At 54.2% G+C, this 71488-nt stretch overlaps 4 protein-coding genes across 4 annotated transcripts in view; all 4 read right to left on the minus strand.

The window, feature by feature from the left end:
* The window catches only part of LOC119094526 (uncharacterized), a 5946-nt gene extending 1740 nt beyond the window's left edge, over positions 1-4206 (minus strand). The window contains exons 1-2 of the mRNA XM_037217584.1: positions 4157-4206; positions 3411-3602 (exon numbers count right to left, since the gene is read on the minus strand). Of these exons, the coding sequence (XP_037073479.1) occupies positions 3411-3602; positions 4157-4206 (242 nt within the window). The remainder of the gene's footprint in view (positions 1-3410; positions 3603-4156) is intronic.
* Positions 4207-29664: 25458 nt separating this feature from the next.
* On the minus strand, positions 29665-31259 carry LOC119093908 (uncharacterized). Its single transcript, XM_037216923.1, has 2 exons — positions 31104-31259; positions 29665-30829 (listed from the first exon to the last, which is right to left on the minus strand). Coding segments are annotated over exons 1-2 (309 nt in total). The 5' UTR covers positions 31106-31259; the 3' UTR covers positions 29665-30522.
* A 139-nt stretch (positions 31260-31398) lies between these two features.
* On the minus strand, positions 31399-33715 carry LOC119094527 (proline-rich protein 36-like; the record flags this gene model as incomplete). The annotated part of the gene is made up of 3 exons (XM_037217585.1): positions 31399-31411; positions 31515-32304; positions 32368-33715. Coding segments are annotated over 3 exons (2151 nt in total), but the record flags the coding sequence as incomplete, so codon positions are not given.
* Positions 33716-40940: 7225 nt separating this feature from the next.
* On the minus strand, positions 40941-52551 carry LOC119094528 (uncharacterized). The gene is made up of 4 exons (XM_037217586.1): positions 52546-52551; positions 51393-51640; positions 49632-51275; positions 40941-42892 (listed from the first exon to the last, which is right to left on the minus strand). The coding sequence occupies exons 1-4, from the start codon at positions 52549-52551 to the stop codon at positions 42697-42699; spliced, it is 2094 nt and encodes a 697-aa protein (XP_037073481.1). The 3' UTR covers positions 40941-42696.
* Positions 52552-71488: the final 18937 nt, after the last annotated feature.

Here is a 71488-nt window from a genome sequence, read left to right on the forward strand (position 1 = left end):
TGGGACATGTGTAATCATTTCTTTTCAAAGCTGTCAATGCACATGCTAATGTGGACCAGAGTTGTTTGATGCACGCAGCAGGAACATAAGTACGTGGCCGTGTAATGCATTAAACCCCTGGCAAACGTCCTGATTGAAAGACCTTTGTAACTGTCGATAACTGAGGAAGTCGGAGATATGCTTCCGATATCCCCAAGGGATATTGTGGTGCCATCTGTTGCTGAACTCAAGCAACATGTGATGTTATGGCAAAATGGCAGAAAGTAAATAGCTAGAGAGAATTTACATCACAGGACGACACAAAACACGGCGAATCGTTGTTGCAGAGCACATGACAGACAATAGGTGTAATAGTACGACCCGTAGATGCATGACTATCACGTCCATACGAAACACTAAAAGCAACAACAGTGATCTATCGTGCGTGAAAGATTGTCCGACCACGAGTTGCCATCCGACGGGGTAGAAGATAATATACTGATCATAGTTAATTGCATTGCTGCACTCCAAGTTTCTGAACAAACGGCTTTTGCAACATTGCAAGGTTTTGTAACGCCACAAAGGTGCTTGCTAAACATCGCAACATGCAGCCACCATGATTCTGGTAAAGGTAGCCCTTCAGAAATGCCGAAAGCAAGCATGACGTTATACAAGTACAGATAAAACTTGTATCATTCACATCATTTGGTCTGTCGATGTAATGGGACAGCTGAAGCGTCTGTGGAAGCCCTGTCTTCCTGAGTCCTTACTTTAAGCTGTTTTGGTGCGGAGGCCTAGTTCTGCGCAGTGAGTTGGGGCTGCGCTGTGCAAAATGACGAAAGCTATCATCCCCCAGTGCACCAACACACGGGTTCGTCCATAAATTTAGCCCACTTTTTCAAAACCGGAAGCATGCAGGCCCATAAGCTGAATGGGAAATTACACTCCTGCTCTGACATCTTTAACAGAGGTCGAACACCGGACGACCAGGAGACAACAGCAATTCGATAATTTGTTTAAATTTCTCGGACACCAGTATCACGTTCCACTCATTGTCTTTTTAGCCTGCTTAGAGATCAATTCTGGCAAAAGACAGGTTGCCAAGAACTTGCAGCTTGTATGGCAAAAACACCATATATCGGGAAGATTATGTTTTGCACCTGGAGAACATGATCTCCCTTCGGTTCAACCTCAGTTAGCCTCTTTGGCTATATTTTGAGCCTCATCGCAAAATTTCGCGACGGCCCCGCCTGAAACCGCGCCCAAGCTATGCAAAAACAGCGTAGGACTTAATGGGGGCTGTGGCTTTAGAAAAACACTGTCCTTTACTCAAAACGTAAATAGTCGCGTTATACTGCTTGCATGTATTCCGTATTTTTATAATCACGAAGAATCTCTTCTTTACCTGTTAGATTATACAAAGTTTTTTTATTTGGCACGCATGGTATGGGAAGCAAATGCGCGGTAGCGGTGCCATTATTCTGACAGCGCTGCCTTCCGCAGCTTCATGCCAGAAGAGAGAACGCAGTGTCAGCGCTCCCATTGTTCGGCATTTGTTAGATTTAAAAAGCAGCATTTGTATCCATTTTCTGTTCGCACTAGGATGGGTGAACCGTAAAAAGGACGCCTTTTTGCCCTGCTCCATTAATACGCTCATGTTCTTGCCAGTTTACAGTCGTCTACTATTATCCTGACTGCCTTACGCCAATCGCTGTCCAACAATTCACCCCGTCCAGTCGCCACCCCTCCCACATCGGCGACCCGAGAGCGCCCTCTCCTGGCAGTCCACGGTCCGGAGATTCGCCCTTCCCCTGCCCCTCCCACCTGGCCAGTTCCTGTTCCGACCGGCCTTCCGCCGTCACGGCCGCCGCCCACGGCCACAAGAAGCGCCGCCGCCGCCAGTGAAAGTGGCCCCGCGGCGCCTCCACTGACCTATCGCGCCATCTGCCGCCCGCGGCTGTTAGAGCGTGCATCCAGCCATCGCCCGCCGGGCACAATGGCGCGTCGCCGGCGGCACTTTTACTTTCGGCGCTGTCGGTGTCGACGCCGGTCACGGGTCGTGACCCCGACGGCACGCCCACCGCCCCGGGGCACGCGGCGGAACGCGCCCGAGCAATGCCCGCGGCTAGAAGAGGGTAGCGGAGAGGGGCGGGGGTGCAGTTGGAGTCGCTTGTGATGCGATGGCGACAGTGGCGCAGTCTCGTGGGGCAATGTTGTGCCGCCGACGGGCTCGAAATAGTGCACGCGTGAGGCGGGTGCGGTTTGGTGAGCGCGCGCTATGGTTTCGCCATAATTGGAAAAGCGTGTAGCCAGCACACCTGAGGACACCATGCTCTGCTTTGCCACATAGCTGATGTCGAAAGAGCTCTATTTGTACATGCAGAAGAGGTATGACCCATATATGCCAGGGCTATTTTCCGGTGAGTGGACTCAATGAGACACTTATCGTGATTTAAAGCCACCGGAAATCCATCGACTTATACGGACTAGCGGGCTGCGTGTTGTATTCTTGACCCCTGCACAAAAACGAAAGGACTTCAGCGCTTTTAGTCCAGACTGCAAAGCCTGTAACTAGCCGAAATTTATCAGAAAGCGACGATTTTTGCGGTTCATGGTTCATAAATGACATCAAGGCTGTCACGCCATTCATTTGCTTCCCTAGTGTCTGTACCGATTCTAGGGGCTGCCATGATACACGCAATTCACGGGTGGCATTATGATTGCCCTCACTCGTGAAATACCGACTCTTCTGATACAGGCCAGGGCTAATTTGCCTCAGGTTTTACTTAGCAGTTGTCCCGGTCTGGACGCAGTAAGCATGCGTTAGCATGCGGAAAGGACATCGACTGAAAACAAAAACATCACGAGAATACCGTAAAGCATTCTGCAAGGCCAACTGACACGCTGTGACCTAGGCTTGAACTTCATCTCACTTTCCACTTTACGGTGTCGGCAGTTTTTACAGTGGGTTCAAAGGAGGCAGTGCGGCTACATAACGCAATTACCGTCGAGCGTGCGTTTCTTATGCAAAGACTTAACCTATGACGCTAATACGTGCCGACAAACCTTGCAGAGATCATCACGAAGGCGCGGGATGCCATTGCCATCACATAGTCTCAAAATCCATGCCATATTGTTGCATAATATTAAGCAATAAATATCATGTGACTGATGGCGTACCCGTCATGTGTGTTCCCCAGGAAGCCGGCCATGTTTCGGTGGCACGGGATCCTCCACCACGCTTGGCGTTGAGAACAGTCCACCATCAGCAGCGCCGTTTGGATGGACGGAGACGCGCACTGCTGCATAGGGACACGTATTCCTCGGTCCGACCCTAAAGCCAGCTGAGGACGCCACTCTCCTTCACAGCAGGAAGGTGGCCCCGGCAATCAGCGGGGTTGAGCGGTCCCAGTCCCCATCCCGGGCCTCACCCGTCCACCATTTTCGCGCCGCTGAAGAGCATCTTGCCGGCGGTGATGTACTGCTTGGCGCGATCGGGCTGCTCGCAGGCCACCCGGTCCAGACAGCCGTAGCCGGCGCCGTCCGAGCTCAGCAGGTACGTCAGCATCAGCAGCATGTCCTGCCGGTCCAGCCAGGGCTGCGACTCCGCCGAGTCAGCAGACCTGCGGGCAAGGTAGCGTACGACGCGTCCGGCACTGCTGGAGCAGCTCGCTCCATTTCAGGGCAGCGCAGAACAGGGGATCACGTGCGAAATAAGCACGAGAGCACCACTAGCATGGCTTCGTTTATATGTTCTCGTGAGACCTCCTTCCACTATCTCCGAATATCGGGCAAACATTGCTTCACCAAGATCGATGACAGCGTCAAATGTCATCGTCATTTTTAGACATTGTAAAATGCGTTTTGAAGTGTTATGCTGCAGTGTTTGCTTCAAATGCGCCGCATATCTTATCAGAAACGGTTAAAGGCGATGATAATAGTAACTTTACATTTGAAAGAACACAATCATGCTGCCCAGTCCAGCCGCCAAATCTCTTCATGGCACCTGAATCAAATGCACACACAAGATAGTCCATCTCACGTAGACAGGTTACCCCTTTACAACGTCGAACACAGTCACTGATGCTGGGATGAGGCTGGATGTGGACACGATAAACTGGAAAGGCACTTCCTCCCATTCTATCCAAACGTTCGCCACCAGTTGCGACGCTCTCACCTGCCAAATGTGGTTCCCGAACAGGTTGAGCCGCCCCCGAAGGCGAACATGCCGAAGACGATGACGATGGGCCTTGATGACCACCAGATGATGAGGTTGGTGAGGTTGAGAGTGAGCACCTCGGAGGCGGTGGTGGCGCGCGCCACCACATCCGTCACCAAGTTGACGACGCTGGCGGACTCGGAGAGTGAGGCGGGCCCCGGCTGACGTGCCGGATAGCAACGGCAGCAGCAGCAGCAGCATCAGCAGCGGCAGGGGAACGGCGACTCCTGGAAGCGAGATTGCCCGTTCAGCGCTCTCCGAAGTCGGGCAAAGACTCAACACGGACGGACTCCAAGCAAAGCATAGGCAGTGATTTGTAGAATTAATTGTTGGGATTTCTCTGGCTCCGGGATGGATGACCAAAACCAATATCAAAACGGATAATGATGTACCAGTGCTGTTTTATGGCTTGAGTACCTACAAAGGCTTAATGGTAGCCTGAAATAAGTTTTTTACTTTGATTTTAAAGCATTGGGATAACCACAGCAGACGCATATTTAAGGAAGTGCAGCATTGCAATAAACGAAACACAACTAAATAGGAAACCAGGTGCATGGGAAACTATGTATTTACTTAATTGTCACCTAGTGTAGTTGAGGCTATTAACACAGTCGGTGGCGACACAGTATTAAGGCACTCAGTTTACTGCCCGCCAGCTGCCTTGGTGCTGCCACCACAGCACCATGAAAGCTTGACCGTAGCAAGCGGTTTACTGCCCGCCAGCTGCCTTGGTGCTGCCACCACAGCACCATGAAAGCTTGACCATAACGAGCGGTTTACTGCGCGGCAGCTGGCAATTGCCGTTTGGTGCTGCCACCACTGCACCATGAAAGCTTGACCATAACGAGCGGTTTACTGCGCGGCAGCTGCAATTGCCGTTTGGCGCTGCCACCACAGCACCATGAAAGCTTGACCGTAACAAGCGGTTTACTGCCCGCCAGCTGCCTTGGTGCTGCCACCCACAGCACCATGAAAGTTTGACCGTAACGAGCGGTTTACTGCGCGCCAGCTTGCTGGTGCTGCCACCACAGCACCATGAAAGCTTGACCGTAACGGCGGTTTACTGCCCGCCAGCTGCCTCGGTGCTGCCACCACAGCACCATGAAAGCTTGACCGTAACAAACAATTTACTACGCGGCAGCTGCAATTGCCGTTTGGTGCTGCCACCACGGCACCATGAAAGCTTGCTCGTAACAAGCAATTTACTGCGCGGCAGCTGCCGTGGTGCTGCCACCACGGCACCATCAAAGCTTGACCGTAACAAACAATGCGCTTTTCCAAAAAAGAAGAACCTTATGGCCTGTGGGTGGCTGGTGTGCTATGCGGCAGTTAAAAAGGCCTCGATCAGCGCGTGAAGCAAAATGCTCCGGACATTTTGGAAGCACTGAAACTTACTTGATGCATACATAAACAATATTTGCGTAATTTAAACTTCATTTCAGCCACTCCAATATAACGTTCGTTGTTAATGCAAAATTCATATGCGAATCAGACATCTAGGGAAATGGCACTTAACTGCAAGCCTTACATAAAGCTTACGTCAAAGTTTTTAGACTAACACACGCTCGGGCAGGGGTCAAATTGACCTCACGAATGTTTTTCCAATATGGTTCCCGAACGGCGCGGCGTAGGAGCGCCAAATTTTGCTTAGCTGTAGACAGTTGAATAGCAGATCGTCTGGCATCAAAACTTAGACCTAACTTGTAAGGTCGCTGATCTATGGCAGGTAAAGGCCAGGCCATGGTTTCAGCGAAGGCAATTTCTAGGGAATCGTTTAATCTGATCCAACAACGAAGTGTTAGATGAAGCCATACATCTCTGAGATACTTTCCTAGGCAACACAACAATTGAGTAAACAAATTCAATTGACTTCCGTCTTTCGGCTTCAATCTGACTTCTTTTGAAAACGTCAAAAGCCCTGACGTTTCCAGTAGCGCTCTTGATCACGGATGAGCTCAGTGAATGCTCAGTATCTTTATTTAACAAATACTGTCTGATTTTGGAAGGTCGGTTATTCGCATTGCAAGAACTTATTGCGCAAGGAATATGTAACTCCCACAGCAATGTTTTTAGAAACACTGGCAGAATTTCAGGTATTGGGGTTAACAAATGAATTGGCATTATTAAACATAGCTGCTGCAGATGTGTTTCGGATGACTTCAAACGCTTTGGTGGAGTGCCCGTGTAAGACAGGTAACGGGTTAGAATTGGCACAAGTTTTGAGAGAGTAGCAGGGTTTGCCACGGGTCTGGATAAGATATGTACGAAACGTGGGGCAGATTCTTCTAGAAACACTACACAATGCTCCTACTTTCCACATGCTTTGGCCATTATTTGCCCCAGTCACATACAGTCAAACCACAGAAAGTTTAGATGTGAGCTTTTCCTGAACCCCTCCATGATTTGGAACTAAATAGCAAATAATGGAAATTGCTTAATAGCTAATATGTACAGTTGTTTTGGAATTTGTAACAGTTGGGTTTGGCTACAATGCCATGAGTAGCCGGTGGCTTCGGTAAGTTAGATATTATCCGCGAATGCCTCCAGGTTGGCTTCTCCGTGCGGTAACACGCGGTAGATATAGCATCGCATTTAAGCATATCATCTAGTGAAATGATCACGCTTGGAAGAGGAGTCCACTTAAATGATATCGTAGCACATAGATAGAGATCTTCAAATGCAAATACGATCAGTGTCTGGGGTTCCAAGACGTGCTGATTCGTTCCTCTGTGTGCACCGCCGGGAGCAACAATGCACCCAAAACATATCTCATGCTGAATTGTTAAGTTGTTTTTAAAGCAGAGGCCCGGCTCCAAAACTATGTTTTGAGCTATGCAAAGCCTCCACATTGCTACATGCCCGTCAACCGTGTCATAAAGGCACCAGCTCTGCGCACAGTGTGGCCACGTTCACAAAGTTACTGGTGGCTGGATGTGTCGTTTTCTCGCCAGGTTCAGCCTCAAGCGGAGGCCTTGCTCAATCGTGAAACCTGGCACGAACTGTCTGCTGACGAGATGCATATGCTTGCGTGCTCTTCCAAGCTCGAGTTCCGTGCCGTACAAATGACACATAGCACAGCGCCAACGAGAACGCACGACTTCCCACGAGGGCGTTCTCACGTGACATTCCAAACGCAATTTCCGTGACCTTTCCGCCAGCGACGACTGGTCGTAACCGCAACAGGCTGCGGTGAGCGCCGAGCCGGATTTATGACGGGGCTAGCCGGGCTGGCGTGAAGCAATCCGTCCGAACCGCACAAACCGCCGCCGGAGGAGATTATCAGCGAACTCTGCCAGCATCGAAGGATCGGTTTGCGTCCCAATCGGGCGGTTCGAACTGCTCGAGGAGGCTTGTGATGCGGGTACCGAGTCGCATGGTTTGGGTTCGCAATTCGTGCACGCACGCCTCGACCCGTTCATTATTTCACGGCACGGGCAGGTGAGATGACGAGCGAGGGCCCCGCAGGTGGTGCTGGCGGTCGGGTTGACAGTCCCGAAACAGGACGGACCATATTTTTGCTCCTGAGATTCGGCGCATACCAAATGGGGGAGTGGAGGGGTAGGGCACTCCCCCACCTTCACTACGGGGTGGGTGATAACTGATGATAAACTCAGTAATCGTTCTTCTCTTTTTTCGCCACGATGTATATTCAAACAAATGGAGCATATTTCTCCATATATACCACAGAATACAGATGATAAGAAGTACAACGATTGCACAGTCTGCATACTCGGTTTGATGAATGGAGAGGGAGTTAGCAACTTGCGTCGCGTCGGGATGTCGATGCTCGGGGCTAAAGGCATCTGATAAATACAGCATTAGCCCAATGGCACTGCACGAGCATTGGGCATTACGCAGCCTTTTTTGCCCCATCAATATGACAGATCGCTTGACTCAGACCATGGAGGAAAACGAAACCGTACTCGAGAACGGATGCCAATCTTGGTGTACCGCTTACACTTGTCGCCCCCGTGGTCTAGGAGGAGATGCTGGACTCGTAATCCAGCGGCACTGGGTGCGAGTCCCAGAGTGGGCGCATTGTTTGACCTGCCTGGCGTGAAAAGGTCAGCTGGCAACTGGCCAACAAGTGTCAACCCAGGCCCGGGACGCAGCGTTACGTGCCGCAGCATTGTGCGGCACGGAAAAAACCTCCGCAGTCCTGTCTGGCAAAAGGGCGGAGGCAAAACTATCCCTTGAACTGGACCGCACGACTTGGGTGGTGGGTTCGGGGTACACGCAGCAAGCTATGCTTGGCGTGTACTCTGAACCCGAAGTCACCCATGCAAACCATTCGGAATAAAGTTATAAAAAAGGGTTGTACATATACGTACTAATCAGGCTGCCTCTCAATATGACGCATGTGTCCGTGATATTTTTCTTCGCACATGGGGAGCGAGCAGTTCGTTATCGGCAGGATTCTGAGCTGCGCCGATGTAATGGAAAGCTGGATATCTAAGATACACCTGTCTCCGATCACCGCACAGCATCGAAAAATGCATCCGCGCCAACCTCAGTCGCTATCCCTTTCGACATGTCCGTAAGCATGAAGCAGTCCACAACAGGGAACAAAGTCGTGAGCAGAAATCCTCCCATCTTCTGCTAGGCATTTCCCTAAACTCCGTGCGACCAGCACATCTCAAGGAAACTTTTCTCGGCGTCCGAATGGATAGAATGGAATGAATACAACGCATGAAAGGGATTCGGTTGGTTGTTTGGATTAGAGCCCTTTTGACCAGAAATGATCATTTCAGGGCTGAGGGATGACAAAACAGGTTAACGGTGGGGCAGACTCGCACGCACCTGGGGGCCAACCGCCGAACTTAACCCGCGCACGTGCGCTGGGCACCCGGTCAGGATCCCCCTTCCCACGGGACTCACAGCCCACTCGTGGCTGACGCATGCAGCCCGCCCCGGACAAGCGGGGTGTCGCGAGGATGCAGGATGAAGCAACTTAAGGATGAGAGGGTCGGATCAAATGGATTCGAATGAAAACCCGACTTGACTGGACATCTGAACAGCCCAGTCCCCGGTGTACAACATCAGCATGGCAAACTTACGAGCCATTGGAGCTTCCTGCGGGACTTGACCGGTCACGTTATCACCAGACCCCGTCACGCAGCTGTCACGAGCTCACTCGCTCCGAATACTCCTGTTTGACGAATGTGACCTGGGTCCAGCCGGCGGGCGCTTTATCCCACGCCGGTGCTGCCGCCCTGGTGGCAAGAGAGTGGACTGCACGCCTTCCCGACGCGCGACGCTCCAGCACTTCAGACTAGCGACAACAGACTGCGTCAAAGCCTATCAGGAAGAGTAGTCCAGAGGGTTCTACTAGATTTACACAGCTCAACTTGAACGTGCTGTTTTTGGAAACGGCGCGCTGGCATCACGGTTCCGGCCTTGTCCACAGGCCCTTTCATTTCCGGGCATTTCGGTCGAATCCAAAGTTTGCGTTATAATGATACGAAATACAGCAAAGATTGTAACTAGAAGTGAATGGCTTCACATGTTGACTGTGCATGAATATGAGGGCCTAATGCTAAAAAACAAACAGAAAGCGAAAAAATGTCATTCGTAAGTTGATTCAAAGTGAAAACGTGCCATCTGTAGTCATCCTGATAAATTCATGGTTGTTTCTGCCCATTCAGGGCCTCGGATAACAGGTTGAATGAGAGAGGGGATACATCTCTCCTACAGTCGCAGAATTCCTTCTCAGTTAACGCAGTTCATCTCAGTGAAGACTAAAAACAGCGAGCGAAAACGAAAATATGCCGCACGCGTGGAGAAACAGCGAGGGTCGGATGTTCCCATAGCCCAACCACATGCGCTTGACGAGACGAGATCGTTCCTGCCCCCCCCCCCTTCGTCAGTTTTGTCGTCACAAATGTGGCAGTGGTCACAAACAGCGTTATTTCGATGGGGTTTTTAATAACACATAATCCACCTGCGCGAGTTCACCGTCTGAGCCAGGGTGGCAGTCCGCTGGTGGCCGGTGACCGAGGGCCGCTGGCCAGGTGAAGGGAATGCGAATGCAACGCTGAACCAGTCGTGTGAGTGGCATTGTCAGCTGATGCTCAACTGTGGATATGTGCCATCTCTTTGCGAGCGACGTCGAGCCAGTCGTGTGAGTGGTATTGTCAGCTGATGCTCAACTCTGGATATGCGCCATCTCTTTGCGAGCGACGTCGAGCCAGCCGTGCGAGTGGTATTGTCAACTAATGGTCAACTGCGGATATGCGTCACCTCTTTGCAAACAAGATAGCTACCCAGCTCCTTTCGACCCTTGTTTGGCGCGCCATGTGCAGTTGCCTTTTTTTAGTAACCAGGCGCCCAAGACAGGGATTGAAAACGTCCACCACGCACTTTGTTGACTTGGCTGGCCATGTAGCTGGATTCTGTTCATTTTAGTGAACCATCAGAAGCCAATCGTATACAAAAGAAATCACATATTACGGGGAAAGTACGCATTCGACTGGTTCAGAAACGTACAAGCGTGGCAGCATCGCGTAGGGAAGGGGGAGAACCACGCCTTTGTAGACAAATCATTTTGATGGCTTAATGCTAAGCACCAAAGGCGCACCTAATGTGGGTTTGTAGAGCCGTTTGACGGGAAAGGAAAGGGAGGGAAGTGCAGCCCCTCCTCCCATCTTTAAACGGCCCTAACATTTGTGGCCGTTTGTGGCATTCATGACCTTGTCATTTCCATGAAGCAATCTTACATCAAGAAGATTTTTGCTTCAGCTTTGAGAAGCTTTGAACTTTTAACAGCGTTGAACTAATGCCAGTCTCGAAGCTCTCTGCCTCTGTTGGCTTTGTCTGTTAAATTTTCTTCCCGAACATTGAACAAACTGCGAGAAAAATTGTGAGACAGCTTGGGATATTGAAACCCGTGACATAGCAACTGCCTGTATGACTGCAGCTTTCCAATACCAATAAGGTGGTATTATGGGCGTCTAATGCCATACAATTTGCAGTCAGGAAAGTGGTGCTAAGTTAATATATCTTACCACGTAATCAAAGCAGATTTGCAACCCCTCCAAAGATTGCACCCGGGGTTTATCAATCGACAGAGGTGTCGTTTACGGCCAGTTTTGCACTGTACAGCTACACAGAACACGGCGAACACATCTCGGGCTGTGAGGCTGAACAGCTGTGGATAAAATTGAAAAGCAGAATACATCGCATTGAATTTGACACATAATCTTGGGCTGATTTTCTGATCGGTTGTGGGGTCAAAGCTGAGCAAAATCAGCCGAGTTATTCGTTTACGCGGGGTTTTGTTTTTCAGCCTGCCTCCCCATTCACAATTAATTTCTTGGTACGGAGCCCATCATACTGCAAGCAAAGACAATGTCAAGACGACAAAACAAGGCACCCAACATGTAAATACAGTTACACAGGGATGCACGTAACCACGAGCTTACGCTTCAGCTGCACTTCGGTAATCACCGTGGGCTCCGTACCGCCACATGCGCCTCATGGATAGGACTGACAGCACAGATTCGGCAGAGCAACGCCCTTTTCACGCGTATGCAGGCATTGCCGCAAGTATTCGAGTTTCTCTGAAAGTCACCACAGATATGCCAAGTGGTCAAATTCACAGGATAACTACCAATGAAGAGCACTAATTTGCCTCTTTTAAATGTCACACACATTTGTTCAATGAAGTACCCGCGCAAGAACCGTAATTTTGAACAGCTTCACTTATGCTTCCGCCATTCCACATATGCTCGCACCTAGCGTTTCACGGAGATAGACATTACAAATCCAAAAAAGCTCCAAACAAGCATAGCTCATATAAAATGGCAACGAAGAAAACAATTGACATCGAGATATTATCTGCCACTGCATGAGAGGTCATCTGTTCAAATCGTCATTGCTGTCGAAGATGCTATTAAGTAGCATTTGTTCATAAAATGTGGAGTAAAGGTAAGCCAAAAGTATGCAAACAGTAGATTTGATAACTGGTTTGGATAAACAGCGTTTAACCACCGTTTTGAATCTTTTCGTTCTTCACCTCGCAAATGATGTGCAAAGGCTACTTAATATTATCTCCAATTGTATTTCTTATTGCGCTCATTACATCAATTCATCAAACACACCACTGCTGTCAACTTCGGGCAACATGTATTTATGTTTTTCGACGCGAAAAAGTGACATGCGAAACAAGACTAAAATTTTATTGGTATACGCTCCCGCATGCACCAATCTCATCGGCATCACTTTCCTCGAGCACGGCATCCGGAGTAGTGTGAGTTGGTTATTTATTATTCGTTCATATTCGTATTATATATATATATATATATATATATATATATATATATATATATATATATATATTATTCGCTCGTTATTAACCAGCTGCGTTCATTCGACGCTGGTGGTGACAAGACAGAGAGGCTGCGATGAACTTAACTGACCGGAATGGGGTCATTGATATTCACATGCGAGCTATTGTGGTGAGTCCCCGGACCCCATGAAACTGAAAAGTACTACTTGGAGTTTAGCAAATGCTATATCACAAAATTGTAAACTCATGGATGACGTCTTGTTTATCACTCAAGAACATTTTTCGACATTGATACCCTTCTTTGTGAATATCCTCAGCACATACGATCGCACGGTGGATGTCGATAGAAACAAATATCTATGAAGTACCCACCTGCAGAATATATTCAAGTCCGCAATGCTTGAGCTTGAAGAAGATTTAGAATGCTAAAAACTTGTGTGAGAGACAAGTTGTACCATACGAACAACCGGGTTGCTCATACATGCATGCAGCCGCCCGAAAATTTGTGTCGGAAGTCGCCACTCACGTGACTGATGGTGTCACAGGTAAAGTAAAGTCATTTCGATGTCATCAAAAATTGGGGCCACTTCTAAAATGAAATGGAATGGAGAGCATCCCAACGACGTGGTCAATCCGAAATTTGTGTTTACCTAACCTATCCCTAAATTCCGATTTCTACTCAACTTAAGGCCATTAAGTCTTCATTAGGATAAAAAAACGACAGCAACAGATGTAGCAAATTGCCCTCACCGTGTGATTGGGCTTTAACGATGTTATAACGGGGTTAGATCAGCGGCAAGTGGGGAATCTTAGTTAGTCGTCGAGTGTGTGAGAAGATCTGCTCAAATATCTGACCAATTGCGTGGGGATTTTAAGCATCACTCAACTTGTTAAAAAGGCCCTGGCAAAAGCAGCCTTGGACTTTAGGCATTAAAATGACATTCAGGGGCTTGCAATAATGTTCAGGGCCTAATAATAATACATTCACGCGATAATGATGGCATGGGCTCGAACCAAACAAAAGAATATACCATTTCAAGTTAAAAAATCAAGATAATTTCAAGTCAAGTGAAAGGTCAGATTAGTTCAGCACGCACGTCGAGGTCAGGTCACCCCATTCAGCCTACTTTGCATGCTTATCCAGCTCACATGAGCTGACTGACCACATGCAGCTGACCCGGCTGGAAAACATTCACATCAGTCCATGAATTACATCAACGCTGACACAAACGAGAACAGAAACTGCGGTTCACTGCACGTGGGACGAAAACATCGTGCAAGACTTTATCAATGACGTCAGAACGCAGTGGTCCGTCGCCGGAATGTGTCCGATGGATCATGTCGATTACAGGACATTCAGTGGACGCACTGCTGTGGATAGCATGGTATTGAGGAAACTCCGAACGCGTTTCATTTAACGCCACCAGGTGCTCGAAGTCTAAAGGTATTAAAACCACCCTGAAAAGTGATGTTTAGTTTAACTATGCCAGCATAAACAAATCGGATGCCACTAGTTATTGTTAATCATTAGTTCTTATACACACACACACACACACACACACACACACACACACACACACACACACACACACACACACACACACACACACACACACACACACACACACACACACACACACACACACACACACACACACACACACACACACACACACACACACACACACACACACACACACACATATATATATATATATATATATATATATATATATATATATATATATATGCATGTATTTATATAATATATAAAATAGACGAATGTTGGTCAAAATAAATGCAACTGCACGCCTACGTACCCTTCAGAGCTCAACCCCCCAGGGCTCAGGCCACAGCGCCATGTATCAGAGAAGATTTTGAGAACAGGTGGTACTGGCCGCTTTCCGGCCTATCATTGCCACTTATGGGTCTGGCCGCTTTCAGGCCTGTTAGTGACCCGTAGCCGGTGCAATCGCTTACAACGTGCGATTGGTTTCACGTCTTCATGCGTCTGGCTGCGCAGATCTGGCAGCAATCCTGAAAAATGGATCCATTGTTGGCGCATGAGAGAGCGTGGCTGCCTGTGCACTCCGACACGCCCTGTTCCAATCCTATTGTGTTTTTCTCTTCCGTCAGAATTTGTTAGTCATGCTCGCTGCACTGACAGGACGCCGAGGTGTGCGCACGGTTGCGATGCGTGTCCATCAACCTTTTCAGAATTTGAAATTTCACGTTTTTCATTTCAATCAAATTGCGTTGAGTTGTCATCATGCCACATGTTGCAGCGAGAACCCACCTATTTGAAAAAAAAAATAATAGCTCGTGTGCGTAGCTCATACAGCGTAACTTCTAAAGAATCACGATGCTTGCTGCTGGAGCTATGTGGACGTGCAGCCAGTGGTAACGAGGACGTAGGCATCTTAAAAGTGCGATGGCCGAGTCGAGCCGTTTGTCCTGAATTAATTCCGACTTTAATTAAAACCACTAGGCCCATAGTTTGGCCTGTGACAATACCCTTGAATATGCATCCTAGACGCGAAGCACCAATGTAAGGCTCTGAAACAAGCGTTAAATCAGCTTCGGTCTCAGAGGGAACATAAAGCACGTTTTACTCAACAGTCGGTGCATTTTGCGCTGTCCACATTGGGTTGTCATTTCATCAGAGTCAAATCGGCATGATCTAGGATGAGGCCCAAATACCCTCACATGATGACCTCACTGAATTTCTTAAGACACACGCTGTGACTCATCTACAGCCCCAGCGTGTCAGGCATTGCAATGAAACAGGCTCTGCAACAGAAAACCACTTCCGCAGTCGCATGAGTGTCAGTCTGTACTCTTCTGCGAATATCTTAGGCCCCAATGTTGATTTGGGCTCTAGTAACGCAGGCATGCAGGGGGGGGGGGGGGCACAGGAAGCACGTACCCACTCCCTCAGGTTCCGAGGGGCCCCAAGGGCCCCTCAGAACCTACGATTAAGGACCAGACTTGAAAGTCCAAAGAGCTCAAAAGGTCAGCAAGAGGTCTAAATCAGGGGCCCCGTCCCGCAGGGGCAGGCACTCCAATGCCAGCCAGAGGGCCCTGCGCGCAGATCAGGGGCCTGCTGAGGTCAGTAAGGGCCTATATTTTGGCCAGACACCACCTATAAATCAGAGTTGGCTTCGTGGCGGCATGGTTCTAATGACTCATTTTCCAAGCAAGGACAAAGCCGGGGCCGGCGATTTACATTGCTCGGGGCCCCACAGCGCCTAACAGGGGCCCTCTGCTATCAGGGGATCCCGATTCGGCCAGAGGCAGTGCTCGAGGAGGCCCGAGGAGCCTGGAGGGCCCACCGGGTTCCACGATCAGGTACCCGATTGGAGGATCTAAAGGTATAAAGAGCCGGTCGCAGTTTTATTCAGGGGCTCGGACCCGCGAAGACGGACCCTCAAATAACGGTCGAAGGGCCCTTTGCTCCGACTGGGGACCCTCTGAGCCGACATGGGTCTATATGTCGGTCAGGTACCACTGCGCCACGTAGTCAGCTCCGTGTCGATATGGACCTGAGGGCATACTTCCCGATCAGCTATAAAGTCGGGCCAATGATTTACACTGGCCGGAGCCTTATATCTGTCAGGGGCCCACAGCGCCTAATGGAGGGCCCTGTGCTCGCAAGGACCTCGAGCAGACCAAGCGAAGCGTTCAATGAGGCCCGAAGATGGGCCCCGTGGCCCACAGGAACCGACGATCAAAGGCCCGGCTTGGAGGCATAAGGACCAAAAGGGCTGACTGTAGGTCACAAAAGGAATCGCGGACAGTGGAGTCGTGACCTGAAATATCAGTCAGAGGTCCTCTTGCACCGTGTGAGGAACCCCTGAGACAATACGTGTGTCTAAGTCGGTCAGAGACTACAACACCGAACAGTCGGCTCCACGTCCGTCCAAGCCCTTGAGATCCATTTCCCAAGTAGAAACGAGGCCAGGGTCCGCGATTTGCAATGTTTGGGGTCCCTGACACAATGAGGGGCTCCTGTGTCCTCCGTTGCAAAACATGGTCTTTTTGCATTCTTTTGCAAGAAACGAAAACAAAGCAAAACGTGCTGGTTATAGATAACGGGGTTACATCAGCTTTGGAAAACAATAACTTTGGGGTTTGGACCAAACCATTTGGCTGCTTCCCTCAGTTATTTGCCCCTCTACACGGCACGGACGACGTTTTTCAGTGCCTATGGTTATTATTTGCAGAGGCTCGTTTTTTTGCCGTAGTTTCGTGGCATGCTTTTGATGAAGAGAGTATTTGCGCTCAGTGGCATAGCCAGGAATTCGCACAGGAGGAATCAAATCCGTGTACAGGGGACCCTTTCAGCCAAGGGCCATTTCTTTGGCGGACCACTTTAGGCTCGGTATCCTATTATGATTCCTCAGGGTCATGTTTTCACGCTTTAGAAACCTTTCAAATGTCTTAAACTGCCTAAAAGCATTGGAGCCTTCCGCCTCAGGGGGGGGGGGGGGGGGGGGAGGGGGAGGGCCGCCGCTTCCATTGGGGAGGGGTATAAACCCCTAAAATCCCCTTGGCTACGCCAATGCTCACAATGCCTACCACAATGTCTATCATTCTACAATATCATGGCACCAAAAGCTTACTGCAAATCTAGATATCATAACCGTCAAAACATGACGCTGGGTTACACAATAATGCGAACTTGAATTGACGCTGAAATATTTGCTTTCTTGATTTCAGACAACGTGATAAACACATTAGACATAGTTTTTGGGTTTCCCCGAGAAGCGCAGACATCGAAAACATTGCGTTTGGATATAACAACGCACCCGCAAATGGATAATGCAAGATCATGCATAGAATATCGGTTCAATCTAAGACCGGTTCAAACTAGGATATCTCCATATCTCCTACTCTCTACGTCTTCCGCGCGACACTCAGCGGAAAGAAAGTCAGCTGAACTTGCTTTATTTACACTTTATTCATGAAGGAAGTGGCCGGTTTTATCCGTAACCGGTGCTACCCAGGCTTCCCACTCATGAAACATCACTGGTACATCATGTGCAACGACTTTTCCGCCTAAGTAAACCACCTTGATTCACGTGACTTGCTTTGACCTATGCACGAGGTCAGCGTCGTAGAAGTACTATTGAACACGCACACAATCGGGAGAAAATGATTACCATTCGTACACTAATTCTGTGGCGTCATTTTAATCTGAGTGGTACCCCAGCCTTAATTCCTTCTCACAGAATGATGAGGAATTTGTTGAAGTGCCCTGAAAATTGCAATCACTGTAGCCATGAGCTTCTGAGTCATGACAAATAAACGTCCGAGCGTTAAACGCCTACAAGCGCAAATGGTAGGATGCGTTTCTTCAATATCCGTATTTGCTTGCAAAACCTGATTTACTCACAACTTATATTTTGCGAACATATGCCATTCGTCTTAGACTGTACATCTGCCTTGTGCTGTGCATCCGCCTTCTGCATCTGCCTTGTGCTAGTCCGCCATCTGCCTGCCATGTACTTTGTTTCATCGCACAGCCAACACGCACGCCTAAAATAACACACCAACGAGGCACTGTTAATAGGAGCGTTCGGGGCAAGCACCGGCACATGGAAGAGTGAGGAGCTTTTTGTTTAAATGAGAACGACCTTTTCGCGCGAGTGACTCTGGAGCGGCAGCGTGACGGGCCGGCCGACAAATACGTCCCCGCTGCCACGTGCACGGTGGCACGTTCTTTATGCGTACTTAATAAGCACGTAATGCGTGACGTTCCGTAGGTGCGTTAGAGAGCGCTAAATCCGATTATCTCCCTCAACGAATAGATAAAAACCGCAACGAACTAGATGTGACTTACCCTATATGTACTTTGTAACAAACTGTGCAGTTTGCGCCATGCAACTTTACAAAATATACAAACTTTTTATGTACATGCATATAAATGTGAGGAATTGTAGAGAAAGCATTGGTAAAGCACTGCAACCCCATCACTTCAATGCATTTGTGGATATTTTGAAATACATTCCACGCTACTGGACGGCGTTGAATGAAGATACAAATGCGTACATCGAAGCATCGCACACATATGTTTTGCTCTCAACTTCGCATTCCAAGTCTCAGTAGTGTTGAAACAATAGCCACAGAACGTTCCAACGCAAGCAAGCATGCGCAAACAGCTATCTAGCAAACGCGGAATTACTTTCTGTGCGAGTGTCGAAATCAGCGCTGTCGAAAGACGCTTACAGCTTGCGAGTGTGTCCGGGAAACAGTCACTCCAGCCACGTCCAACCATGACACGCAGGCTTGTGCAGGGTCGGCGAGAGACAGGAACACAGAAACAGGATTTGTCGGAGCGATTACTTCCCAGAAAGCACACACAGCCAGATGACTACGGTCTGGTTGAGGCCAGTGACTGACGTAAGCGCACAGTGTTTAGCTTCAAGAGAAGGGGGCGGTTGATCCCCGCATAGTCCCCGCCGGGTACGGACTGTCAGGCTGTATCAACAACCACGGGCAGCGCCACGGGGGGGGGGGAGGGACATGTCCCCCTCTGTTAACGGATTGAGGGGGGGGGGGACAGTTCCCTCGTCAATGGGGGAGCCTATGAACATCACGTGGTGTCACCTCTTACATACTCATGCTATTCCATAACCTTTGGAACGCGAACAAATGCGCCCTGAAATTTTGTGTATGTTTTCTGTTGATTGCCTGCCTTGAATCCTTTTGAATGTAACAAAAAAAGCAAACAAAAAACAAAACAAAAAAGCAACAAAACAAAGAAGCAAAGAGAACAAAATGAACAAAAACGGCGGAGTGGAGCGATATGAAATTTTAAGTAACTTTTTAATGCCACCCGAGGGGAAGTATCAAATTCAAAGAGAGCCATAACACTGACCGATATAAATTTAAGGTCAAAGTCCAAAAGCTAGAACCCTCATAAGTTGTTTGAGTATGGACAGATTTGGTCAATATTGCAGTTTTCTCCCGTCACGTGTTTCATGCGCATCTACTCGTTTTGTTTAATCTTCAAGCTCTCTATGGTCTTATAACCTGCACCGGAGTGGCTTTCAGGGAACATTCCAGCACTGCCTGGCCGGACCGGCAAAAAACATTTTCAAAATACTGCCCCTGAGCGACTGGTACCCGCATTTCTGCATGATTGCCAGACATATTCGTAATACACCGCATACATTTCGAGATTTCTTTTTTGCCATCTGGACCCTGCGGGAATACTTCGGCCGCGGGCCTAGGGAAATATTGTCGGATATTTCGCGGGCATCACGTCGTTTCTTTTCACGGTTCACTAAAACATCTTTGAGCGTTTACAACTGTCCCCCAATAGACGGAGTGCTCGCCTTCGCCTGACCCATGGTCCGGTATACGCCGCAGTCGCTTTTGCCGGTATAAGCGCATCAAATCAAAGAACGTTTGACGGAGCGTAGGGCCGCATCATAAACGGTAGTGGTGCAGGCCTGGAAGATGTACGTGAGCTTTGTGATCCCCACGTAACGGATCTTTGAGCTGTTTAATTCGCACCGTAATAAATGACCAGATTATCTTGCTGCTATCCATATATAAGCAAAACATACCAGCAAACAAGAAGGTTTTGAACTTCTTGTCCAAAACATTCCGTCCAAGTCGTAGTCCAAGCCATAGTGTAGCCGCGGGGGTAATGCGAGAAATATCCTCCTGCGAAGCGTCTGCCGCCTGTGCATACACACATTCATGCACTGATGCATGATATGTCCAGCTGGTCTAGATGATAAAATGCACTATGCTGAGAATATGCTGTGACTCTGCGACAATATTTTTGTTCCGCTCCGGCATGGAGAAACGGATGTCCGCCCACTTTTGGGAAGGCGAGAGAAGATGACGGCCATTTTGATTTTTTTCCGGTCAACGCCCAAAGCGCCAATTTTAAATTTTCAGAAAGTTGCGGGTCTCGGGCCCTGCTCTCATCGCCGGCTCCTGCGCTCCGTTGCTTGACGCTTACGGTGATGTAACTCAAGACAGACTAGGAATTTGCATCATTGTGAGCACTCCTGGGCACGCCAGTTATAGAAGGCATGATTTCTCGCCCAATTCTGTTTATTCCAGTGACGTGATGGCTGTACGATCTCGTCCCCTCTATCGAAAACTGGTGCGGCCACCTCTCTCAACAACCAACAAAAGCATAGAGCTGACATCAGGGGTGTGGTTTTCTTCCTCAGTTAAGGAAGCTTCAGCCCCCCCCCCCCCCCAGCCTGGGCTCAAACCTCCCAAGTTTGGAAGTAAAATGGGCTATATCTGCGGATAAATCTGTTTGTTTTCATATTCCAAGGTAGGCTGGGTCATTTTTCACTATTCAGCCCCCACAACGTGTGGAATTACACCCCTGGCTGACACTGCCACAGGCTAACATCCAGGTATGTCGTATGGAGGGCGCCAACACCTCGTCATGTAGTGGAGAACAGGTTCACAAGATAATATACAGATGTAGGTAGTGATGTAGCGATGCACATATATATGTATATGTATATGCATACACCCACACCCATATATATATATATATATATATATATATATATATATATATATATATATATATATATGTGTGTGTATGTATGGATGTAATGAATGCTAGTTAATACTTTCAACATATAGCATAACGGTCAGTTTTAACAAGTGGTCACGTCACGTTCTGTTATTTTCCCATCATAAAATGATATCTTGCTTCGCTATTAATGCCTAAAAGCAACCTATTCGTGGCTTCTCGCCGTGTCTCCCACTCCCGCACAACAAAGCATGGACAGCAGAGCACCGGCAACCCGCTCTCCTATCTGTAAAGCGCCGGTCCAAATTCCAATGCACGGACTGACTGACCTCACGCCCTGATTACGTCATCGCGACTGGCGCGCTCGTCTGCTGCGTCACCACGGCGTCCATCTCTTTATCCCAACAGCGGCCCGCCAATAGCTGCACATAACGCGGCCGACGTCGGTCACCGCCGCCGGCCCCATGACGTCACGGCGGGATGCAGCCTCCGAGCGCGCTGCAGACGGCGCCGGCTGGCCGACTGGTGGCCGCTCCTCATCCGCCGAGCACGTCGTCAGTAGTCGCTCATAACGCCACCAGCGGACGCCCGTAAACCAATCGCGTCTTACAAGATGCTATCTCGGCGGAGCCGGCATGACTTTCACAAATGGCGCCGGCGCAGGATGGCACGCCGGGGTGAACTGCTTTGGACGGTTGATTGGGAAGCGCAGAAAATGTCTCACCCTGTGACCGAGACTGCAGACTGCCGGAAGACAGCGGATATCCATATTGATGGGAAATCTATGTGACGTTCTCCCCCACACGTTACAGCGGGGATGAGAGGGGTACGCTAACGCAGTTATATAAAATATATCTGGGCACGGCAGAGTAGCGAGATAGCCTTGAGTTATACTTACGTGCCATGCTGGGGCCAAGGACACTGAGCAATTTTCCTCAGACCGAAAGGAAAATGTGCTGAGATCCAAGAGCAGGGACGCCGGGATGGCGAGGATTTCCTGAAACCTTAGCATTCAACCCATTGACGTTGAATGGAAAAATGACCAAAAAATGGCTCACGTTCCCCAACTTGAGAAAACTCCCGTCGCCCCTGGATCTGTGCTTCGTCTCTAACGGTTGGAGAATGTGGCATGCCATACTCCCCACATGGCCGCACGACCATAACTGCAGCAAACCTCGTTGAAATCAGCATAACTCTTGGGCCTTCAAAAATCGTCGCTCTGGCCGCCAGACAATACCAACGTTTCTCAGTATCCTCCAACAGTGTTAATCACTAGATTTAGCACTTACGCAAGTGTTAAGAGTTAAGTTAAGCAGCTAACGTGGTGTACGTTGATGATATTACCATATCTGCCTTTGAGTCGCCAGCTCGCCCACTAAACTAACAATCCATTAACTTCCGTTTTCAAACGGCGGTCCGAATTGCCCTCGGGGCATGGCCTCAGGGCCGTGCCGCGCGGCCACCCGACCCCCAACCCGTCACCCCCGACAGCCGCTGTGACCTGTCCACCGTGACCCGCGCGCGGTGAAGGGGGCCACACTGCGGAACTGTCCCGCTGACGTAAGCGCCCCCGATCACGTGACCCAACAGCGGCCGCATGCGTCAGAATGTGACGCCGCGCGCGCTGAGGCGGCAACTGGGACGGACGAGTCGGTGTGTGCGCAGCAATGAAAGTTCACGCGCGACGGGACGTCTGCTCGGCGCGTGCGTGTCCGTGTTCGGGGTAGGCCCGCTGGGCAGAGGGTACGCCAGACCAGACCAGACCAGACCAGACCAGACCGGTCAGCGCCGTGGAATGGGCCACATTGGAGGCAGATAGCCGGGGTTGGGCAGTGCAGGGCGGATAAGTTCAGATAAGTTCAGGCCGAACAGGGAAGTGGAGGACATCACGGACTGTGTACACGAATGGGTGCTCGGATGGAATGGTTAATGGATTGGGTTTGGCACAAATGTTACGAAGATCACAGGTATGGGTGCGGGTATGTGTGAGATGTTTACGAAAGGTCGGGTGGACACTTCTGAAACTATTTTACAGGGGTGCTGTTCGAGATTGCTTTATTTATAAACAGCTCTACTCATGCCTCTTGTTTTACTAGATAAGCCAGTAGCAAAAGCCTTATTCCTCGGAGAAAAACCGGGATTGTAGGTGCATTATCCTGGTTTTTCTCCGAGGAATAAGGCTGTTACTACTGTCTTGTCTATGTGAATAATGTTTAGTCACGCAAACGTACCTAGCAACTTACACTTTTTGCAATTTTCATAAAAAAGGCAACTTTGGTGACACATTTTCCGAAATTTGGAACTAATGCGATGAAAAAATACGATCGGTTGGGTAGTGGGTAGGCATAACAGACCAGGAATGGGTAGCGGGGTGACTATTAGTTCAGTTCCTTGCGTAGCGGTAAAACTCTACACAGTAAGTAATTAGTTACACATAAATACATTAGCTTTGCGCAGATGAAAACTACATGATTTTCCTTATGAAATGTTCATAATTAGGAGAGGCTTCAATTAGCGCATGTGGATGGATTCACACATTTTAACAGGCAGTAGGATCTAATCACGCCGAATTTCATAGCCTTGATGTGCAAAAAAAGGTCACTAAGGAGAGTCTCGGGAGTTTTGCTTTTGCGTCTGGAACATGCTCGTTAAAGTGTAGCCGAATGGTGTTTTAGATTCACCAGCACGCGATACACTTTCACCCATGCTCTCACATGCCGAACACATTATAGGATGCACTACACAAAACGCCGGACATTTGCTCTCCAAACCTGACATGAATATTTACAAATTCGCTTACCGGATGGACAAACCGGTTGTGGAAAAGCCGACCGAACCGGACCGTTTTGAAAATCACTACGGTTTTGCCATGCTACCGAACATGTATGTCATGCTTTTTGACACCTAATTTTATCTTCACACTCAAAACTTCATCCACACAGAGCAAAATAAGAAAGCCATCCAGGTATGACACATTCAATTTTTGTTTCATCTAGTGATCCCGCTGGTGAAGTCGATAATGCTGATCTGGTTGGTGCTGATGCTGGTGTTCTTACTGACTTTAACGTTCTTGCTGATGTTGAAGCTCTTGCTGATGCTCGTGCTTCCGCTCTTGTTGTTTTCCTCAGCGTTGTTATTCCACTCAATGTTGCTGAGTGACTTCCCGATGTAAGCGTCGTTCAAGTCTTTTGGGGTGGCCGTTTGCCTCGAAAACGTTTGATATTTTTGACACGAGCGGTCACTTGCAGCATCACTATACGGCATGTCCATGGAACGCCGAACCTCTGGACGAGTGGCGGCCTTTTTTGTCGGCGTGGGATGGGCTGGTGTGCTACGGGCATCGTTGCAGTTCTTACGCCTTATAGACGCCGTTGCCCATCCCACGTCGGCACAAAAGGTCGACATGCGCCCAGAATTTCCGCACGTCATGAACGTGCCATCTAATGACATTGCAAAGTAGCGCTCGCGTCAGAAATGAAAGACTTACTCAAGGCGAACAGCTACTCGTAACAACTTGTACGCCGCCTTCATTGAGAAGCCAGTTAACAACATCGAGTAAAGCAGTCCCACCGAGAAAAACAACAACTGCATGAACATGGACATCAGCAAGGGCTTCAGCTTCAGCAAGAACGTCAGTATCAGTAAGAACATCAACATCAGCACCAACGAGATCAGCATTATCGACATCACCAGCGGAATCGGTAAATGAAACAAAAATATGGTTTGTCGTAGCTGGAGGCTATCTCAATTTACGCTGTGCGGATGGAGCTTTGTGTGAAGATAAAATCCGCAGTCAAAAAATGTAACCTTAATCTTCTTTTAACCTGGAAAATCACCGCACCTTAAGAACAATCTAGTTCGATCGGGTTTTCACAACCTGTATGCTCACCTGTTAAGCGAATTTGTAATGTACGCTTGGTAGATTTGAAAGATAAATATTTGACGTCTCTTGTAATATATTGTGTAACGTGTTTGACGTGTGAGAGCAGGGATTTAAGTGTGTCGTATGTTGGCGAATCAAAAGCATCCAGCCAGCTACTCTTTAATGAACACTCAGACTCTCATAGGTGATCATTTCCTTTTGGCACACACAAAGTAGGATGTTACCGCAAAACAGGTGAACCGGTCCACATACAAAGCCGAAGTCCTTGGTATAGATAAATGTTTAATCCTCAAGGATCGTATTGTACTTCTCTGTTGATCTGCAGTGATTTCTTGTCATTTGTGGAATCAAAGCGTGGACAATGGATATGATTTCATCACTTCTGGTCTGAGAAATGAGCGTTGCATACGCGATGCTAATACTTGCTGGCATCTGGTGACCGTTTTACACTTGCGAATTTGGGATCCGTAATCAAGGTTCATGACCGAGCGTGCATTCAAAATACTTCGTAGTAAACGACTTCAACGTGTACTTTTATTGCAAGACAATTGCAAATCAACTAAATGCCTGGCACACCTTACACTGCAGAAACACTGAACCATGTAAGAGATTGGAGGCATGGCTTTTTAAGTTTATCTCAATGTTAACCTTTTTCCAATTCACCCGCAGCATTTGATTGTTATCCCCTGTTACTTCTATCTCCTCGCATTTTATCTTCGACTTTTTCCATTTGAATCCCTTGTCAGGACACACTACGCTCTGCCAACTCAATCGCGGTGACGGCAATGCCGATAATTAACGTCCAGACCCATTGAAAGACGCATTTTATGATGGAATCGAATTTTATTTTGGCGAGTAAACACTAATTGTTGCAGACGACGTGTCCGGGAAAGCCATCCAGTACGACTTCTTGCCATTACCCGCCAGGAGCACCCGCACGGCGTCAGTGAGATGGCACGTGGCCCCAATACCGTCGGGCTACGCCCGAGGGCCGCAAGGCCGGGCGGGAAAGTCGAGAGCCCGCTGGCGGGTCGGGCCGGAACGGAGCCGGTGCCAGCGAGGGCAGGCACGTGTCCACCATCGGCACAACACGCGTGACCCATCACCTGGCAGCAGCGACGTCTGAACGACAGGCGTCGCATGCGACGACACGCAGCCGAAGCGGCAGGAGTCCAAGAGGCGCCCGAGGCCAGGCGCAGCGCCAGCGCTCGGCGTTTTCACCAGCGACGTTTCTTCTGGGACGGACGTTGCAGGAGGCCTTCGGTGGTCGTGGTGACACCCTTAGCGCGACTGGGGGAGAGGGAGGGGTAGGGGAGGCCTGCTGAGCGCCGGGCGTCACGTGGTTCTGCCCGTAAACCGCGCAGGCGGGAGGTCCAGCTGTAATTTGCAGCAGGAAGCTGTTTGTGCCAAGAGCCACACATGAGGCATGAGGCGGCAACATCGATGAGTAAGACTGCCACGTGCGTAGCTACCCAAGTGGGTACAGCGTTTGAAGCCCTGGCGGCAATATTTGACGGGACGAAGGCTTGCGATTTTTACCGTTGCGGTTCTTGCGAGACCGTAAGTGAGAACAACGCTCGTTACGACAGCCCGGCTGTAAGTGCAAGCTGTGTGCATTTCGCATCGCAGCAGCCGCCACGGGGACACCGACACGGAGGCTGCCTTACGCTGGCGCGCGGGTCACTTGCGCTGTCACTGGTCCTCCAGGCTTGCGGGCTGCAGCGTATGAGGCAGCGTGTTGAAGTCTGCTTCTCTTGCTAACAAAACCCTCAAGTCTGTGTTAATTGATGAGACGCTTGCCAGGAAAAGTATGAGCGGTTCAGGCCTACTCTCTGTCCGCTGAAACCGGGCGTCACATGTTACTTTCCCAGACCACCGGAAGTCCTGGTCCCTGTTCCGGTAATGCTGGTGGCCTCAGACACCCACTCCAGCAGCGGCGATAGGGCGCAATCGTTGTCACGATAACACGATAAGTCCTAGAACCTCGTCCAATTAATATCAAACATTTCAGATTCCTGTCCTGTCAACACTGAGAGCTCCAGATCCCTGTGCTGGTTGCACGAAATGTCCCAGACATGGACACGCGCAGGATTTTACAATGAAGGGGTGTGGGGGGAGGCACAATAACTACAAACTTCACTTGAAACTAAGCGCACTGCAGACATATGCAATTTCTAGTGTATTGTAAAACAGCATCATGTGTTTCTCAAACCTCTTATTTTTAAGCGCCTGCCTCAAACTTTTTTCTGCCAACATTAAGTCGCGTAGATAATGATGCATGCCATACATTTGGTAACGGGAAGAGGATCACGTGCCCCCGAAGGCTACTACGTACGTGAGCCTTTGATCCTAGATCCCTGTCCCAACATACACCGGAATCCGTAGATCCTTGTCCACGTAACATCAGAAATACAAAATCTCTGACTTATGAATGCTGTAAGTCCCACATCCTTGGGATCAGTAACCGTATAAGCAACAGATGTCTGTCCTGGTCTTCTTGAAAACCCAGATTCCGGGCCCAGCAGCGCTGGAAGTCCTGGATCCCTGTCCCCAAAAACGCTGGATATCCCAAATCCCCGATTCGGTAACACGGCGCTCGCCAGATCCTCTTCCCGGCAGTACCGTGTCCCGCTCTCCGCAACCCGGTCCCGGTACTCCCTGTTCCGGCGGCGTCCTTCCCGGCTCCCACTATGGGGGAGGGAAGGGGGGGGGGGGCTGCGGCTCCAGTTCCCGCTGCGAGAGCTCCGGCTCCGGCTCCGCCACACTCCCGGGTCGCAGCGTGGCCATTGTTACGACACGGCGGCAACAATGGCCTTCCGCAGTCGCACCGGAACAGGCCCGTCCCCAGCCGGAGCGACGCGGCAACCGTCCCCAGCCACGGCGGGTTGGGGTCACGTCATAAATCACTGGCTACAGGCGGCGTGTCACTACGTTTGCTTGAGATGGTCCCGGTACCTGGATGCCAAGATAGTCAGGTTTTAAGGCAATGTCGATGCATGGATAGAATTACCGCAGAAAATCTGGGATGACTGCCATTTGCACGACGATTTTTGAAACTGACCCCTAGTGGCACACTATCTATTTATCCGTTGATTCAGTCTTCAATGGCGTTGTTTCCAATTCTCTTCTCAGCGAATCAAACGGCGAATGTTGGACAGAAGTTTGTGAAGATGACGCTAGAACGGTGGGACAAATCGAGCTACTACACTCATTGGGCTCAACGGAAGCTATTATTTTGCAAGTGTATTACTGGGCCCCTGTCTTCGCCCTGTCGTGACAGTTGTTTGTGTACCCGTCAGGCCGAGTGGATCCCTCCCCCTGCTTTACTGCCCCAACGGCTGGACGCTGGGGCGGCACGTCATCACGAGGTCACCTTCCTCGCCAGCGGCCTCCGGAAGTGAGGCGCACCGGCAGCGCCGTGCGTCCGCAATGTCGTCACCATCTGAATAACTTATCGCCCCCCTCGGCAGTGACAATAACGACAATGCACCGGCCGTGGGGAGGCGGCGGTCGCCCGACGCCGGTTTCACTGGCGCTCTAATGGCGGGGGTGATGCAAACCGCGCCACTGACGAAGACACGGGCGGCAGGCGCCTCCAGATGAAGAGCAGCGCCCGACCAAGACGCGGAAATTGTGCCGCGGGTCTTCTTCCCCGCTTTTTTGTTGCGCCTGGTGAAGAAAGCCGATTGATGGGTGAATTCCGTCGCCGCGAAATGCAACAGGTGTTCGGAACGGGAGACGCTTGTCCTGCGTCAATGACCTCTAACCTGCGCGTAGTGTTGGGGTTCGCTCATGACGGTGTCCTTTGTGACGCCGGGGTCTGACCGCAGCAACAGTCAGGATCATACATTTCTACCCGAAGACGGCATGCGACGGCTTGCCACGCCGTCACGGCTGACGTCACGTATGACGTCATCACTGGTACTTGCCTGCACGAAGCCGCAGGCTGAATGCCAGTAAATGTTTGCCGTTGACACCTGGCCAACAGCTTTCACCCATGGCTAGAAAGGCCCATCTCACATCGTGCTTCTGAACGCTAACGCTAGTGACAATGTCACATCTTCTGCACAGAGGTGGCAGGCTTCAACACGCGTCCACAAATCCGACTCAAGGCGTTTTTCGTGGTAAAAATGGTGTGCCTCTCGAAAACTCGTAGACCTTTGATATGTCAACCACTGAGAATGCCTTGTGGTATACACAGGTAACTCATGACTACCACATGGCAACTCGATGTCGATTTGCGGGTAAATTAATTTCCACGACGCGAGAACGTGAGAACACGTCTTGCAAACATTCAGGGACAAGTTTGGCAAAATGTGCTACGATATACAAAAGAGCTCGTGATATCAGTATGCCTGTGCTTGCCAGCGGTATTGCCTGCTAGTCAATTCGGCTGTCCGCCCTCCGGCCATCCGGGCAGAAGCATGCCGATGGGCTCCGCAGTAAAGCCACAAACCTCGGTCTCAGTCGCCGTCAAGCCAGCGGGGGGAATACGCCGTCCGCATGTTGAGAGGCCCGCTCGTCAGGTGACTATAGTCCGGGAGGTGTCGTCCATTAAGAGCGTGCAGAGTTCTCAGCCTGACCACCGAGCTTCCTCTTCAGTTAAAGCTACTTCATCAACGTCATCATACATAATTACTACTCAAGTCAAGTCCTAGATGCTTGAGAACTGGTTCAATTCTCTGACCCCGAAAGCTGAAAGGCTGGATCCGCCTTTGAACGACGCCGGCTAGAATGACAGATACTTCGTGGTCGGCACACGGCACCAAAACATGGAAGATAGAATATCGGTGATATTTCCAAAAGCTCAACTTACATGTTATACAGCACATCCGTACGTTTCAAAAGGCTAGAGAATTCACGAACCATGCATTCTAATTTGTACTGTAACGCACGTTCGCACAATGCAAAGTATGCTTCTTTGTACCGAGAGATATTGGTAGAAAACAGTAGAAGTGCGTCACGTTCACCGAGTGGTCTCCCTGCCGAAACCTGTCTTTTAAAGCTGACTGCTCTGATGAAACGTAGTGAATCAGTCTATCGATCAGCGATACGTCACAATAATTTAGCTCGCTTCAAGCTCTGCACAAGAGGCATCATGTTGGTCAGAAACAGACTACAAACATAAGATGAGCGCAAAAACAACCTGAAACTGAATATAACAATAAACATAACCTGACCTTTCCACAATTCTAAACGTAGCCTACATGACCAAACAACATGGCGTGCCTATGAAAAACGCATGGAGTTTCAAAAAGAGCACTCCAAACGCTGGTGGAGCTACGGTCAAGTTCACAAAACATGCATCACAAATACAACCACCATTCATGTTCGGGGCTCCCTGGAGACACCTCGAAGCCACTGCAGCCTTATGTGGAGCTGAGGTGTCCAGCACAAGCTCGCAGCCGACGCGGTTCTCAGACCCGACGTCAGCGTTGTCGCCTTAACCAACAGCACATATCGGCATGGCATGCAGAGGCATGACATGGCATGCAGAGGGAATCTGAGCGCAGCTCATTCAGACGCACACCAGCCAGACTCTGCGGCTGGCCATCGGCCAGCGACCCCTTGGAGGTCCTTGCCCTCATGTTTGACCCTTGCTCAGAGCGTTTATAACCACTAGGGCAAATCGCGTCCTATGTTCCGAGAGGAGGGTTGGATGCCGCTTCGGCAGGCGGTGAGCTGTTCGTGCCGGTGGGGAGTGAGCGCTTCGCGTCGAGCTGAAGCGAGTTGTCTTCGTCCCGCGCGGCGGGCAGCCGGTGTTCCCTGCTGGCGCCCAGGTATCGCGAGCTGTTCGTGTGTGGCTGGAGCGGGCTCTCCAGGTCGGCGTGGGATGGGCTGGCGGAGTCGGTCGGCTCGCAGTAGAAGAGCCGGCAGCTCCGTTTCCTGGCTGCGGTGAGCGCCTGCTGCATCCACGGGTTCTCCGCCACGTCCGGGGAGAGCCTGATGCGGGAGAAGATGGTGACAGGTCAAAGGTTACTTGGCCCACCTGACGGGTCATAGATAACATGCGTAAGTCCAAAGATACTCAACAGAACTTATTCTCTGCATGAGTCACGAGATAATGAGGACTGCTCGTTTGAAAAATCTTGTCAGAAAATAACGAACAGCCCAGAGCAGACATGGGAGCGCTTTTGACCTATTGCCATGACTAGTCATAAGCAGCATAGACTCGTCACTGCGGCAGACTTCCTTCGGTTCCAGGTTGGTGACTCACATGGCGTAGTAGAGCAGGAAGCTGTCGCGGAACGGCGACGCCTCCACCTGGCGCAGCGCGTCGCACAGCTCCTTCTGCAGGCACTCGGACGTGTCGAGCGCGCCCAGCTCCGGCGAAAAGGCGCGCAGCCGACGGCGCACGCTCTCCGGCAGCACAGCACCGGCCGACGGCACGGCGTCGAACAGCGACGAGCTACCGGCCGCCGCCGCCGGCGGCAGCGCGCGCCGCCGGCGGCCGAGGCCGATGGGCGCCGCGGCGCCGACGGCGGCGGCCGGCAACAGCGCCAGCGCGCCGATCAGCAGCGCGCCCTTGTAGAACAGCTTGACGTAGTCGCCCTGGAACTTGTCGTAGAGCACCTCGCGCACCAGCGTGTCGCGCACGACGCCGGTGGCCGGCGGCGCGCGCGCGGGCGGGCTGCGCTGCGGCGCGCCGTAGCTCGTCGCCGGAGGGTCGCGCGCGACGCCGTAGCTCAACGCCGGAGGGTCGCGCGCGACGCCGTAGCTCACCGGCGCCGCCGCCTGCGGCACGCTGGCCCAGATGATGGGATTGGCTGGCCGTCTCGCGCGGAGTGGCGGGCTTCGCAGCCTCTGCCCCGGGTAGGAGACCTGGCGCACCAGCGTGTCCTTCACAAGGCGGCCCTTGGGCGGGCGGCGGTGCTTGTGGTGCTTCTTCCGCGGCGGGCCCAGCAGCACCACCGGCACCGCCTGCACCGGCACCGCCTGCACCGGCGGCGCCTGCACCACCGGCGCGGCTGTGACCGGGTCACGTGCCGGTGCCCCGTACATCGGCGACGGCGGGTCCCTCGGTGGCGCGCCGTAGGTGGTGGGTGGAGGAGCTGGAGGGTCCCGCGCCGGTGCCCCGTACATCGGCGACGGCGGGTCCCTCGGTGGCGCGCCGTAGGTGGTCGGTGAAGCGACCGGAGGGTCCCTCGCTTGACCGTACGTGCTGGTGGGAGCACGCAGGGGCACAGCAGCAGCACGTGCCCCCGACCGACTGGCTGAGGTGTCCGACGGCGGAAAGGTGCGGGTCTGACCCTCGTAGAACGTGTAGGTGTCGCCACCGTCGGCGGCGGCGGTTGTGGTGGCGCTGCGTCCGGCATCGTTCATAGGGCGCCAGCTGGTCTGATCTGCGCTCCTGCCGCCACCGTAGGACGAAGGAGGGTCTCGGGCTGGGGCGTAAGAGGACGGAGGATCTCGAGCTGGTGGTGAGTAGGAAGACGGAGGGTCTCGAGCTGGGGCGTAAGAGGACGGAGGATCTCGAGCTGGTGGTGAGTAGGAAGACGGAGGGTCCCTAGCCGGTGGTGAGTAGGAGGACGGTGGGTCCCTAGCCGGTGGTGAGTAGGAGGACGGTGGATCCCTAGCTGGTGGTGAGTAGGAGGACGGTGGATCCCTAGCTGGTGGTGAGTAGGATGACGGTGGATCCCTAGCTGGTGGTGAGTAGGATGACGGTGGGTCCCTAGCCGGCGGTGAGTAGGAGGACGGTGGGTCTCGAGAGGGTCCGTACGAGGAGGGCGGTGCCGGCGGATCCCTCGGGGCATCGTTCTGATTGGACCGCGCGGCAAAGCCCGTCCTGGGTGGAGGTACAGGCGCAGACGGAGCGGCCTGCGCCGCCGCCCCGCCGGCGATGATGGTGATGCTGCTGCCCGCTCCTGACACGCCTTCGTCCCTGCTCGAGCGGCCTCCCGCGTCTAATCGGATGCTGGTACCCGAGTCGCCGCCCAGCTGGATCGAGGCGCCGCCCAGCGAGATGACAAGCCCCTTGCTCGAGTCGCTTCCGCGGCTGCTGTCACGCTGCACGCCGAGGGCGCCTCCGCCCACGGGTGTGACGTACGCCAGCTGCGGGGTGAGCAGCGGGTTCCGCGCAGGGGTGCTGTACGAGTGGGGCACGGCGGCGACGGGGTTCTGGACGACGAAGGATGGCGCTGGACTGGGGACGGACAGGCTCGGCTGCTGAACGACGCTGTAGGTGGCCGCCGGCTGCTGCAGTGTTGGCGCCGCCACGGCCAGCACGGGGGACTGTCTCGCAGGCGAGCCGTAGCTCTGCACGGGCGCGGCGCCCGCCGGGGTGAGAACTGTACCCGGCTGCTGCGCCGAGTACAAGATGGGTGCAGCCTGGGGTGAGCTGTAGCTCTGGACTGGTGCAGGTGCCGCCTGGGGTAAGCTGTAGCTCTGGACTGGTGCAGGTGCCGCCTGGGGTAAGCTGTAGCTCTGGACTGGTGCAGGAGCCGCCTGGGGCAAGCTGTAGCTCTGGACTGGTGATGGAGCCGCCTGGGGTAAGCTGTAGCTCTGGACTGGTACAGGAGCCGCCTGGGGGATGTTATAGCTCTGTGCGGGGATAGGAGCTGCGCCAGGCGCTTGCACTGTGTACGTGGTGAACGTGGTTAGCGGTGCGACGTAGCTCTGTACTGGGCTGGGCGCGGGGCTGGGTGGCTGGACCGAGAACGCAGCAGGAGTCGCCTGCTGTGGAAGACCGTAGGTCTCCGGTAGCGGCCGCGGGTCTGCCGCAGCTCCTGGACTCTTGAAGGCGCTGGCGGGAGCTGCCGGGGAGCCGCGCTGATCGGCGGGGCGCTGCCGAGGCAGCTCGGCCGGCGCTGGCGCCGAGGTAGCGCCGGATCAGGCCCGCCAGCGCTGCGTCCGAGCTCTGCCCGTAGGCGGCGTCTGCGGCGCCGAACGGCACGCTGGGCGGACCGTACTGCTCGTCCAGCTGCAGGGGGGAGAACGTCACCGGGAAGTCGGCAACTGGCGCCCCGGTCCGGCATGGCGTCGAAACAGCGACGGCTTAGCGGACCGCGCCGGGGCCGGCGTCGGGACGGAGGTCACATCCACCAGGCGCGGGCTTGAGAGGGACTCGGAGAAGACGCCCGGCTCTGCCATCTGACTGATGAGCGACGAGTGCGTGTCTCTCGCCGCACGCGACTGCGCGCCGCCTGGTGCCGCGCTGGTGCTATCGTCTCGCTGGCTGTCTGCGGCGGCATCTAGTGCCAGTTTGTCGAACGATTGGTTGAGGTCCGTGGCCTCCAGGCTCAAAATCAAGCAGAATGCGCCCAGCGCTCCGGTAAGGGCTGGAAAGGGCGAACGAAACTGCGATTATCATAGCACAGCGCTCTTCCAAACTTACGGTTCTCCACCGGACAGACATAACAGGTATCACGATTTTTATTTCTGCTACCATGGCTACCGGGGCGGGGTGCCCTGGAAAATACGACACATTGAGGGATGCACTACATTTCGGTCTCTTCACTGACGCGGTAGGCATTCCGAACTGGGCAATTGGCCTCAGATCGACACAGTGTCCTCATTGCGCAAAAGGATTTTAGAGTAGAGTTCGGCACTGGGACCCCTGACTCACTGATTGCTTTGGTTGCCATAGAATTGGCCAACATAACCGGCCGACACAGGTAGATATAGAGGCCCGCATTGTCTCATGGGCCCCCTTTGGTGCAAAAGGCTGTCTGACTAGCACTTAAGCGCTCGGACATATGGAACGGGGTCCCTATGCAGCCAAAAGCCAGTCCTTCGGGCACTCCGGGCCCTCCGACCGGGCCCTTGCTCGCCAATCCCACAGGCCCCTTGGGATTTAACAGGTGCACGCTCCCTGTGCCCCCCCCTCCCCCCCGCCCCTGCGTGTAACCCTGCTCGGGAAGAAAAGCGACCACGCTATGCGCTCCGATGCACCAGAGGCTGGTATTTGGTAGCTTAAGAGCCTGACACTTACCGGCATGGTACTTTCTCCGAGTCCATGTATATTAATGCCATGCGCTAAACGCTTTCGACCAAGGTCTTAAAACTATATTTCGGCAAACGTAAACAAACGCAAGTGCGCACCTTACTCAGGGGCGTTAAATTAGGCCACATGAAGTAGGCATGTTTACTACGGTGACCTTTGCGACACATTGCATTTATTTGATGATTAGACAGAAGACCCGGTTATACCTCAAAGCATAAGTTCCTGAAACTTACTGAGCTCTTATGACAGAACACGGTGTAGTATGTTCGGTGCCCGGGCCTGTGTCCGGTCTGACAGGACATTGGGTGAAAAGTATGCTGATAGGAACGATAAAACGCCATCCAGAAGCAATTGCCTCTGGGCCCGCGCAAGAACACATACGCCGATTACGTCTAAACATTCGGAAACCCAGCGAGATATTGCTTCATTCACCGAGTTGCCTGTCCAGCTTTCCTTGCTAACGCCGCAGGGTCGACTGCCATGTATCGGCGAGAAGACCGCTTCCCTCTTTTGGAGCTCCAAGAAGAAAAGAAAGGTGATGCTGCCGCAGATCCAATGTGGTATGGTGATTGATGACACACCGTCGTGATCCTTCTGAGATGAGAGATGTGGCTGCTGACATCGCCTGACGTTATAAACCATGGCTTACCAATCAACCAGTGAGCCATGAGCTGACAGGTATAGCTGTATACGTCATGAATGAGGTAGTGTACGAGAAACCATGATTTACGGCTAAAGAGAGAGAGAGAGAGAGAAGAGAGAGAGAGAGAGATAGAGAGAGAGAGAGAGAGGAGAGAGAGGAGAGAGAGAGAGAGAGAGAGAGAGAGAGAGAGAGAGAGAAGGAGAGAGAGAGAGGAGAAGAGAGCGAGAGAGAGAAGAGAGAGAGGAGAAGAAGAGAGAGAGAGAGAGAGAGAGAGAGAGGAGAGAGAGAGAGAGAGAGAGAGAGGAGAGAGAGAGAGAGAGAGAAGAGAGAGAGAGAGAGAGAGAGAGGAGAGAGAGAGAGAGAGAGAGAGAGAGGAGAGAGAGAGAGAGAGAGATAGAGAAGAGAGAGGAGAGAGGAGAGAAGAGAGAGAGAGAGAGAGGAGAGAGAGGATAGATAGAGAGAGAAGAGAGAGAGAGAGAGAGGAGAGGAGATAGAGAGAGAGAGGAGAGAAAACACAGAGAGTAGAGAAGAGAGAGAGAGAGAGAGAGAGAGATATATATATATATATATATAAGAGATAATATATATATAACATGTATATATAATATAATAATATATATAGATATATATATATATAATCTATATAATATATATATATATATAAATATATCATATATACATTTGTTCACCAAAGTGAAGGATCCCACCTATACAGAGCGTGTTAAGGCACAAGCGATATGCCGAAAATTCAGACCATGACTTGCTATGTTGTCCGAATACATTTGTTTTGTCCAATCATTTTCCATGAACCATCAGCCGTCTTTTTATGATGATGTCCACAATACAGTCAAAATACGCCGTGGGGGAACGCGTGGCTCATTTTCACTGTTGATTGTGTGGGAGGCGAATCAATACTGGATTGACCCTCAGGTAGAAATGAAACAAAACAAGGTGAAAAACGACACGGGCCCTGAGATCCTAAGACACCCTGAGGCTTGGTGACTTTTCCTGAACCCAAACTGACTCCAAACACTGTGAGCATTGGAATCATTAAACCAAAAATGGCTGTAATGCCCCGTTAAACAGACCTGAGTTTCTACCTCACATTTCAAAAGTTTTTTTCTGGTACATTTTTGTTTCAAATAAATGGCTGCATTTTTAGCTGTTCTTAGCAAAATAAGCAAAACAAGATGGGGTGGGAGATTTACGTCCCCTAAATTCAAAGGCATCCCCGTGTCTGCCATTGGCACAAGGGTCGCTCGCATTCGTGGTCTAACTCTTCACATTGGTTGTTAAATCGATGTTTGATGTAGCATATCGGTTAGGTCCGCTAAACATGCAATGAACAAAATTTTTTTATAGTGCACATTCTTCTCCTGAATGCACCACTGAGGGTATTTTCGAAGCGCTTTCCTGTCACAGAGTGCGAGCTGTGACCGTCAGTTCACCCCTAGGGTTACATAATCCGATTTAGAGATCTTAGGGGGAGAAAATTAACGACCGTACATTATTCAAGCGAAATTTATCACACGAAAATAAGGTTAGAAGAAATAGATGAGATTAGCATGAATCTATCAGTTGAATTTATGTCACTGTGATATGTCTTTAAAGAGCGCTACAAGTCTTGAAGGCAATAGCACCAGTGATATACTGAATACCGTGCTTGCTTTCCGTGTAATGCTGTACACGTGGGTAAACATGCTTTTCCAATGTCCTGGTTTGCTTTGTTTCGGGGTCTCTTTGGAAGCAAATTATTTCTTCCAGTGCTAATCTGAATTTAGTGTGAACTTGGGGTCAAAATATTTGTCAAAATGACAGATAATGCGTTTGTCGGCTTCTGGTCAGAACATGAAATCGCAACTGTAACATACACCTCTGCTCTGCGGTTGGTTCTGTCCTGGTAAGAACCGTGCAGCACCCATTATACCGTCCCGCCGCACTTCAAATACATCAATAGACAAAAACATACCTGATTATCTCGAAAGAGCATTACGGTATTATCACGACAGATCTTATCGCTCAACTGTCCAAAGTGGTCCATCACCAGACTGCCGCAGCCCTTTACAGCCTTTAGCCTTAAGCCTTCACAGCCACTAACCGCTTATCACTTACAATTGGCTTCTGTAACGGAAATGCCTTCGGCGTTTGTGTAACCATTTTTGCACAAATGCCTAGAAGCCTAGAAGGCAGCAGGAATCATGACTCACTTATTTCAGCTCCATTACCGGATCTTAATACCACATTGAATGTAAATTGGGCATCAGTCGAGGAAAATTGTGACATTCGTCCAATGCGCGGCATCATCGACGACCCGCTAGCAAACAAGCAGATCCCGGCGTTGCGTGGCTGAAGGGCATCCCCTCATTTCGGGTCAGACTGATCGGCTGATTGATGCCGGGAATATTCACTAAGAGGGCGCGCGCTCTCAATTAATGTGTGGTGGGAAACTGCAAACCACGCCAGCCACGGTCCGGACAAATACATGAATTTCTCTCATCCACGAAGTGAGCGATGAAGCAGCGCCAGGTCACCAGCCGGCCAGCGCCAGGTCACCGGCCGGCCAGCACCAGGCCACCAGCCGGCCAGCGCCAGTCACCTGCCGGCCAACGCCAGGTCACCAGCCGGCCAGCGCAGGGGTCACCCAGCCGGCCAGCACCAGGCCACCAGCCCGGCCAGCGCCAGGTCACCTGCCGACCAGCACCAGGTCACCAGCCGGCCAGCACTAGCGCTAGATCACCGGCCGTTCATCAAGCAAACAACTTACTCAGTTGAGACGAACAACCGGAAAATCACCAACAGGCTGAGGGCTTGAATGTAATCTTCCACTTACCTTACGGCTATGGGTCGGCGATGACAATGCACTTTTTTGTTCACCGACGCGCATTCTTGTGCGGCCAAATCTCCGCCCCCTCGGGCTGTGCGCAGGGTCACCTACCGTTCATTGTCGCGGAGTCTGAGAACGCACGCTGCGCGGCCGTCAGGACCGCGCCACTGCACGTCTGCCGGCGCACGTGCGTCACGATCGTCTCACGGCGGCGCCCCTTCTGACGGCAGACGGTGCGCAGGGGCGGCGCCGGCCGGCCTGACCCGAATCTGTCAGCAGGCATCCGTCAGGGGCGCCGGCACGTGATCATATCTTCGGCGCTTTTCCTCTCGGACCGGGGATGGACAGGGGACGGGACCGGCAGCCAGGGATGAGCCGAGTGTTGTGCGGTGGGGGCTCAGTCGCTATCAAGAGAAAGTGTTTTTCACTTGACGTGGTCGGAGGATTTCAAGTGGATCAAAATGCCACGTTTTCGGTGAGGTAAGATGCTCCGTCGGTGACACGCAGACGCACTCAATACATATTGCGACGTAAAATGGTGCGTTTATAGCTAAACTATTCGGCCACATGTCAGATTTGAGTAACGTTTCTGGTCCACGCAATCATTTCTGAGAGCTCTCGACCGTTTGTGTCAGTACAATCATCATCAACCATCAGTCACGGAACCAGAAAGATAATCCCGGATGCGTTACAGATATTCCTCTTTCTCTTGAGGGAATGTTTCACGTTTGAACGTAGTAAGGCAAGCATCAACTGTGATGAAAAAGATACTGTCAGCCAAAGTTGAAATGGTATATATATATATATATATATATATATATATATATACGTACACATAATAACAAATATATACATAATGTATGTATATATTTGTATGCATGTTTGTATGCGTGTGTGTGCATGTGGGTACAACTCGTCAGCAAACCCTTTGCGGACTAGATTTGCTCCAATAACAGCCACAAATCTAACCCTTGATAGCGAAGCTCCGCCAATGTAAAACTGCCGACGCAGGCGGTCAACGAAGGTGGTGCATGGTAGGTCCTGTAGCTACGTGGGATGAGGTGTTTGAAGGGGATTTGAGAGGCAAATTTGCGTTCAATATGCATGGTTTTAGTGCATGACTACTCAGCTGCCTGATCGGATCGGCTCATCCGTTATGCTCAGCTCAGATCAGTTCGATATGTATTGCTTAATGCTTTATCCGAGTCAATGGGTTACAACTAAAACGATGAAAACAAAAATGCAGGAATGATGACAACACGTCAGGAACTTGAAGAAGGCCTTCAAAGTCAAGCAAATCCCTCTTTTCACATTGGTCAATTTTAAATATGAGCGCAGCACGGCTCTGGGAGGTCATAACGTCCGGCGGCAGCTGGTTCCAGGACGAGGCCGCATGATTTAAAAACTCCTTACGCGACATAAATAGCCGGAATCCGGGCAGCTCGAAAGCGCCAGCTACCGTCGACCCCGTGATGCGCTCACTCACAGCGATTCGAGGGGTGAACAGCGGCCGGACCGTCATCGGAGCACGGAGGTCTTTTAGGGCCCTGCAAACGCCGATGTGGTTGCGGCGCGTAACAAGGTCACTGGTTCCGCGCCAGCCCAGCGACCTTACGACCGGTGAAACACGATCTCGACCCCGCGCCCCCGAGACGATCCTGGCCGCAAAACTGGCGACTCTTTGCACCCGGCCGAGATAGCAGGCGGCAGGCCCGCCCCAGCCTTAGAGCAGTACAGAAAATGAAGGAAAACGTGGCCTGAATAAGGAGTTCGCGGGCTGCGAGTGTCCGGTGGTGACAAATTTCGCAGACATAAAACATGATGGAGTTGCACCTTTCGGCCAGTTTGGATGTGTTCCTACCAGGACAGAGCGCGATCAAAGGCCACTCACAGCATCTTCGCGGACGGTGATGGAGGTGAAATGACGTTGGAGATGTTATGATGGAAGGATGCGGTCTCTGATGACCTGGGGCGTGTCGGCTAGAAGAAATACGGTCTTGGTAGGGTTTATCTTCAGGGAATTGACGGTTAAGTGGGACTGAGGGCGATGATGGCTTCCCCCTGTCGCAATTTTTGGATGGACAGGTGGTCGGGTTGGGCGGAGTCGGAGAGTTGGGTATCTTCGGCGTAGGAAACCAGACGCCCGTGGGGCAGGTAGAATGGGAGGTCATTCGTCAAGATGCTGGGGATGATTGGGCGCACAAGTGACCCCTGAGGGACGCCGTGGGAGGAGTGACGGGATAGTGAACCACCTCTCACCACCCGTCATTGTCCATTAAAATAACTCAAAACAACTTTTAAACCATTGAGGATTTGTGCTGTACGACCGTAGCTTGGTCAGGAGGACGCTGTGGTTAGCGCTGTCGAGGGCTCAACTTAGGTCTGTGGAGGTAACAAAAGTGTATGGAGGTCTAAAGGTGACCTGTGGAGGTGTGGATCCGAAAAAAAACATTATAACTTCTATGCTTCGCTTCGAGTTCTCTGGCAAAGCAGGCGAAGACAGCATGCATTATTTATAGTAGTTTTTGTTGCAGTGCTTACTAACTGCAGAGCTTCATCGTGGCGTAAGATTTTGCGTTAGTTTGATCATCAGCTTCCAGTCATCATATTACAAGATGGGCTCCGTTAGGTCCGTCGAGAAGCCTTACACAGGATTGATGTTTATTCACATACATTGCTGTTGCTGTCAAGGCACCTACACTGTTGATCAGGCTACATATAGCAATCCACACAGTTTACATATCTGCCAAACACACTGTCTCACAACATGATGAACACACAGCGAGCAGAACGCTCCCTTAACTGCGCAATAGCTCGTGGACACGTCCATTTGAGCACGCTCTTACACTTGTGTACGTGCGATGACTTAGGTGCAGCAAACGGCACAACTGTGTTGAGCACGTGGATCCAGCTATCCGGATGGTCTGCGTTACTGCTTAGTGGTTTCCCTTTGGGAGTACAAATACCGCCTGGGGTGCAAGCTTCCATAGTTCAACGGTCGGCCAACAACGCATCGGGACAATGGCATGAGCCGAGGCGTCATATCGGGGACCAAGCTCTGGCGGGCTTCCCAATACCGTGCGACGTTCCGATCATGTATATATGACAGTAATTAGTGCGAAATAAATAATCAACATATGCGAACGAAAACCGCCGGTTCACCTGACACGAAACGGTCGGCGGTACGGCAGCAACGCGGTGGTGTTGTAGCCCAACCACAACGGGAATATCATCACGCATGCAAAATCGGTGGAGCCTGTTGGCGACCATTTCATTCGCCTGTTTGAACCCGGGCGAAGCCTTTCCAAACATGAACAACAAAGAACACTGAAGAGTGTTCAGAACAACACGGCGAGCAACGCAACAGCCGTGCGAACCCCTCCGTACTAATCGCCACACGGCAACAGAGCGATTCACGTCAGACCGAGCCGGTGCCCGTCGGATCCGACGCCGACCGATAGGCGCGCGCAGCAGCGAGACACAGCGCACGGAACGGCCGCCGGCCAGCACCTCTCCGCAACGGGGGTCGGTGCGGATCCGGGCCGCGAGAGGGCTCGAGCGCGGGGCGGAGCGCGCCGGCCGCTTCCGTCCGCCACATCCGGCCCAGGTCAGAGGTCAGGCGCCGCCCGCCGCGGGTCGTGACCCCGGGTCGGCTCCGTCACGACGCGCCGGTTCCGAGCCGCCCACGTGCGGCGCCCAGCCACCGCAGTCCCGGAACAAGCCAGCTAGGCGCCGCGCGGTCCTGGATGCCGGGCCGCTGGACATGAGTGCTCGGTTCATCGCTGTTAAAGCACCGCGGGTGTTGATGACCTGTCTTTGAAGCAAGCCTGGCGCGAAGGACGAGTCAGCGGCGCTGACCGGAGGCAGCGGTCTCCCCGTGTCGCGTCCGTGACCCTTGGAGTTGGAGCCACGGCACGGGAGTCGACCACAGCGCACAGCAGATCCACGGGTCCCGTCCCGACACAGTGGAGAGTCCTGATTCTGCGTCATGCCACTCGATAGACGCCGGCGTAGCCTCGGTAATCGGTGGAGTCCCGGTTTGATACCGCCACGTCGGAGTGCGACCAAAGGTGTGATCAGACCGGGCCTCAGGGGACCTGAGCTTGGTCAAACCGGGCCTCACGGGACCTGGGCTTGGTCAGACAGGGCCTCTGGGGACCTGGGCTTGGTCAGACTGGGCCTCGTGGGGACCTGAGCTTGGTCAAACCGGGCCGAGCGAGGTCTGCATCTGGTCAAACCAGGCCAAGCGAGGCCTGCACCTGATCAGACCGGACCTGATAAGGTCTGGATTTGAGCAGACCGGATCTGACGCGGTCTGACTCGAGCAGACCGGACATGGCGCGGCCTGAGGGTCTGCTCAGACCAGACCTGCGCGGCCTGAGGGTCTGCTCAGACCCGATCTAGCGTGGCCTGAGCTCGGTTGGCCGGCGCTTCTTGTCACCATCGGCGCCTGACGTTGAGCTGGGGACGACCTTGATGCGGCTGGGGTCGACCGTGTCGCCACCGCAGCTGAAGAGGGCGCACTCTCGCCGCTCGATGGCCTTCTGCAGCTGCCGCGCCTGGGCCATCAGACCGTCCGGCTCCCCCCGGTCCAGGCTGAAACAGAGACGGCACGGTCGTGAGCGCGGCGTGAGGGAAGAGGCAGCGCGCCAGGAGCAGGGAGCTGCAAACGCGGATGCAGCGCAGGAGTCGTAGACAGTGAACACACCTAAAGCCTGGCAGAAGCCCTGCAAAAGCAAGGTAAGTGCACGACGCTCGACTCGGAATCAGTCCAGGGTGCATTAAATGGTGTCGTTACGCCGGTGATAATCAATCGCCCGTTGCTTGCACAGGGTAGAATGGATGAAACTGATATAGGTGTACAAGCGCGGAGAGAAAACAGAGCTCCGAGCTAGCTGTTTGTGGATAATTCTATTCAGACAGCATCTGTTAAAAAGGGCCTTTGCCACATATTCGGCAAGCCCCAGGAAAACACCAAGATAGAATCAATCTCCTCCGGCAGCGAGGACTGTGGTTCCAGCCTGCAGGGCCACGCTCGCGAACAGTGTCAGAGAAAGCGCCCCTCTCCGGCGGCCGCTGCGGCCATCGGCGGATATCCGTCATCGGGCCATCGGAGCCGCGTGACCCCGGCGTCCGGTGACACGTGTACGCTGCCGGAGAAAGCGCTCCTCCCTCCACATCTCCAGACAGGCGGCACGAGATCGCATCGGCACGAGATCGCATCGCGCGCCTGGCGTCTCCGCACGCTGCCGCGCTGCTCGAAGCACTGGCGTGTGCACTGCCGATCGTCGGATATTCGGGAAAGTTGCCGGCGGTTTGGCATGCCCCGGCAATCACCACACGCCGACCAATCGTGATGCGCGTCTCCCAGCCAGCCGCTGTGCGATGGGCTGGACGGACTCACCAATCGGTCATCCCCGATAGGTTCTGCCGCCGCTCGTTTGGTGGCTGAGTGCCGCGCCAAACGACCGTGGCGGGGTGCCGCGGGCGGCCACGCGCCAGCGGCCGCCGGGGCCGCGGCTCCCACGCTGGATCCGTGATCGACGCCGGCGGCGTGGGCCGGGAGAATCAGTGCACTTGCTAGCACAGTCTGCACGCACTGCGGGCTAGCTAGCTCTCGACACAGATAGCGTCCGAGGAGGCGGCCGGGCACGTCCCAGCCTTCGTGACTCGCCGCAATTAGAAACCTGTCACGATGCGACGCGACGAGAAGATCCCCAACGCAAAAAGATGCGGTGCTGTTAATGTCTTCACGAGTATCCCATGTTCATTTCTTGCCGATGAACCAATCGCTTTTTGCTGTCGCCTTGTCAAGCCGACTCTCTCTTCTCGCGCAGCGCTTGCCGGAAGCACATTTCTATACGCTTTCGCCGGTTTTTCCCCCGTCTTCCTTCGGGTGGCGTGCGCCCGCGCGCTGCCACGCGTGGCGAGATGGGGCCTCATCCGACACTGGACACCGTATCAGCTTCCCTTGGCAGAAGGCGGCTAACCGTGAGGATGGATGCCGGTCAAGCTGATGCGGTGAGGCCTCAGGTGGCAGAATCTGTCCCGTCAGCAGGCAAAAGGCTCGCGGAACACACCATCTACGATGAGGAAGGCAGAGCGCGACGGCCGCTGCACGCTGCGCGGCACAAAAACCTTTCCAACACACCGGCAGTAGTCTTCGTTTACATGCGCCACTGGCGCCACCGGCCGGACCGGCCTGGCGCCGGCAGTGGTCTCCGTTTACATGCGCCGCTGGCGCCGCCGGCCGGACCGGCCTGACACCGGCAGTAGTCTTCGTTTACATGCGCCGCTGGCGCCGCCGACCGGACCGGCCTGACGCCGGCAATGGTCTCCGTTTACATGCGCCGCTGGCGCCGCCGGCCGGACCGGCCTGACACCGGCAGTAGTCTTCGTTTACATGCGCCGCTGGCGCCGCCGACCGGACCGGCCTGACGCCGGCAGTAGTCTTCGTTTACATGCGCCACTGGCGCCGCCGACCGGACCGGCCTGACGCCGGCAGTGGTCTTCGTTTACATTCGCCGCTGGCGCCGCCGACCGGGCTGGCCTGGCGCCGGCAGTGGTCTCCGTTTACATGCGCCGCTGACGCCGCCGGCCGGGCTGGCCTGGCAGTGAGCCGTGTGTGTCCGAGCCGCCGTCGCCTCAGGCCACGCCGGCGGACACGCCGGCTGACCATCAGGGCATGGTGTGGCGTCCCCGGGTCACGCGTGCAGCGCAAACACGACCGTTGCCTTTGTACCGGACGGGCTGGCAACACGACAGATGCGGATGGACGCGCATTGGGAGCGGCTGGAGGCTGCCGGCAGCAGGTCTTTATATTCGATCGTATCGCATACGGCTTCTTCACACACGCTGCCATACGCACCATACCATCATCTACCACACACATCATACTATCATGCATATCATGCGTATTGTACTATCATACGTGCCAACGTATTGCCGTCCTATCAAATGTCACCAAATCATTCAGAATGATAAAATGAACAGAGTTCCCTCGATGTCATGAACGACGAGTCTTGGACACATTCACAAGCAATGGAATGCCATCAAGCGATATCAGACCTCTTCAGATGGATTGACTGACTGAATCCAAGCGTTATCACACGTCATCACATGCCACAAATCCCGGAGACACCAAACGTCTCAAAAGAGTGGGAGTGACTGCCTGGGCCAGGATATCTTCAGGAATACGGGGCAGATCACTGGGCTGGGTTGCGACACGCGGTAGCAGCGGGGCCGGCAGTGAAAACAGGGCGCTATTGGGCCATATCGCCAGACAGATCCGGGTTTAGAAACTGCCACCGGCCTCGATAGAGTCGTACCGATCGCACCAGAATACCCGCTATGCTGGCACATAGACAACATTTCGAGTGGGATGGAAGGCGAGCTCCAGTCTCCTACAGAATGCACACGAATGGACCCGCACGATGACGGATATTTAGGGTGTGTTCGCAGCGACGCAGACGACAACGAATCTATGCTGTCGAGGTTATTCATGACATACACCCTGGATTCCACGCGTTTTGGTGTTCGCAGAGACCCGACGAAAACGATTTTATGTGACGTCACACAGAATCTTTACCGGCCGTGCAGAATCTTTTCCACGTCTTGGTCGAAGTGGGACAGAAGCGGCGCAACAAATTCAACAATAAACAAGCCGCTGCGTGCCCATGCCCAACCTCAGGAGATGAAAAAATGTTTTGAACACTGCAAACTGCATAATCTGCATCTGTCATTGTTAGGAGCACGTAGAGTACCTGCAACCGAAAATCTTAGTGTCTTTGAATGCACAATTAATGCCACGACAGTTACGAGCATGCAAAACAAAAAAGCGTCACGCTGCGAACACGCCCTGCAACGACTTCACGTGACGTCACATGCAGTCGAACATTCTTGGTGCGCTTCGGCAAACCCACAGTACGTGATCTGTTGAGAGGACTCTGAAAGAGATGTCCATTCACTGCCGGCTGCGCAGCCCGCGTTCAGTGGTCGGGGAAGGGAGAGGGCCGCGGGAGAGGGCTGCGGGAAAGGGCTGGGGGAGAGGGCTAGCTATGTCCGGCCTCTTTCCCCACCCCGGTCGGCCCTCAGGAATTCTTCACGGCTCCTGTCACTGTCAGGAGCCGGAGCCGGAGCCGGAGCCGGAGCTGGAGCCGGTGGCGACATCGGTTACACTCTTACGCGATATCTATAGGTCTGCGAAAGCGGCGTTCAGAAAACGTGGCTTCCAGCTAATGATGTAGCGGGTGACTGAAGTGACAACGTTTTGGAGCTGTAATTCGCAGTGAAAGCACGTGATGACTATCTTTAGGAAGCGCTAGTTTGAGAACTAATGGTGCATGAGCTAGATGAATGGTAGTAGCTGTGTAGCGATACCTGACCCTCATCCCCCTGTGCTCTCTCCTGACCGTTTCCACATCTTTCCACTCCGCCTTTATATCGCCTTTTCGTGTCAGGCTAAATGCATGCGGGGAACGTGACGACAGGACTTTCTTAAATGTGTCACACTTCCAGGATGAGCGCCGTCCTATCGAGATGACTCGCGCGACACACTGAGGGAGAGTGTGTCACGCGCTCTGATACAGTTTCGAAACCATGTAATGTCCAGTGGACCGGCACACGAACCGGCTGCTACGTATTCCTATAATCCCGGAAAGCCCGTGCTGGAATGCCACCTCAATTACCGACCGAATCGGTGCGCCCATTCTCGCCTGAGGGCGTTGATTGCGTTGCCTGTGCATTAGTTCTCGACAGCAAGGCAGACAAATGAGCTTATTCGAGAATTTGATGACCGCACTTCCTGACACAGACAGGAAGACACTGACAGCGGCTGTCATAGACACTGAAGACACTGACAGCGGCTGTCATGCGTCTTTGCAGCGGCACCCCAGAACCGCACAAACAGAGCCGAATGGAACGCGCCAGTCCAGCCAAAGTGCGTGTGCGGGACTGCCAATCGATTTTACGTGACAGTCATCGTGCCTGTGTACTGAAGCCCTCCTCGCAGGCCTGGTCTGACCTTCCAACTGGCCCTTCCGGCATCACCTACAGCGCTGCCTGAGCGAGAACGCCAACCCGCGCTGCTTCCCACACACCTCGCTTGACGGAACCACTCTCACCACATCGTCAACCTCGCAACGGCGCCGACGACATGGCGTGCCGACCAGACCCCGGCTTCCGGTCGGACCCCTGAACGACGTTGTGACGTCACGGGGGGCATGAGTCAGCTGACGACGCAACCGGCGCGTGTGCCAACCGGCGCATCCGGCGTCAGCGGCACGGAACAGAGCGGGCCGTGCCGCCCAGCCGAGAGGGAAAGTGCGGGCAGGTGGCGCGCGCCGTTTTGGCCGCGCGGGGACGGCGCCAGGGCGCCCCCGGTAGCGGGAGAAAGTGCGCCCGGGCCGCGGGCGCCGTGTTGACGCCGCGGGATGGGTGCGGTGTGCTGCGGGAGACGGGGGACTGCGATAGCATCGCGGGACGATTGGCGGCGGCGTCAACAGCGCCGCCGGATCGGCGACCCCGCCCGATGAGAGCACGGGTTTTCGGTGTTTTTTCGAATATGAACAATGGCGAACGTCTGGCCGGCTGGCGTTTGTGATGCTGCCGCGGACTCAAGCGCCGAGAGACCGGCAACAGACCGCTGTTGATAGCCGCCGGCTATGGAGCAGTCCGTGGATTGAGCGTTCATCACGTCCAGCGTCGGAGACCCGGTCCGCGCCGCAGCCGACGGGCGCACCCGGCCTCCTCACGACCCGACCGGGGGTGGGCGCAGAGGGTGGTTTCGCTTTCGAGGGCGTGTCGGCGCTTGGAGTGCTATCCGCCCATCCTCATTTTGGTTGGACACAAAGAGCCATTGTCTGCACGAATGTACGTGCGGCGTAGCTTGACAAACTGTTGCAACTCTCTTCGAATGGCTCCTGCACACACCCGGCACACTTAGCGCGGGCTTTGGGATATTATTGAAATAAGTATTTGTTTGTTGTGTCACATGTGCTCCTGGATGTTTTTCCCTCCAAGCAAGCGTCAATGGTACTGGGGCACAGTCAGTCATGCCTTGTGTAGTGAGTGCTGAACAAAGTCACGTAGTGAGGTGCCCAGGTACACGTGCAGCCTAACAAGATCCGGGCCCTGCAGGTGTTTTCTCACATCTAATGAGCTACTTTTTCGTGCCAATTTTAAAACCATACAATACAAGCTGCGCCAAAGAACTCTCCTTATTCAGGTCACACACGGTTAGCAGGGCTAAGCTGGGGAATATGTAAGGCTGCTCTCCGTCCAGAGTCTACATTTCTTGAGAGTTCCATTTCTTTGAGTCTTGAGAGTTTCTCCTTCATTTCTTGAGAGTTTATTTTTTTCTTCATTTTTCATTTCTTCTTTTCTTGAGATCCCTTACTCGAGTTAGTGGGAGCCTTTTGACTAGATGCATTCCTTGGACCAGTGCCCAGTTCAGCGGTACTTGCTACATGAGTACTGACCCAACCGTCTGTCCGTAAAATACTGTGTCAAAGGCATAGTTTTTCGGCGAAAGTTTAACGTTCCGCAATGTTCGGCACGGTCCCTCCTGCCATTTGACGTCGCCTGAGCTTTTGCGCGGCCGCTGCCACCACCGCAGACCACCTTGGTCAGGGGTAAGTGGCAGTCAGGAGAGTCGAACCCACCCTGCCACGGGAAGGTGATAAGAAATACAGACACTCTAACCAACTGGGCCATTGTGACGGAAAGCGCCTAGCAGGGTTGGTGGGACATCGCAGAATTACTTGTTCGTGCCAAGCGCTCTTAAGCTGGCTCCCATCCGTACCGGGTTGCCGAAAATGCGACAGGCCTTTTTGTGGACACGCTGTTCGATGCATGAGTTTTTGACGAGAGACCAGAAGGGACACATTCTATCATCGGGCTGACAGGTTCTGACAAAGGTCGGGCAGAATTACATCTGTCGATTAGTGATGCTGTATCCTAAGCCATTTTCTGAATAATGGCAAGTTTAAGTCATATTTATCGTAAATCTTCTGGAATAATCGTCTACCTCCTGAGCCTTGATTTTGAGTTAATCGAACATGAGCAAGCGCATGCTTCCTAAACACAATTACATCTTGTTTGGTAAATAAGACCCGGCGATTTTCAGAGGCTAACTTGACTGATGTTGTGCCAATGCTCTCCTATTATCGGATTCCCCAGCCCGGCAATCGCACCAAACTCCCACAGCTGTGACAGAGCGTTCAAGTCGATGAAGATTGAGTGGTGCTGCTGGGGGAGCAGAACATCGCTCCGCAATCAACACATATTGGACATCATACAAGAATGGCACCGGCCCAGTCGGAACCGAGCAACTTACTATGAGAGGAAGGTGGTGACCTTGCTGCCGACGCTCCTGACGGTGCCGCTGTCCTGGCGCGTCATGAAGTCGCAGAAGATGCGCTTCGCACACGGGCCGCGGCTCCACTGGTGGAAGCCCTCGCGCCGCAGCGCGCCGAGGAAGTCAGCCTGCACCTCGTCCAGGCCGTCCACCAGGTTCGTCAGCAGCGACTCGTCCTCGTCGCCGAGCGAGCGCCGCCGCCGACCGATGATGTAGTGCGTGTTGTTGGTCACCGTGTTGGCGTACACGAGGAAGCTGAGGCCGGCCAGCGCGCCGGCGCCGGCCACGAGGCCGCCGACGAGCAGCGCCTCGCCGCCGCCACCCTGCTTGTCGGTCGGCTGGTCGGTGGGGTAGGGCGCCGTCAGGCCCAGCTCCTCGGTCAGCCGGTCCGTCGCGTCCCGGAACGGCTGCGTCACCGGCTTCGTGAACTCGATGACGTTCTCGCCCAGTTTGCGGATCGGGTCCGTGAGGGTGTCGTACAGCGTCGGCTTGCGGAAGCCGTTCTGGTCATACTCGGCGCCGTACGGGTCGTATTGGTCGTACTGCTGGCCCGAGGCGTAGTAGGTGGACGGCGCGCCGGTCAGCTGCTGCTGCTGCTGGCTGAAGCGGTCCTTGGACGGCCGCTTCGAGCCGCCGAACAGGCCGCTGAGGAAGGACAAGCGACGGCTCGGCTTGCGCGACGGCTTGGTCTTCTGGCCGTTGGGGATCGGCACGGGGATGTTGACTATCGGCCCGCCGGGCACCGACTGGAACGCCATCTGCTTGATCTTGAACTGATCGGGGCTGACCGGGCGGCCGGAGAACGGGTCGACCGAGTTCTGGAACTTGGTGGCCGCCTCGGGCAGCTGGTACGAGCCCGGCGAGAGGATCTGGCCGGCCGGCTTCTCCTTGCTGCCCTCGGTCGGGAAGCGGAATCCGCCAGAGGAAGCCGGCGCTGGCACCGTCTGGAACCGGTGCTCGAACTGGGACTGCGCGCCCGGCCGCTGCGGCGCCGTCGGCCGCTGGCGTGTCGGCGCGGCCTGCTGCCCGACCGACGCCGGATACGCCGCGACCGTCGGCCGCGACACGGGCGCCTTGTAGGAGGAGACGGGCGCCTGCAGGCCGCTCTGCGCGTGGAACTTGCTGCCCGCCGCCGCCGCCGCCGCCGGCGCGCTGTAGCTGTACTGCAGCTTGTTCTCAGGCGTGTAGGTGTACTGCAGCTGCGTCTCGGGTCGCCTCAGCGTCTGGTCGCTACCCACCGGCCGGTTGAAGCTGTGGTCGAGGTAGGCGTGGTACACAGGCGCAGAGGTGGTCAGGGTCGCCGCCGCGTGCGGCGTGGTCGGCTCGTAGGCGACCGCTGGGTGGGAGCCGCCGTCGGCGGCCGGCTCCTCGGCGAGGATTGGTTGCCGAGAGGGCCGGATTGAGGGCCCCTGCACCACCTTGAAGGCCTGGCTGTGCACCGACTGCTGCGCAGGGTACTGGAAGCGCCCGGCGCCAGGCCGCTCGGTCTTCCGCTCCGTCTTCCGCTCCGTCTTCCGCTCAGGGTCGTAGTACGATTGATAGTAGAACGGCGGCAGCGTGCTCGACGTGCTCGGGCGCTGAAAGCCAAACGCCGGCCCGCTGCCGTAGCTCAGGATGCGCCCGCTGCGTGTGTCCGACGCGGCCGTCGGCTCCGCCGGCGCCGTTGGCTCCTGCTCCGTCGGCGCCGGTGGCTCCGGCTCCGTCGCCGCAGCCTGCCGCAGCGACTCGGCGCGCGCCGGCAGCGGCGGCGGCGGCGAGCCCCCGCCCGGGAAGAGCTTGTTGTCGATGACGCGCGCGTTGCGCCAGACGGGGGCGTTGCGCTCGGCCTCGGTCTCGTGCACGCGCACGCCGTACACCACCGGGATGCCGTCGCCGCCGACGACGGTGATGCCGGTGCTCGCGTCGCCCGACAGCAGCCGGTCGGTGCGCCCGCCGCCCTTTACGTAGGAAGAGTGCGACGACACGACCACCTCGGCCGGCACCGGGGGCTGCTCGGCGGCGGCGGTGGCCGCGGCGGCGGCGGCGGCGGCGGCAGTGGTGGCGGTGGCCAGCAGGGTGGCGCAGCAGAGCGCAAGCATCCGCCGCGGTGTCATCTTGACCCGACCGCCTGTGTAGGAAGAGGACGCAGGTCAGACAGGCAGTCACAGATTAGTCAGTGTCACTGTATCCGTCTCATTGGCCAGCTTCATTACTGTGCTGCTCCTTAACAGCGCCACAGTAGCTCAACAGTCACTAAATAGCGTCTAAGCGACCGCTGGTGGTATTTAAAACGCCAAAGATGGTGATGCCATATTCCTTCCGGGAGGGCAGTGGCCACCCAGTGGGCGTAGCCAAACCCCCACCGGCGTCCGGCAGACTTCTGACCAGCCGAGTTTCGGTGATTAATCAGCACGCTGACCCACAACCACGCACGCCCCAAGGAGTTAGGCCAATTACAGAGCGTTTCTGGTGTTCCATCCATTTTTCATGCGCCGCGCGCCGGCCCCAGGCCCGTTTTCGGGCGTACCGGGCAGCTGCGCTTCGCCTTCTGACCGCGGCCACGGTTATGAAGCTGCTCGCCCACGTGAAAATGAACGCTGCATGGCTTCGAGGAACGTGTTGAAGAGAGAAGGTCGTTTCCATAGCGTGACTTGGTGCAGACCGTCGCGTCTGTTGCGAGACTGCCGGAAAACCCGGTAGAACGCGCCAGGGTAGCAACGGTTGTCAGCTTTCCTACTCCTGGGAGAATGCCGTTCCACTTAACCACGGTGGTGCTGCCCGCTGATCCATCTAGAACTGTCAAGCCCTGCCCCCTTTCGCCGCGAGAGCATCCGGGAACGGTCCCCTTCGTTTGGATCTGACAGCGACATTATCCGTTCGGGTGTCTTTCTGTTGGGTCTGATTCCATACCCACATCCATCAAGACGATTCGTAAATATATAGGGTCGTTCGTTGGCCGTACTACAAACGCCGGGCATGCTCAAAACGCCCACATGCATTGATCTGTGTCGCTGACTATCCGTGACACTTCACATGACACGTGACACGTGTCACGTGTCACACGTTTACACGTCACGTGACACGTCACATCGTTTATGACCGTGTGCTACGACCTACGACCGCCGTCAGCGGCCGGTCACCACCTGTGAACCCTCTAAGCGTCCCAAGGCCATCCAGGACTGTCGGGCAAGGTCCGAAGCAGCCTGGTTTGGTCCGGCGGCGTCTGGGAGCTGCCGGGACCGGCCGGGACCGGCCGGGACCGGACCGGCGCCCGGCGGTCCTTCGCCGGGCTCGTCGCGTCCGGGACAGCCGCCAGATCGGGCCATGGCCCGATTCCGTTCGTGTCCAGCCGCCGAGAGGGCCATGAAATGGAGACGCGCCCGACCGGACAGGTGGTGATTGGGGCCAGCACGGCGCCGGCCGAGATGACGCTACGATGGCCACCGGACGCCGCGCCGTTCTCGCCGCCAGCGCGGACGGGGCCTGCTCGGTAGACGAGCGCGTGGACGCCGGCCGCGTGGCCCACCCCGCCGCCGTGCCAGGTCGACGGATGACGCAAGGGTGGACGGAGGGCACTGGTGCCGCTGGAGGAGATCGCTCAGGGAGCGCTGCTCCTGGTGTTCGTTACGACGCTGCCACCTGAAGGGACAGCTAATGTAGGGAGGAGGCCGTTCTTTCCCACTCTGGCTTAGTCAGTTTGTAGGGCATTCTAGGAAGCTTTGCGAGGGTGGGATGTGGTTGGATGAACGTTGTCTACATTTTTTTTCTCGCTTCAAAGCGACGATGCACGTGTCGTTGATATAATATCTACTTTGAGCTCAGACAATCAGCAGCTGTTGAATCAATAGTACATTAAGTTACTGTCTTGGTCTCATTGGAACATTACCACATTACGACCAGCTGACGCCTGACCACCAATGAGAGGACCGTGATGTTCTGATTCATGTCACTACAAAGGCATTTTCTATTAATAACTTAATTACCCCAGGCATCTGGAGCATCGCGTATTTAGAGTCAAGGTAAGCGCGCTCTAGCCCCAGCCGTGACAAAAGCGCCGTCTGTGTTTCACGATTACTTTCGCGACGAACACTAACCCACATCTGCCACTCGGCGGGCGCGGGCCGGAATTTTCCCATTCTCCCTGCTGCTCCCAGTGAAGCCTGGTAATGGCGAGCGTTCAAGGATGTCGCCGACTAAGTGGCGTGGGACTGGCGAGATGCGACCCAGAACCCAGCCACTATCGACGGCGGTGATCTGGTGTCGGCCGCCTCCGCTGCTCGCCGCCCGGCGGTCGCTCCAGTTCACCGCCCGCCACCGCCGCTCGGTGTCATCAGCCAACGGCGTCATTCACACGCCAGATGACAGAGCGGTGACGCGCGCGCTGCCGGAGATCAGCCGATCCATCTCGGCCGGCGACAAATGTGACGCGGCGGCGCCACCTTTCGGCGCGCGTGCAATTGGCCGGCGATAGCGCTCGGTCACAGCGCGAGATCCGGGCCGACCAGAGCGATCGCCCATCGGTGTCATCTTCTCACAGGTGGCGCTACCCCACTTCTGGGGCGCCGGGCGCCGACATCTCGGCCAGCGCCGGCCGGCGATTCGGTGTGGGCTCCGGGGTCTGGACTATTTGTATAATTAGTTGTTCTGGTGTGGCTGCTTTCTGAATGTGGCAGTGCCTTGAAACTGAATGGACGGTTCTTCGTATCCGCGCACGTAGTGGTGCGGTTCTCAAGTCTGATCTATAATACACGTGTGTATGCTGAAACCTATGTCATGTGGCCGTTTTTCATTATTCAAACATCGTATAGGAGTGTGGGATGCTTTGGCAACATAAAAACAAAGTCCGCAGCAAATTTCTACATCATTGACTTGCCGGCAGGTCGATTTTTATAAGCTAGCTAGGCAAATGGGCGCATGCTTTCCCTATTATTAGCTGGTCTCTTAATGAGTTTGAGCTAAAAGACAAGATCCAGATGGTAGATGGGTGCGTAATGATTGCGACGACGCCTAGCTGAGCTGTTCAAGACAGCCATTTATTTTTCTCATGGCAGGTGTCTTGTTCGGAATGAATGAACAGCCCTCTACTAGAAATCGATAGTTAAGACCAGATCGTCACAACATCATTAAATGCGACTGAAAACTTGGCATGAAAGGAAATACATTTTTGCATACAATCCACCACCTCACCGACTTTTTCAACATGTGAGAGATCATCCATCTATCGTAAGTCACTAGACGCATCTGTGGACATGGTATCAGGTAAACGAGGTTGACGCCGCATATCCATTGCCCTCAAAACGACAGCTGACCATCGCACTGTTGGGCGTCATTAGTATCGGCCAAGCAACACCTTGCACGAACACGTTCACATTTCATATAGACGCTATAGACGCTTTGCACTAGATCGCTGGCCACTCCTGAGCTTTGAGGTCAAGCACAGCTGGGGGAACGACTCCAGGACACAACGCTCAGACGACTAGCGCTCCAGAACCTTAAAACCTGAATCATCTTTAAACAACTGAAATATTGCCACTTCGTGGATCTCCTACCTTAACGCTGCGGACTGCCGTAATGAATGTATCATTTGTTTTCTACAAGACCGGGCCGAGATCAGAAACGCGCAGTATTGTTACAACATAAAACATCTTATTAAGAGGATGCCAAGCAAATAAGGATAGTTGTCAGCGGCTGTACGGCTATTCAACCAAATAATTTGTTTTGCGTTACACACAATCTTTTCAACCTCTTTAAATTCATGCTGTTGAGGCCTGGGATGTCATAGTATCTACATCACTCAGCAATGCAATGTTTTCGAAAGTGCTTTGTGCGAATATTTGTTCTGCTGTCCCTATGCTGGTCGCGATTTACAGATATGTCCTGACGCTCCCTGGGCGCGCCTCCGTGCGCTGCCGGCACCCTGGCAGCACCGAAGAGAGGCCTGCTGGGGCCTGTCCGGGCCTTTCCAGCACAGGTCAGTTGATGCAGGTCAGCCGCAGTCAGAATTCACGGCGGATAAACAGGAAGCACGAGGCGTGCTCGTTTTGCCTCTTTTAAAATTGTATCGTAAGCTGTGTTTGTGCAGGACTTTGAAAGCTTCCGCATTTCCTTTCCGCACAATTGACAGGTCACGTTGTGAGATTAATTAAACAAAGTCGCTGGTGAGTCGGCACCACATACCAGATCACGTTGCCTGTCGGGGCTCATTTCTCATATTCAGCTACTTCGAGGGGACAAAAAGGTAATCTTGTCTCTCAAGCTATCTCAGTTGTCCGGACTTCGCGGAGTAGAGAGTTCGGACTTCGGGAGCCTCTGGTAGGTGAGGAAGAGAGAGAGAGAGAGAGAGAGAGAGAGAGAGAGAGAGAGAGAGAGAGAGAGAGAGAGAGAGAGAGAGAGAGAGAGAGAGAGAGAGAGAGAGAGAGAGAGAGAGAGAGAGAGAGAGAGAGGAGAGAGAGAGAGAGAGAGAGAGAGAGAGAGAGAGAGAGAGAGAGAGAGAGAGAGAGAGAGAGAGAGAGAGAGAGAGAGAGAGAGAGAGAGAGAGAGAGAGAGAGAGAGAGAGAGAGAGAGAGAGAGAGAGAGAGAGAGAGAGAGAGAGAGAGAGAGAGAGAGAGAGAGAGAGAGAGAGAGAGAGAGAGAGAGAGAGAGAGAGAGAGAGAGAGAGAGAGAGGAGAGAGAGAGAGAGAGAGAGAGGAGAGAGAGAGAGAGAGAGAGAGAGAGAGAGAGAGCGTGCATCTAAGCGAGACATCTGCCGTACCCAGACAGGGATACTTTCTTGTTCGCCGCCGAATTCGTGGTTATTGTTTTGTGTGTCGTCGTCGCCGTCCACGGTCGCCGCGCTATCGATCATCCACTCGCGTATCGCTGGAATGAGACATTCACCGCATGGAGCCAGCAGCTGTCAACACGCAGTGCCGATTTCACAGGAGAAAGGGTATGTGCACATGCTGTGGAAAGTTCTCCGGGAACCACGTTACACTCTGGCCGGGTCACTGAGGTGTACAACAATGTTCCAGGCATCGTGAGTGAGGTGAAAGCTGTTTTGCTTAGCCATTGGTAGGCATTGTTCATCAGCTTGAAATTGAGAGAACCTGGGAGCCTGCATGCGAAGATGGCTGGAGAGCGCGCCGTGCGTAACGGGCTACCTACTCAATGTACCTTAAGGTGAATCATGTCAGGAGGAGCTAGGTCTTCGAACATCCGCATAGAACAAGCCGGTGGCATTGCTCCATCAGAGCACTGACGTCCGCACTTACGACGGGTGGTCAGTGAATGCGTGGGAACCACACAAGGCGCCGAACGCGGCCTTGCGCGCCGGAAAACTAGCTCACAATGGAATGTAGCCCGTTCTCACGACAGCTTCCGAGGAGTCCGGGTCGCAGCATAGCCACACACCGGAACAGGATGTGAGGTCCTTGCCACACAGCGGACGTAGGCGCCAGCGCGTGTTGCCCAGCTGACTTCCATCACCACAGCGAAACTAAAGGGAAGCACATCTTGCAGCAGGACCCGAAACATAAACAATACCTGCGACAGGAGAATAGCAGACCGAGCTTAAACACACCCCGCCCACGAGCCGAATCTAGACCACATCCCGGTACATGACCGGGGAGCGGCGGCACTCCCTGGTGCCCGACCGGGGTGCGGCGCGGGCTCGCGCGGCGCGCCGGAACAGGAGCGCCGCCGGCGAGGGGAGAGGCCGGCCCGCGCCGCGCTGACTATTCATCGGAGGCGGCGCGCCGTCGGGGGCTGCGGTAATGAGATGTGCGCCGGCCGCGCCGCCAAGTAGGTGGTGCTAGCCGCCGCCGGCCGCCGAACGGCTGCGCTCGGCTTTCTCCCGGACGGCGGTCGCACGCGCCGCGCCCGGGGGCGCGCGCGCCGCCGGTGACCGCCGCCGCGCTCGTCGGCCGAGGGCGGGCAGTCCGCACCGGGGCGCAGCCCATGTGTGGTGCGGTGCGTCAGGAGATGGCGGCGAGAGTTGTGTTATCTTCTCACCGTGCGGGGCACTTGCGGCTTTCGATATTTGTATGTGGTCACGGACTACCGGATTTGAAATGATGGACTGGTCGGTGGTGGTGCTCATTACATGCGTATGCTACTACAGTGATAATGCGGGCAACAGCCCTGTTCTTTACTTGCATAAAAACTCATCCAGGCATAAACAATGCGCTTGCAGCGATATGTCAACTTCATCACAGAAAGCACAGCGCGGGATTAGTAATACGACTGCACGGCGCCTGTGCCATTGCGGACGTGCTAAAACAGATCCAACGTCACTGACGGCACCACCACGCTTCACGCCGCGTAGTGGTGCGCGTAACATCGGCGGCAGCGGCGCACTCGTGAGCGCGCCACCGTAGCGCCTCATGGGGCCTCCTCGGCGGGGATCACAGCGCGCTCCGTCACCTCGGTCCTGCGCTGCACCCGCCCCATTGTCACAGCTGCCAGCCGGGCCGCCGAAAACAAACGATGCCGTCACGGCCATTGGGGTCACGGTGGCAGGCTGCCGCGCAGGATCGCGCCTCCTGGCAGACCGTGCAGCCGCGGTCGGCCGGCACAATGGCGGAGGCAGCGGCGTGGCGCGCCGGCCGTCGCCGCCGGCGGACGGGTCAGGGGTCGGGCGAGGTCACGCGACCCGGCATCGGCAGCCGCTCCCCGCCGGCCAGAGGGCGCTCGTCCGGCCCCGTGCGGCGTCCGCTTGCCAAGTTATGCGCGTCGACGGTAATTGAGAGCGACTTTTTAAAGTTGGATGAAGGCGGACACGCGGCGCTGGCCCGAATCGCGAGCGTCGCACGTTTTTAGGTAAAAGCTGGTGATTAAAAGCCCATCGCGCCGGTGTAGTCGTAAGTGATGGTCGCCTCCCGCCGCTTGTATTTTCTTCAGCCTGGACGTCTTTATCGAGCCGTCTGTGCCGACGGCTTCACATGTTCTGGGCCAGTAATTCACTGCGGTAAGCTAATACCGCGCCCGTGCATCCTGACGGCCGAGTCCTGAGGGCTATACAAACAACAATGGCCGCACCAATTACAGCGGACTGCCAGGCGTGTTCCCGAACGATGCCAGCTGTCCAATAAATCTGGACGGCCGCTGCCACACGGGGCCAGCCAGATCTTCGACGTGGAGGCAGCCCGGATGACTGCCTGTGAAATAGGGCAGTGCGCGAGGGACAATCAAGCTCTCAATAGAGGATGGCCCGGGCGGAGAGTCTATCCCGGGGACCGCTCTTTAGGACTGGTTTCGCTGGGGCACGGGCTACGCATTTGCGCAGATGTGTTGTGGTAATGCATCCTAATCTCAGTGGCGGTTTGGTTTATGTGCCATGATTTGTTTTCTCTGGTCAGTGTAGCATGATTTATGCACCCGGGTCCATGAGCCGTGGTTTATGGTTTGGTTTTCCGGTCCTGTATGGTCAGTGGAGTGACGGAGACATCCCAGCAATACATCACAAAGCTCAGTTTTACATTTAGGTGCCAGAGTACAAAATATGCATTCAAATTTCCGTAGATTGAAGGATGATCTGAGGTCCACAAGTCGATACCTAAGAAAAAAGCGTACGTATAGAATCCATAAATGCGACAGTGAAATCAGAGCGCATATGCAGCTGATGGAGGCCAATGGGAGTAATCTCACTGTTACTTCATTCATATTCGGCGACGGAGTAGTACTCAGTAAGCTTGCATCACAGAAGGAAATCTGCCTTCAGGTGAGGAGATAAGTGAGCTTCCACAGCCCTTTCAGTAGCTAGCCACCGCTCCAGCTCCCGCAGGGCAGGGTGGCCGGGGTGGTCGACTCCGGACCTAGAGCGGCCGGCGCTAGACCTCTGCTGACCGACTCTCGACCTCGAGAGAGCGACTCCGGACCTAGGGTGACCCAATCTTGACCTTGAGGGACTGTCTCTGGACCACGGGCGACCGACTCCGAACCTCGCCCAGTACCCGTTCCGTCGAACCGCGTCGCCGCCGCCGCCGCCGCCGCCGCGACCGCGTCCATGGGATGTGCGGTCCACCTCTGACCCGGTGTACCGCTACCGGCGCCGGGCGCCATGCAGTGGGCCAAGGTCGACAGCCGTGGGGCGCGGACCGGACCGGGCCGGACCGGGCCGGACCGGGCACGGACCGGGCCGGACCGGACCGGACCGGACCGGCGACGGCTGCAGGGCAGCCCACGAAGACGAACGACGGCCGCTGATGGGAGGTGGAGTGGTGAGCGGTCGCCTCACGAAGCCGGCTGGTCGGTGCGGAGTTGCTGCTCGCGCTCGTTGGTCGGTGAGATCAGCGCGGACGGGATACGAGGCACGGAAGTGACCTCAATGCATCTTTTAACGCGGTTTAGTGCTGTAATGCCATAATTAAAACCATGTAACGGACTCGGAGACTATTTATGAGCTCGGGTTACGGGAGTAAATTTCCGATACAGATCTGCAGCGCCACAGGCCACGTTTGAAATCTCTTACAAAGACTATCTCTTTTGAGAAATTTTTGTTTACATCCATCTCCAGTCTGTTGTCGAGCAGCACCAGACTTACCACTCGACCGTCCAGTCTGTGTCCACTTCCACAGTCTGCGTCCACTCCCGCAGTCCGTGTCCACTCCCGCACTCTGCGCTCACTCCCGACAGTCTACGTCCACTCCTGCAGTCCGCGTCCACCCCCGCAGTCTGCGCTCACTCCCGACAGTCGCGTCCACTCCCGCAGTCTGCGCTCACTCCCGACAGTCTGCTTCCACTCCCGCAGTCCGCGTCCACTCCCGGCAGCCTCCGCCAGCCGCGCGGCCGGCCCGCTGTCCACTTATCGGGACCGCCGGCGGGTGGCCTACTGATGTCAGCCGAGCCGACCTACTGGCGTCGGTTCGCACCATTGCAGCGCGAGGGCCGACAGCTGCGCCCATCTGATCGGCTGACGTGCCATCCGCCAGCTGCTGAGGCCCTTAGGAGGCGGCCAGCGGAGCCAGCGGTACCCGGATCGAGCTGGGCGGCCAGCGTCGCCCGCCCACGCGACGCGACGACCGGGCCGCGCCGTGCCCGTTGCCTTCCGTTGCGGCCACGTGAGCCCAATTACACCGGCGACTTTCACTATCGGCCGGCGATCTGTGCCAGGCGCAGCGGCGCGGACCTCGGGGAGTGTACCCCCAGCTGGGGACGACTGCCGCATCCTAGGGCAGTCATCTGCAGCTGGGGGCGACCTTTGCTTCACCGGGAACAGTCCCAATCCCGCCGGATGTGCCTGGTCTGTGCGGGTAGCCGCCCCAACACGGGGACAACAGCCACCGCGTGGACAGTTGTACACGGTGGGAGCGTCCAATATCCTCGATTAACGGCATTCAACTGGAGATAGTGGTTGACACTCAAGTTGACGGTCATCGCGAAAGGTCCAAGCCATGCGTGGCTGCCAGTTCAGCTCAGAGGCAGCCGGGTGACGTCCGAACCAGTCACCGCGACTAGCGACGCTGCGGGCCGAGCGACGTCGGCGTCGGCGGCAGATGACGCGATCGACGTACGCGACGCGGCGGGTGGCGCGGCGGCGCGGCGGGCGGTGGCGTGCGCGCCGTTGGGAGGCACCATCTGGACATTCCGACGCCTATCAAGGCCGTGAAGGTGCCCACTGGACCATGAGCCGGCACCACCAGACGCTCCTGCTGACCCACAAAGGCAGCCAATTTTCCCCGGCCGCACCCACCCACGGCTTTTACCCGCGGGTAGCTTCTTCACTTGGCGTTGGACTTTTCATGCTATTTCGTCATAAGCCGAGACGGAAGCACAACTTTAGATGCGGTCGCTGGAGTGTGGCCTTGATACCCGCGAGAGTGAAGCTGCTCACAGAGATAGCTTACCATTGACGGATCCCTCGCCAGCAGTGATCCCTCACCATTGTTGGGCGTTCCCATAGCTTGTAATTAGACTGGTTATTGGCGCCTGTCGGCCGGGCGCCGGCTGGCGGCCACCCAGGAATTTCACGGTCCTTGGCGCATTGAGCGTGTATCAATATCACGGTTCACTGGCTATGGTGGCCACGAGGAGATATCGGGACCAACCGTGGCCGCAGCTGCGGCAGCGCCAGTAACGGATCTGACGATGTCGCACGTGCCGTTCATGGTAACACCGCCCTGCAGGCGTAGTGTTTGGCCGGTAGTGATTGACGATCTGTGCGATTCTTGGAACAGTGCTAAATGATCGCTAGATTTTGGGGGAACGGGAGTCGGAAGCATGTTTTCTTCTCTCCGCGATGCTTTTGGTTGCCATGCTGAACGGTGCCTACATATGGCTTGGCGGATGCGGGGTGAGCGGAATGCGTTTTAAGTTGCATTCGTCTCGATGAACTCATATGTAGGCGCATGCGCTGGCTCAACCCAGCGTAAAAGTGACGCCGGGACTTTTGCCTGGAGACCTGAACTATGTTTGCTTTTTTAACTGCAGCACGATGTCCTAAGTTGTAATCCCCACCTGCGTCCTCCCTGCAGAGTTCATTCTGATTCAGTCTGTTCGTGAATAGAGAAGCTTCCACAGGCTTAACGTGGATTCAAATAAGAAAATATATCGCTTTTACAAAAAACCGTGCACCAACGCCTTTTCACTACATTCCTATCTCTTTCTCCCTCTCCCCTCCAACTCACCAACAGTATTACATTACAGCACAAATAATGCAAAATAATAATACAAAATACAAAATAATACAAATACAAAATAGTAACACAAATACAAATACAAAGTACAAAATAGAGAATAGAAAAGATAAAAAAGAAAATAATACCACATACATGTCAAACCGGATCGCGTTTCGCTTGAATCCGAGTCGACGAGCGCATTACCATGGGGCGACTCTACTTAATATTCCTCTGCGGCCGCCGCCCGTTGGAGAGTAGACGCATCACTCTCCAGCAGTCAGCCGCCGACTGCAACTTTCCCCCGAGCGGCTGCCAGCGGACCCATGCACCGAACGAAGGACCCGACGACCGGTCCCGGCCCGGGGTCACGCGCGTCGTGACGGATGCGCGGCGCACGGCTGCCCACGCTGGGATCATGCCGGCCAACAGCCTTGGTAGCCGTACTCATTCACGCGAGACTCGCAGGGAGCAGCCAGGCGCGGGGTGTCCAGCCGGGTTTTCCGGTTTGGTATCGGCGTGGGGTCAGTATTTCGCGTCTGCTGCTCTCGCTGGGGCCGTTAGACTCCATCTTCACGCCTTTGGATGAGCGCTAGGGATGGTGGTGGCGGCACGCGGTGGGCACCACGGCGTGTGGCAGATCACCAATGCAGCATTCATGATGACGGGGCGCAGCGTCCCACAGTGACGAGCATTATCACCCACTATCACTACATCACCAGAATAAAGCGACGGGTCAACAGCGCGCAGAAGTAAGAGAACTCAGCAGGAATGTTGAGATTTCACAGGCTCTGAGCCTGATCCATGATCCATTCTTCACCCACCGCCGTATCACACACCCACCCAAAATGTTCCGTTTGTCCGGACGGGCAGCACGCATCAGCCATGAGTGCACTGAAACGCCCACTAGCGGGAGCGCCGCCCTGGCGCCCGTACATGTCCTAGAGAGGGGTCCGCAGGCGGGGGAGTCCCGGTAGCGGGTGGTTTCCAGACGCATGCAGTCTTGCCCCATCACTCTCCACGCTCCTCCATTCCATCGTTCTGAAATGGTCACTGCTGGCCGAAGTAGCTCTGATCCGAGTCAAGTCGAGGCAAAAGCCTCGAGCCTCATTAAATGTTGGTCAGCTCATATTATTTTGGCCGACATTGGATGCCAAGTCTCAATGTGAGAACGCTAGAGTGGAATGTTCAAATGACGTGCCCTTTCAGATAATCAGATGAAATCCATTAAGCTTGATTAAGAAATTGACGCTTGATATGGCGTGACATATATGAAGATTGAGGCCAAGATATAATTAAATAAGATGATTCGGAACCTGAAATGGACCCATTCGCCATCCAAGCGTCCACGCCCGCCAGCTGCCTCCTTTGACTGTCTTCTGAGCCTGCTCACCCCTGACCACTCCTGGCAGCTTACAGACGACTTCTGATGACTCACACTCAACTCCTGACCTCGTTCCCAGCTAGCAGTGAGCCTCAGTCATTACAAGACAAACTTGTCTTGCAAACGTAGGCGCAGATAGGTCTCAGAGAGTGAAAGGGGGAGAGGGGGCAATGCCATTTTTGGAGTGGATATTCCATGCATCGCTGTAGGATAAATGTTGAGCACTTAAAAAACCTCGGACATAACACCCTTGCCCTCCTGTTCTTGCCTTCCTGTTACCTTCCTTGACCCGTCCTTGCAGGTGAGACGTGACGATGCATTTTGGATTGTCCATCGGTGCATGCAAATGCTTAGGCTATTAACGACAACACACCATACAGCAAGCCAGGACCAGAGAAGGCCTCCCTTGAAGATGATAAAAAAGAGTCATTGCAGTCCGGCTATTTGCGCCTTCATATGAAAAAGATGGAGAGCTTTTCGATTCTCAACGGCGCCGCGCAGACCGATGAACCAACGTCTACGCCTTCAGTGTAACGGGTTCGACATGATGGCGTACTCCCCCCGTGATTCCGCATGATTTTACGTGATTTCACGTGATTTTATGTGATTCCATGTGATTTCGCGTGGGTACAGCGGCTCCGGCGTGTGCGGCTGCACCAGAGCCCATGCTCGTGGTAATGGTACGACTACGCATCCGATGCCCTCGTCGGGGTGTCGGATGTCGAGGGTGTCAGGTGACGTGGCGTCACCTGACACCCTCGTGACGCCACCTGACGCCCTCGTGACGCCACCTGACGCCCTCGTGACGCCACCTGACACCCTCGTGACGCCACCTGACATCGAACGCAACCGGCCCTGCAATCCGGACACTGACCGGCCATCATCAGCTACGCCGGCCTTTCAGCATGGCCCCTACCGCCGCGCCTACACCACGGCCGGATGCTGAGTCCACGTCCCCGCAGGGTACAAAACCCGCCCTGCTTTCGGCTGCTGCCCCGCTCCGGAGAACGTCGAGCACGTTCCGACCCCTGCCTCCGTCGCCGATCGCGAAGCTCGGCCAGCCGTTGAACCCGGAGCTCTGTGTCGGCGCCCCGACGCCGGCGGCGGATCGAGGAGCGAGCGGGAGAGAGAGAGGAGCCCCTCAGCGGGCGGACTAATAAACTGGACGGCGACCGGACGCCGGACGGGAGATGGCACCGGCAAGGCAGGCCCCTGACACACTTCTGACGCTGCCGATCAGCTGGTAAAACGCGGCCACGCGTCAATTCGCCGCGATGTGCCTCTGAGAGGTGCCGGGAGAAGCTGGCGGAGGACGACGGCCGGCGAGAGATATCGGAGCCGGTCGAGGCGTCGAGTCGTGTGGTTGGGTTTTGCGGGCTTTCTAGCAGTTAGGAACAGTGCGGCGACCCGAAGTTGTCGGGAAAGGGGCTGTCGGGTGCGGCTTCCAATCTGTCGACATGACCAAAATTCTCGGGCGAGGAGCTACCGAATTGAAGCCGAGAACGCCTAGGCGGTCGGAAGCTGCCTGACATTCCAGGCTCCTCCGAGGATCGGACGTCACTCACAAGTAAAAATACGGTCGGCCAGTCCGGGACAGGCCCGACCGGCGGCGATGGAGGCGGGTGGCGGCCCGCTGCCGGAAGCCTCTCGCGGCCCCAGCCGGGTCTTTGAAGCGGCCGCCCCGGAACTGCGACCAGGCGGCGTGCGCCGCGTGAGAGTCAGCTAACTGGGTGAAGTCGCTGAGGCGACCTCTGAGGTCGGCCCGCGCACGCAGCTGCTCTCTGGTGACCTGCTGCTGGGCCGTGGCGGCCGGCGCCGCTCGTTTGTTTGGACGCTCAATAAACGTCTGGCGCTGGAGCCTCGTAAGTGGAATTAGCTCAACAAAAGATGGGGTGATTACAGCTGCTATAGTGGTTTCTGATGGCACGGATGTGCTCATTAAGGGCATGCTTACAGTGTCGTTAGGACAAAGAGGCGAGCTAATGTAACAAGGTAAGTGGACCCAAAAGATGAGAAGGATGAAGGAGACGAATACAAATAGAAATGTCATGCTTCGGAACAGAAAGTTGGAGAAGGTCGGCCAAGGGCGTCTCACAATATATACACATCCTTTCCAAAATATACGCTTAGCTGTTTTTGAACCATGGTTAACGCAGTCAGATGCGTGCAACCACAAAGCGGTGACGCTCACCTAAGGGCTAGAGGCAAACCTACCAACATAATTCTTCATTACGGAAAGGCACCGATCTCAAAGAACAATCGTCCCTCACAGAGTGCCACAAGAAGTGGAATACACTGGCGGGACACATTTCATTAGCGTTCAGTCGCCACCCCGGACCTGCACGCGGCTAGTGCGTGCCGACTCACACGGAGGTGGGCCGGTGCCGGGTCGAGGCGCGTTTGTTCGTTGCGGGCGGTCTGTTTGAGAAGCGTGAGCCGCGCACGAGGCGGCGCACGCACGCGGGCTCGCGCGGCTCCGAATACACGCCGGCCAGTGCCCAAAACAAACGCCGACTGGAGCGTAACGGGGCACCGCGACGGCAGAGGGCTGGCGGGGCATGACAGAGGCATGACGAGGGCACGACAGAGGCATGACGGGGGCATGACGGGGGCATGACGGGGGCATGACGGGGGCCTGACGGAGGCATGACGGGGGCATGACGGAGGCATGATGGGGGCATGACGGAGGCATGACGGAGGCATGACGGAGGCATGACGGGGGCATGATTGGGGCATGACAGGGGCATGACGGGGACATGACGGGGGCATGATGGGGGCATGCCGGGGGCATGACGGGGGCATGACGGGGGCATGACGGAGGCATGACGGGGGCATGATGGGGGCATGACGGAGGCATGACGGGGGCATGACCGAGGCATGACGGGGGCTCGACGGAGGCTTGGTCAGACATTCGGAAAAGCCTTCCACAGGCTTGGTGAAGGTCTGGCAGGGACCGAGGTTTCACGGAGCTCTTGAAGACCAAAGCCGAGGGACAAAGCCCAACAAAGGCTTCCAGGTCAAACATAAGTAAAGGGCGGACAAAGCCAGAGGCACGGCAGAGACAGAGGCCCGGCAGAGACAGAGGTCCGGCAAAGACAGAGGCCCGGCAGAGACAGAGGCCCGGCAGAACCTCTGCAAGTGTGGCAGCACCAGGGGAGGCCGCCGGCCGCCGCTTGTAGGGCAGCGATGTTTGTCCGGGCAGGGCCGGCTCGCCCAGCCTGTTTGCTCGCCTGGACGGCCAGACAGACGCGGGCGGAGCGTGGAGAGAGATCGATCGAAAGTCACTTCGGGAGACTCGGAGACCGCTGCACGGGTTGGGAGAGTGCAGCGCGTTAAACGGAGATGCCTGGGAAGGGTCTGGAGGTATGCATTGTTTCTATTGTGGTGCAAGGGTAACAATCTCATGAATGGGTTTTTAATTATACGGGCAAGACCTCCATACCAGGGCGATTCTCTGTAGGCGGTACGGTGGCCGACAGTGAAGAACAATGATAAATCTGTTGGAAGGGTTTTATCGTCAGAAGTTCCTTGTTTTCCAGTGGCTTGCCATCCATCAACCGTCAAATTCCTACAATCGTGACAGAAAGACCGCTTTCTACTTTCCAGGAGACATTTTATGTCGTTACGACACGACGCTATTTATATCTCAATGCTTGTGTGTGTCACGACCTAAGAACAAACGCGTGTAGCCACAGCTTGCTTCTAGCACTTCCCTCTTCTATTCTCCACCCATTTTTCTCTATCCCTCTCTCTCTCTCTCTCCCTCTCTCTCTCCCTCTCTCTCTCTCTCCCTCTCTCTCAGACACACACTATCTATCCCTTCTTACCCCGCCACTTATCCTTCTACCTCCCGTTGGCTGTCAATATCGTCTTATAGGTTTCATCAGGCTGTTGAAATTTTGACGCCTGTCTCGCTCACCAACAGCAGAACGCGCACCGGGGCGGCGTGCGCGTCCACCCCACCGCCGACAGCGACGCACCGCCCTCTCCCGCGTCCGACGGCACCGCCGGACATCGGTTTTCACCGGCTGCGTCCCACATTCAAGCCGAGCCTAACATCGGCGGGGAAAGCGGGGGTCGCTGTTGTCGAACCCATCAGCCTGAAGGCTGGCAGCGGGCCGACCCAGCTCCAACGCGCAAACACTGTCCAGCGCCGCCTCAATGAGAGATGAGTTTGAATGAGTTTGTGTACCACCCACCGCCTGCCGGACACCGCGCGCGCGAAACTCGAGCACCCGCTGGCCGGGAGACGCCTGGTCAACAGATCGCTCTTGTCGGTAATTATACGTGCGAGCTCATTGGTATGGATCTACTCGCTGGCCATATCTATCGGGCCAAGACACTCCAGCTTCGGTGTTATCTGTGTTGTTCTAGATAGCGAAGAGGATAATTCATCCAGGAGCTAATTATTACCCTTAAAAGGACATCAGAAAGCCGTATTTGCTATTGCAATCAAAGCAAACGGGATGCTCTGTCAGTAGTGATGCGTCAGGCGGGGTTTTAATAAACAATTCCCTCTGCGCGTAGCGTTGTGCTACGAAGCTGAATTCTGACAAACTTATCTCATGTCAGGTCAGTAAGATGGTACGTTTAACGAAACGGAACGTACTAAGGATATTTTTCAGAAGAAGCGTTTTCGGTTAAGGCGTTTTGAGACCTCTTAGGCTCAACCAATGTGAAAAAACAGCTGGCAAGAAATGTGGTTGATGCAATGCATGAAGCCGACGAACCGACGAAATACACCCGCCCTTCTTTCCTCATTCCCCTTTATCATGATTCCTGATGGAATCCTGAGCCCCGTACATCAGGGGCAGGCTGGACGCACCACCCATGAGCGGGCCTAGGTGCCCCTTGGTGCGGGCCCCGTCTCAACGCCAGGCGCAAACCCCGAACAAACCCCGTCCCTGTTCGGGTTTATTCTCGGCGAATGGACCTTCGGCACGCGTAGCTCTGCCGCGCCGCTATCCATTCTCCTTCATCTCATAGCCCTGGAATAATCACGACTCGCCGAAAGGGCTCTAATCCAAACAACCTAAGCCAAACCGACGAGCTTGATTAACATCATCAGGAGAATACTCAGGATCGTTCAATGGGGGCAAATACTTTTTATACTGAAAACTGAGGTTAGCGCCCAGCAGGCGCGTTCAATTTCTTGTGTGTCGTGAAACGACATCGGGAGAGCTCGTTCTTCTACAAATTTGATTAGGGGTCCACGTGCCCCCGAAGGCTACCATGTGCTTACCCCCTGAAGTCCATTTATACAAATAAAAAACGTATGCGAAAATGATTAACAAACAGCGCACCTAGCACACCTATCGTCTTCTCGCGGCATAGCCTCATTGTTGTTGAATAAAACCCACCGTGCCGGAAGCACAACTGGTCTAGCCCCAAGCTTACTCCACCCGGCGTTTCCACTGATATGTTCCTGCAATAGAGCATTGACCGCCACCGCTTGACCCACATCAGTTCATTGGGGGACTTGGCTTGCATCTTGTGCTGACCCCGCATCAGATCAAATCCTTCCTGGCTTTTGTTTTGGCCCTTCCATCTTCTCACTGGCAGCACACTTTGGACCGACACCGGACGACCGAGTCCAATTGCTGGCCGGAGGCCTGATTGAACGATCTCTGCGCTGACAGTCGGCCCACTCCGCGCGCCGGGACGTGGCACGTGCCTACCGCAGCACGAGGTACGTGGTGACAGCCGGCCCACTCCGCGCGCCGGGACGTGGCACGTGCCTACCGCAGTACGAGGTACGTGGTGACAGCCGGCCCACTCCGCGCGCCGGGACGTGGCACGTGCCCACCACAGCACGAGGTACGTGGTGACAGCCGTCCCACTCCGCGCGCCGGGACGTGGCACGTGCCCACCACAGCACGAGGTACGTGGTGACAGCCGTCCCACCCACACCCCAGGACGCGGCACGTGCCCACCATAGTACGGGGTACGTGGTGACGGCCGTCCCACTCCGCGCGGCGGGACGTGGCACGTGCCTACCGCAGTACGAGGTACGTGGTGGCGGCCGGCCCACTCCGCGCGCCGGGACGTGCCCACCGCAGTACGAGGTGCGCGGTGACGGCCGGCCCACCCGCACCCCGAGACGCGTTGCGTGCTCGCCACGACATGTGACATGTGGTCACCACCGGTCACCACTGGTCACCACCAGCTACCTCACCGGCCACGGGATGCCCTTGCCTCCAGCGACCCTCAACAGACCACAGAACGTGAGCCGTTCTTCCGGTCTCTTGACTGGCATGCCGATGCGTACGGCCTTTTGGGCTCTGCCTTGGTAACACAACGCCCGAGGCTGTCTGTAACTTTCAATTGACCATAGCAAACATGCACACCATTTGGTTTATTTTAAATCTTAAACACAGCAAACTTGGCTCCAGGGGAGTCAAGCATTAAGTATTTTGTTGTTGCAATATTGTCCAAACCTATTTTGGATACAACGGCAAGTCTTGACCAGATCATACTCTTCTTGTGCCAGGTATGTGCCTGGAGAAGCATTCCAAAATTCATCCAGGAGGGTGGGCAGGTTGTAAATATAAATTCGTGCTACCAGAATTCTGACTCTTCGGCGGCCCCCGCACGCAATTCGTTGGCGCTAATCCGCTGCACTTTGAACCGACTCGGACCTCTGACCTACTCAGCCCATTTTTCAAGCCTGAGGCGCATAGATACTGATTTGCTAGCCGCTCGGTTCGATGCTGATTGGCCGATTTTAAGAAAAGGGGAGGGGCCACAGGCAGTGAACTCAAAGCCGGGGTGTTACTGCATGAAATATTTCGACAACCCTGCCATCCAAGTGGCCGAATATTGGAACACTGGCTTGGAGCCACAACATGATCTCAGGATTCGATCTCAGGACTCCATCAGCACAGATCGCTATAGGATCTCAAATCAAACCCATGGCCTTCAGACACATCTTTGCCCACTTCACAGAAAACACACCAGGAACGCTCTTCCACAGCTCATGTTTTGCTCCTCCCATGTCTTGCTAAACGTAGAACTGAAATGGAAATATCAAAGCACTTCGGCACGCACTTTAATGTTTCATATTAAACCAGGATTTTTGCATTTCGATTGAGATAAAATATTGGACCGTGATGTGCTCCAGATACAAGGCGTATGTACCTGGGTATTGAACAGAGCCTCTGCCGTCTCTCCCGACACGGCAGGGCATAGGTCCAAACGTTTGGACTACAGAAATGTGATTGCTTAGGTTCACAATGAAGGTGTTTGCTTTGGTATGTGTCAGCGTATTTTCCGCCAGCGTCAGCCCTTGAAGAATAACGTTGTTCGCGTGCCGCACAGCTGATCAAATACTTTACAACAGCCACAGTTTCGCTGGTGTCGGAGTAAGGGGCGGAAAATGCCGAACTATGCAAAATAAGGGACAGGAAATTCAAGATTAAGTTCAAAGTAACCTAAGTCATCCTTTAAGACGTTCATGAAAACTGAGCAAAACTTTACCGGAGGCTGCTTTTAACCACGATATGCAAAAACAAGACGCTAAGTGAGGAGCCTGAGTAAAGCTGCACAAAACTGTCAGATCAAAACGGTGCACGGCAATAGACCCCTACGCTGCCTATCATTAGATAGCTGACACAAGAAACGAACGTTATAACCGACACAAACGAGGGACGTATCGTTGCCGCTGACGCAAGTTCCAGCAGGTTCCAAACGCGCGAAATGCGTGGCCTGCACCGTGTTCGGGGATAACGACTGCAATTGAGGCTCTGATCGCAGCCCCCAGCCTCCCACCAGCGAAAGCGCCTCTCAACAACAAACTTGTTGTTGAGCGTCGGCTTTTCGTGACCACAGGCAGCAAAGATGAACTCAAAGATTAGTAACTCGCCAGGCGATGTCTCATCTCACTG

Source organism: Pollicipes pollicipes, unplaced genomic scaffold, assembly GCF_011947565.3.
Source record: "Pollicipes pollicipes isolate AB1234 unplaced genomic scaffold, Ppol_2.1 Scaffold_4002;HRSCAF=4701_pilon_pilon_pilon, whole genome shotgun sequence".
In the NCBI taxonomy this organism is placed as follows: domain Eukaryota; kingdom Metazoa; phylum Arthropoda; class Thecostraca; order Pollicipedomorpha; family Pollicipedidae; genus Pollicipes; species Pollicipes pollicipes.

What these genes read in the sequence shown, in the direction of transcription:
- LOC119094528 (XM_037217586.1), bottom strand. An exon ending in GGCTCGCCGCCGCCGCCGCT is followed by an intron (nt 51,276 to 51,392) that starts GCCGGCGCGCGC and finishes GGACACACGCAG; the next exon opens with CGGGCGCATCCTGAGCTACG. An exon ending in GTCACCACCTTCCTCTCATA is followed by an intron (nt 42,893 to 49,631) that starts GTAAGTTGCTCG and finishes TCTCTGTTTCAG; the next exon opens with CCTGGACCGGGGGGAGCCGG.